The sequence below is a fragment of the Salvelinus fontinalis genome, chromosome 25 (genome assembly GCF_029448725.1).
Source record: "Salvelinus fontinalis isolate EN_2023a chromosome 25, ASM2944872v1, whole genome shotgun sequence".
NCBI classification, from domain to species: Eukaryota; Metazoa; Chordata; class Actinopteri; order Salmoniformes; family Salmonidae; genus Salvelinus; species Salvelinus fontinalis.
The window spans coordinates 22,986,254-23,058,342 of record NC_074689.1 but is presented as its reverse complement, the minus strand read 5'-3'; the positions used below and the strand labels follow the sequence as shown (position 1 = coordinate 23,058,342).

Genomic DNA, 72,089 nt, shown 5'->3' with positions numbered 1-72,089 from the left:
TGTCTTTTATGTCCTTTGTTTCTCATTGGTTTTTTTCTACCTTGTTGATTCCTGCCAAATTTCAGGCCTTGGGTACTTCTGTGTTCCAGTTCCTGTGTTCCAGAATATTCCCTGACTTGAATAGTATAGTGTAGCTATATATTTTTGTTATTGTTATATTTTATAATCTCCTTTTCTTTTTTATATTAAAATCCTTACCATTAATAGTGTTGGATGTTCCATTTGATTTCAAAGAGCCATGGAGGGGTCTTGGTGTCTCGGAACAGTTGGTTATCAATGTATAGATTATCGACTACGAGAGCTACATTAGACGTCTCCCATTTAGTCTTGGACGAGTGCATACAGTACTTTGCCTCGTTCTGCGATTTCCTTTGGGAATGGATCGTTCATGCCTATTTTAAAGCCAGCAAGTGTTTTGCCCAGGATTTTAACCATTATTTTATCTTTAAAGAATGCAAATTTGACAGCGATCGGGCGCTCGTATCGCTGTCCTCTCTGTACGAAACGATGTACACATTCAAGTTTAATTTGGTCGATAGTGTCGCCTGGGATCTGCAGAGCTTTAACCAGGAAATCTTTCACCACTCTCTCTGGGTCTTCACCTTTATCCTCTTTAAGTCCGGGAAGCGCCAGATTTTCCTGCATTGATCTAGTCTGTATATCAAGTAGTGATTCTCTGAACAACTTGTTCTCTCTTTTAAGTTCATTAATGTCAGCTTCTATAACATTGACTGTACCCTTCAGCTTTTTAGTTTATTTTCCCAGTGTCGCTGCTTTCTCATCACTCATACCGTCTCATGTATATCTTTACGGATTAACTCAAGTGCACCTAATGTATCATTTATAGATTTTAGCAGTTTGATCTTACCGTACAGGGTGGTGAAAATAGGTCATCCGTGTCAGTCTCTTATTGTTATTCTCCATTCTTTCTGTGTTTACCCTCCGAGATGTTTGTTGTGACTGCGTTGGTAGTGTTTTTCTATTAAACTTTCTAGCTTTACAAGTTGTTTTAAGTTATTATCCAATTTTGATGTTGTTACCCACGAGTGAGCAGATCAGCGTAAAAGTACTATTATTTGTTCAGTTTCATGTTGAAGCTTTTTTACAAGACATTGCGTGGCTGTCTGTGTGAGAGCACGAGGGAAGGAGACAGAGAGTGTTACTGTGCCTGTCTGTGTGAGAGCACGAGGGAAGGAGACAGAGAGTCAGTGTGCCTGTCTGTGTGAGAGCACGAGGGAAGGAGACAGAGAGTGTTACTGTGCCTGTCTGTGTGAGAGCACGAGGGAAGGAGACAGAGAGTCAGTGTGCCTGTCTGTGTGAGAGCACGAGGGAAGGAGACAGAGAGTGTTAGTGTGTCTGTCTGTGTGAGAGCACGAGGGAAGGAGACAGAGAGTGTTAGTGTGCCTGTCTGTGTGAGAGCACGAGGGAAGGAGACAGAGAGTGTTAGTGTGCCTGTCTGTGTGAGAACACGAGGGAAGGAGACAGAGAGTCAGTGTGCCTGTCTGTGTGAGAGCACGAGGGAAGGAGACAGAGTGTTAGTGTGCCTGTCTGTGTGAGAGCACGAGGGAAGGAGACAGAGAGTGTTAGTGTGTCTGTCTGTGTGAGAGCACGAGGGAAGGAGACAGAGAGTGTTAGTGTGCCTGTCTGTGTGAGAGCACGAGGGAAGGAGACAGAGTGTTAGTGTGTCTGTTTGTGTGAGAGCACGAGGGAAGGAGACAGAGAGTGTTAGTGTGTCTGTCTGTGTGAGAGCACAAGGGAAGGAGACAGAGAGTCTTAGTGTGTCTGTCTGTGTGAGAGCACGAGGGAAGGAGACAGAGAGTGTTAGTGTGCCTGTCTGTGTGAGAGCACGAGGGAAGGAGACAGAGAGTGTTAGTGTGTCTGTCTGTGTGAGAGCACAAGGGAAGGAGACAGAGAGTGTTAGTGTGTCTGTCTGTGTGAGAGCACAAGGGAAGGAGACAGAGAGTGTTAGTGTGTCTGTCTGTGTGAGAGCACGAGGGAAGGAGACAGAGAGTGTTAGTGTGCCTGTCTGTGTGAGAGCACGAGGGAAGGAGACAGAGTGTTAGTGTGTCTGTCTGTGTGAGAGCACGAGGGAAGGAGACAGAGTGTTAGTGTGCCTGTCTGTGTGAGAGCACGAGGGAAGGAGACAGAGAGTGTTAGTGTGCCTGTCTGTGTGAGAACACGAGGGAAGGAGTCAGAGAGTGTTAGTGTGTCTGTCTGTGTGAGAGCACGAGGGAAGGAGACAGAGTGTTAGTGTGCCTGTCTGTGTGAGAGCACGAGGGAAGGAGACAGAGTGTTAGTGTGTCTGCCTGTGTCTGAGAACACGAGGGAAGGAGACAGAGAGTCAGTGTGCCTGTCTGTGTGAGAGCACGAGGGAAGGAGACAGAGAGTGTTAGTGTGCCTGTCTGTGTGAGAACACGAGGGAAGGAGACAGAGAGTGTTAGTGTGTCTGTCTGTGTGAGAGCACGAGGGAAGGAGACAGAGAGTGTTAGTGTGCCTGTCTGTGTGAGAGCACGAGGGAAGGAGACAGAGAGTGTTAGTGTGTCTGTCTGTGTGAGAACACGAGGGAAGGAGACAGAGAGTGTTAGTGTGTCTGTCTGTGTGAGAGCACGAGGGAAGGAGACAGAGAGTGTTAGTGTGTCTGTCTGTGTGAGAGCACGAGGGAAGGAGACAGAGAGTGTTAGTGTGTCTGTCTGTGTGAGAGCACGAGGGAAGGAGACAGAGAGTGTTAGTGTGTCTGTCTGTGTGAGAGCACGAGGGAAGGAGACAGAGAGTGTTAGTGTGTCTGTCTGTTTGAGAGCACGAGGGAAGGAGACAGAGAGTGTTAGTGTGCCTGTCTGTGTGAGAACACGAGGGAAGGAGACAGAGAGTCAGTGTGCCTGTCTGTGTGAGAGCACGAGGGAAGGAGACAGAGTGTTAGTGTGCCTGTCTGTGTGAGAGCACGAGGGAAGGAGACAGAGAGTGTTAGTGTGTCTGTCTGTGTGAGAGCACGAGGGAAGGAGACAGAGAGTGTTAGTGTGCCTGTCTGTGTGAGAACACGAGGGAAGGAGACAGAGAGTGTTAGTGTGCCTGTCTGTGTGAGAGCACGAGGGAAGGAGACAGAGTGTCAGTGTGTCTGTCTGTGTGAGAGCACGAGGGAAGGAGACAGAGTGTTAGTGTGCCTGTCTGTGTGAGAGCACGAGGGAAGGAGACAGAGAGTGTTAGTGTGCCTGTCTGTGTGAGAACACGAGGGAAGGAGACAGAGAGTGTTAGTGTGTCTGTCTGTGTGAGAGCACGAGGGAAGGAGACAGAGAGTGTTAGTGTGCCTGTCTGTGTGAGAGCACGAGGGAAGGAGACAGAGTGTTAGTGTGTCTGTCTGTGTGAGAGCACGAGGGAAGGAGACAGAGTGTTAGTGTGCCTGTCTGTGTGAGAGCACGAGGGAAGGAGACAGAGAGTGTTAGTGTGCCTGTCTGTGTGAGAACACGAGGGAAGGAGACAGAGAGTGTTAGTGTGTCTGTCTGTGTGAGAGCACGAGGGAAGGAGATAGAGTGTTAGTGTGCCTGTCTGTGTGAGAGCACGAGGGAAGGAGACAGAGTGTTAGTGTGTCTGCCTGTGTGTGAGAACACGAGGGAAGGAGACAGAGTGTTAGTGTGGGTGTGTCCAAAAGGGTTGATTAATTTACAATACTTCTTCTGAAACAATATAACCTCTCTATCTCTATGTTCCTATAATGAGGCTGGAATTTAAATCAAGATGGTGCCGTAATGTTTGGCCACCGTGTTGTGATCACCGACCTAGATTTGCTATTTTGTGATTGTTTTGGAGTTTATTTTTACTTTATTTTCACAAACTGTATCAGCTATAATTTCTTATAACCGACAACATCTTTTGAACATCAGATCGGCAGTTACTTACCTCAATTCCGGCTTCAACTTAAACTTCGACTCATCCAACACACTCATCTGCCCTGGGCTCTTTCTGTATTTCCCACCCAATTTTCGGGGCATCCAAGAGGAAATGGCGATGTTACATAGCCAAGAGACGGGGAATCCTGGCAAGATTAAGGCGAAGGGAAAACCTGGCCATTTCCTCCATTCTATTGATAATAACATGGATGACCTCTGATCGCAGATTCGCTACCAACCGGACTCTCGGAACAGCAATATTCTCTGCTTTTCTGAAACATGGCTTCCGGACAAGACACCCCACATGTATACCCAACACAATGGATTCTCCATTCACCGAGCAGACAGGACAGTGGAGGGAAATCGAAAGGGGTTTGCCTCTTCCTCAACAACACATGGTGTTGAGCAGGGTGGAAGAGTCGACCAACTGTTCACCCGTCTTGAAATACCTGATGGTCAAATGCCGACCCTTCTTCCTCACGAGGGAGTTTTCAGCTGTTATCGTGACTGTTGTTTTACATTCCACCACAGGACAAGAAAAATAACAAGCTGGCACTTAACAAACTGTATAAGGCTATAAAAAAAATCAGGAAAACTTGCACCCGGAAGCTGCTTTTCTTGTTGCTAGGGATTTTTATTCCGCGTCCATTAATCCACGTGATACCTAACCTCCATTAACATGTCTCCTTCGCCACTAGGGGTGAAAAAATCCTAGACCACTGTTACTCTACCCACAAGCGAGTATACAAGGCCCTCCCTCGTTCCCCATTTAGCAAATCTGATCATGACTCCATACTCCTGCTTCCAAATAACATTGTATTGGTCACATACACATGGTTAGCAGATGTTAATGCAAGTGTAGCGAAATGCTTGTGCTTCTAGTTCCGACAATGCAGTAATATCTAACAAGTAATCTAACCTAACAATTTCACAAACAACTACCTTATACACACAAGTGCAAAGGATTGAATATGAATATGTACATGAAAATATATGAATACGTGATGGCTGAACGGCATAGGCAAGATGCAGTAGATGGTATAGAGTACAGTATATACATATGAGTGGAGTAATGTAGGGTATGAAAACATTATATAAAGTGGGATTGTTTAAAGTGGCTAGTGATAAATTTATTACATAGAGTTTTCCATTATTAAAGTGGCTGGAGTTGAGTCAGTATGTTGGTAGCAGCCACTCAATGTTAGTGATGGCTGTTTAACAGTCTGATGGCCTTGAGATAGAAGCTGTTTTTCAGTCTCTCGGTCCCTGCTTCGATGCACCTGTACTGACCTCACCGTCTGGATGATAGCAGGGTGAACAGGCAGTGGCTCGGGTGGTTGTAGTCCTTGATGATCTTTTTGGCCTTCCTGTGACATCGGATGGTGTAGGTGTCCTGGAGGGCAGGTAGTTTGCCCCCGGTGATGCGTTGTGCAGACCTCACTACCCTCTGGAGAGCCTTACGGTTATGGGCGGAGCAGCTGCCGTACCAGGCGGTGATACAGCCCGACAGGATGCTCTTGATTGTGCATCTGTAAAAGTTTGTGAGTGTTTTTGGTGCGCCTTCTTCACAACGCTGTCTGTGTGGGTGGACCATTTCAGTTTATCCGTGATGTGTACGCCGAGGAACTTAAAATGTTCCACCCTCTCCACTACTGTCCCGTCAATGTAGATAGGGGGCTGCTCCCTCTGCTGTGGGGTCAGTCTGTCTTATCCGGTGTTCTGTGTGAATTTAAGTATGCTCCCTCTAATTCTCTCTCTCTCCCTCTCCCTCGCCTCCTGAAGGACCTGAGACCTGGGACTATGCCTCAGGACTACCTGGCCTGATGACTCCTTGCTGTCCCCAGTCCACCGGGTTGTGCTGCTGCTCCAGTTTCAACAGTTCTGCCTGCGGCTATGGAACCCTGACCTGTTCACCGCTGCTGTTTTCAACTCTATCGCACCTGCTCTCTCTAACTCTGAGTGCTCGGCTATGAAAAGCCAACTGACATTTACTCCTGAGGTGCTGACCTGTTGCACCCTCTACAACCACTGTGATTATTATTATTTGCCCCTGTTGGTCATCTATGAACATTTGAACATCTTGGCCATGTACTGTTATAATCTCCACCCGGCACAGCCAGAAGAGAACTGGCCACCCCTCATAGCATGGTTCCTCTTTAGGTTTCTTCCTACTGTAGGTTCCTGCCTTTCTGGGGAGTTTTTCCTAGCCACCGTGCTTCGACATTTGTATTTCTGGCTGTTTGGGGTTTTAGGCTGGGTTTCTGTATAAGCACTTTGTGACATTGGCTGATGTTACAAGGGCTTCAAAAATACCTTTGATTGAAAAGTTGATTGATGATGCTATTCAGTGTTATTGACCTCACAGTAAGCCAGATTCAAGGAACTTACAATTCAACATGTTGACTCAAAAGCTACACTGACAGATAGCGTTAAGCTAGCTAAATAACATTAGGGACCACACAGTCTAGATAGTAGTGCTACTTACATTAGCTAACTAGAAAATTTTAAGAACAAGGTTTTGACAGTAATTGATTAGCTATCTGGACACTGAATCCAATTGCTGGAGCTCTGTTCACCACCTGAAAAGTATCACAATCTAACAAATTACTGTCTAATCAATTACTATCCAAATATGCTAAATAATGCTAATAAAGTTAGCTAGCTAACGTAAGGCTAACATAGCTAACATGATGTTAGCTACTTTTGGTATCTGTTGAGAAAACAAAGCTGGATAGCTGAGTTAACATTGTTTTTCCAACTTATAGAATATGGACATACGCAATTTCTTCTTGAGAAAGAGGGGGAAAGATGCAGCTCAGCAAATACAGAGGGGGTTGTTGTATTTCCCGGAGTAAGTTAATAGATTTCCCTGTTCATATAGCTTCTGTGTGTGTGTGCGTGTATATTGCTTCTGTGTGTTTGTCTGTTCAGAATACTCCGTATTGCTATGACATTGATACTATGCCGTCTCTGTAATAATTTAGGAGATCCAGGAAATCAGAACTTCAGACAGCAAGCAAGAAAGGGGAGCAGACAGGACAGAGAGAGAACGCAGGAGAACACAGAGAGAGGAGCAGACAGGACAGAGAGAGAACGCAGGAGAACACAGAGAGAGGAGCAGACAGGCCAGAGAGAGAACGCAGGAGAACATAGAGAGAGGAGCAGACAGGACAGAGAGAGAAGCAGGAGAACACAGAGAGAGGTGCAGACAGGCCAGAGAGAGAACGCAGGAGAACACAGAGAGAGGAGCAGAAAGGACAGAGAGAGAGATCACAGCAGAACATATAGAGATAAGCAGACAGGACAGAGAGAGATCACAGCAGAACATATAGAGAGGAGCAGACAGGACAGAGAGAACATAAAGAGAGGGGTGGCCCACACCTGACAAACACATATCATATTCCTCTCAAGCCACAGGAAGTAGTTTTTGCTAACCATTACTTCTCAAAAAAAGAAAGATGCCACTTCTGACATGTCCTGTGTGTATAAACTATTAGACCCTGATGCAGTGCCTTCAGAAAGTTTTCATAGCCCTTGACATACAGACTGAAAATGTATTAAATAGATTTCATTTACATACTGTAAGTATTCACACCCCTGAGTCAATACTTTGTATAAATACCTTTTGACAGCAATTATAGTTGTGAGTCTTTCTGGGTAAGTCTCTAAGAGCTGTGAGTCTTTCTGGGTAAGTCTCTAAGAGCTTTCCACATCTGCATTGTGCAACATTTGTCCATTATGCTTCTCAAAATTCTTAAAGGTCTTTCAAAATAGTTGTTGGTCATTACTAGACAACCATTTTTAGGTCTTGCCTGATATCTTCAAGCAGATTTAAGTGAAAACTGTATCTCAGTCACCCAGGAACATTCACTGTTTTCTTGGTAATCAAATCAAGTGTAGATTTGGCCTTGTCTTTTAGGTTATTGTCCTTTTGAAAGGTGAATTCATCTCTCAGTGTCTGGTAGAAAGCAGGTTTTCCTCTAGGACTGTTCCTGTGCTTAGCTCCATTCCATTAAATTTTTATCCTGAAAAACTCCCCAGTCCTTAATGATTACAAGCATACCCATTACATGATGCAGCCACCATTAAGCTTGAAAATATGGAGAGTAACATTCCGTAATGTATTGGATTTTACCCAAATATAACACTTTGTAAAAAAGTGAATTGCTTTGCCACATTTGTTTCAGAATTACTTTAGTGAATTGTTGCAAACAGGATGTATGTTTTGCAATATTTGTATTCAATGCAGTATTCCTTCTTTTCACTCTGTCGATTAGGTTAGTATTGTGGAGTAATACAATACTAGTAATGTGGATCCATCCTCAGTTTCCTCCCATCACAGCCATTAAACTCTATAACTGTTGTAAAGTCACCATTGCCCTCATGGTGAAATCCCTGAGCGGTTTCCTTCCTCTCCGGTAACTGAGTTAGGAAGGACGCCTGTATCTTTGTAGTGACTGGGTGTATTGATACACCATTCAAAGTGTAATTATTAACTTCAACCTGCTCAAAAGGATATTCAATGTCTTTTGACATTTTTACCCATCTACTAATAATTGCCCATGTGAGACATTGGAAAACCTCCCTGGTCTTTGTGGTTGATTCTGTGTTTGAAATTCACTGCTCGACTGATGGACCTTACAGATAATTGTATGTGTTGGGTACAGAGATGAGCTTGTCATTCAATAATCATGTTAAACACTATTATTGCACACAGAGCGAGTCCTTGCAACTTATTATGTGACTTGTTAAGCACATATTCACTCCTGAACCTATTTAGGCTTTCTATAACAAATGAGTTGAATACTTATTTTGACTCAAGACATTTCAGTTTTTCACTTTTAATGAATTTGTACAAATCTCTAAAAAAACATAATTTCACTTCGACATTAGGGGGTATTGTGTGTAGGCCAGTGACACAATCTAAATCTAAAATTCAGTCTCTAACACAACAAAATGTGGAAAAAGTCAAGGGGTGTGAATACTTTCTGAAGGCAGTGCGTATACAAAAGTAAATGGACACCCTTCAAATTAGTGGATTTGGCAATTTCAGCCACACTCTTTGCTGACAGGTGCATAATTAAGTGATAAAGCCAGAGGAGCCGGTGTTGGGAGGATATATTGGCACGGGTGTTGTTAAGCCCGAGACCATGCCAATATATCCTCCAAACACCAACTTCTTGGCATTATCATTTTTATAAAACGATTTACCAAAATATTCAAATAATGATTTACATATTTTCATTAACGCTAATTGGAATAATTTACTCATACTATTCCGTCCTTCCACAAAATATAGTCCAGACACAAATTTAAGGTTGCTACCCCAGACGGCTGGTCGTTCATTCTATCGGTTCGTTTGCCAGAGACGCGACCCAGTCGTTCAGTCTTTTTGTTCTGTATCTATGGGACGCGACCCAGTCGTTCAGTCTTTTTGTTCTGTATCTATGGCTGCGACCCAATCGTTCAGTCTTTTTGTTCTGTATCTATGGCTGCGACCCAGTCGTTCAGTCTTTTTGTTCTGTATCTATGGCTGCGACCCAATCGTTCAGTGTTTTTGTTCTGTATCTATGGCTGCGACCCAATGGTTCAGTCTTTTTGTTCTGTATCTATGGCTGCGACCCAGTCGTTCAGTCTTGCTGTTCTGTATCTATGGCTGCGACCCAATGGTTCAGTCTTTTTGTTCTGTATCTATGGGACGCGACCCAGTCGTTCAGTCTTTTTGTTCTGTATCTATGGCTGCGACCCAGTCGTTCAGTCTTTTTGTTCTGTATCTATGGGACGCGACCCAGTCGTTCAGTCTTTTTGTTCTGTATCTATGGCTGCGACCCAGTCGTTCAGTGTTTTTGTTCTGTATCTATGGATGCGACCCAGTCGTTCAGTCTTTTTGTTCTGTATCTATGGCTGCGACCCAATCGTTCAGTGTTTTTGTTCTGTATCTATGGCTGCGACCCAATGGTTCAGTCTTTTTGTTCTGTATCTATGGCTGCGACCCAGTCGTTCAGTCTTGCTGTTCTGTATCTATGGCTGCGACCCAATGGTTCAGTCTTTTTGTTCTGTATCTATGGGACGCGACCCAGTCGTTCAGTCTTTTTGTTCTGTATCTATGGCTGCGACCCAGTCGTTCAGTCTTTTTGTTCTGTATCTATGGGACGCGACCCAGTCGTTCAGTCTTTTTGTTCTGTATCTATGGGACGCGACCCAGTCGTTCAGTCTTTTTGTTCTGTATCTATGGCTGCGACCCAGTCGTTCAGTCTTTTTGTTCTGTATCTATGGCTGCGACCCAGTCGTTCAGTCTTTTTGTTCTGTATCTATGGATGCGACCCAGTCGTTCGTTCTACATGTTCCATTGCCATACTGGCTGGCAATGTTCTAATCCCTTGCTTGCTAACTTGCCAACTACGGCTAATTTACAGTCATGTCAGAATAACAGTAAAGTAGCTGCATTTGCATAAACTGTTTTCAAGTGCCATTTATTTGATACATCCATAACAATGTAATGATGTGCAAATTATCCTGGCATATAAAATGTGCTCTCTCGTCAGGACACTTGTTCAGAGGAGCGTGCCAACAACACAGCCAACAACACAGCTAACAACACAGCCAACAACACAGCTAACACAGCTAACAACACAACCAACAACACAGCCAACAACACAGCCAACAACACAGCCAACAACACGGCTAACAACACAGCCAACAACACGGTTAACAACACAGCCAACAACACGGTTAACAACACAGCCAACAACACATCCAACAACACAGCTAACAACACAGCTAACAACACAGCCAACAAAACTGCCAACAACACAGCCAACAACACAGCCAGCAACACAGCCAACAACACAGCCAACAACACAGCCAGCAACACAGCCAACAACACAGCCAACAACACAGCCAACAACACAGCCAACAACACAGCTAACAACACAGCCAACAACACAGCCAACAACACAGCCAACAACACAGCTAACAACACAGTCAACAACACAGCCAACAACACAGCCAAAAACACAGCCAACAACACAGCCAATAACACAGCCAACAACACAGCCAACAACACAGCCAACAACACAGCCCAACAACACAGTCCAACAACACAGCCAACAACACAGCCAACAACACAGTACAACAACACAGCCAACAACACAGCCCAACAACACAGCCAACAACACAGCCAACAACACAGCCAACAACACAGCCAACAACACAGCCCAACAACACAGCCAACAACACAGCTAACAACACAGCCAACAACACAGCCCAACAACACAGCCAACAACACAGCCAACAACACAGCCAACAACACAGCCAACAACACAGCCAACAACACGGCTAACAACACAGCCAACAACACGGTTAACAACACAGCCAACAACACAGCTAACAACACAGCCAACAACACAGCCAACAACACGGTTAACACCACAGCCAACAGCACAGCCAACAGCACAGCACAGCCAACAACACAACCAACAACACAGCCAACAACACAGCCAACAACACAGCCAACCACACAGCCAACAGCACAGCTAACAACACAGCCAACAACACAGCCAACAACACAGCCAACAACACAGCCAACAACACAGCTAACAACACAGCTAACAACACAGCCAACAACACAGCCAACAACACAGCCAACAACACAGCCAACAACACAGCTAACAAAACAGCCAACAACACAACCAACAACACAGCCTACAACACAGCTAACAACACAGCCAACAACACAGCCAACAACACAGCCAACAACACAGCCAACAACACAGCTAAGACAATCATTTCAAACTGAAGCTGGGAAGACAGCAAACAAGCGTCACTTAGTTTTACCTGTTTTCTATTATTGTTATACTTTTTTTTAATTGAACCTTTATTTAACTAGGCAAGTCAGTTAAGAACACATTCTTATTTACAATGATGGCCTACAACGGCCAAAACCAGACGACACTGGGCCAATTGTGGTCCACCCGATGGGACTCCCAATCACAGCCAGATGTGATACAGCCTGGATTCAAACCAGGGACTGTAGTGACACCTCTTGCACTAAGATGCAGTGCCTTAGACCGCTGCGCCTCTCGCGAGCCAAATTGATATTTCTTTGTATATGCTATTGATAGTTCTTTCTATATATCCATACAAATTATGCTGATCAATGATTTCGACTGGCTGAGAAAAGTTGCCTGTCTTTCTCATCCCGACTCCCAACACGTTCATTAATATGGGACTTCTGGAGATTGATTGAATATTGAAACAAATGTAGCAAATGTCAGGAAAAAAAGACTGCAAGGCTTATACAAATCTCTGCTCTTGAAAACTAAATGTTAGTCTAAAAGAAATGTGAGATAATGTCTAGATTCTTTTTATAGTGGAGATCAAGTTTATAAAGTGTCTGACTGGGCTGATGAGACAGTGGATTGCTCAGTCAGATGGAACAGAGTAGATAGGCATTTTAACGATTTAGCCGGTGGTAACTTGTGGAATAGACAACGGCTGGAATGAGCTTTTAAACAATCAGCATTCAGTATTAGATTCACCTGTTGTTTAAAATTGAGCACACAGCCATGCAATCTCCATAGACAAACATTGGCAGCAGAATGGCCTTACTGAAGAGCTTAGTGACTTTCAACGTGGCACTGTCATAGGATGCCGTCAGTTCGTCACATTTCTGCCCTGCTAGAGCTGCCCTGGTCAACAGTAAGTGGTGTTATTGTGAAGTGGAAACGTCTAGGAGCAACAATGACTCAGTCGCAAAGTAGTAGGTCACACCAGCTCACAGAGCGGGATCGCCGAGTGCTGAAGCACGTAGCGTGTAAAAATGATCTCTCCTCTGTTGCAACACTCATTACAGAGTTCCAAACTGCCTCTGGAAGGAACGTCAGCAGAAGTACTGTTCATCGGAAGCTTCATGAAATGGGTTTCCGTGGCCGAGCAGCCGCACACAAGCCTAAGATCACCATGCACAATGCCGAGCGTCTGCTGAAGGGGTGTAAAGCTTGCTGCCATTGGACTCTAGAGCAGTGGAAATGCGTTCTCTGGAGTGATGAATCACGCTTCACTATCTGGCAGTCTGATGGACAAATCTGGTTTTGGCGGATGCCAGGAGAATACTACCTGCAGAAACTGTAAAGTTTAGAGGAGGAATAATGGTCTGGGACGGTTTTTCATGGTTCGGGCCCCTTAGTTCCAGTGAAGGAAAATCTTAACGCTACAGCATACAATGACATTCTAGACGATTTTGTGCTTCCAACTTTGTGGCAACGGTTAGGGGAAGACCCTTTCCTGTTTCAGCATGACAATGCCCCTGTTCACTAAGCAAGAGCCATACAAAAATGGTTGGTCGAGATCAGTGTGGGAGACCTGCACAGAGCCCTGACCTCAACCCCATCGAACACATTTGGGATGAATTAGAACGCTGACTGCCAGCCAGGCCTATTCGCCCAATATAAGTGTCCTACCTCACTAATGTTTTTATGCCCAAATCTTGTGTTTGTGCGTGTGTGTGTGTGTGTGTGTGTGTGTGTGTGTGTGTGTGTGTGTGTGTGTGTGTGTGTGTGTGTGTGTGTGTGTGTGTGTGTGTGTGTGTGTGTGTGTGTGTGTGTGTGTGTGTGTGTGCGTCAGAACCAAGATGATTTGGAGTAGTCCAACCTGAGTTTACGGCTCCAGCTATTCCTCTTCTGTTCCCATGCTGGAGACCAGGGTTTGATTACAATCTGTTACAATGGTGCCAACATTTTGTGGCTGATCTTTCAGCGGGGTGTCACGTTCCTGACCTGTTTTCCTTTGTTTTGTATTCATTTTAGTTGGTCAGGGCGTGAGTTGGGTGGGTGTATGTTCCTGTGTCCTCACAGGACAGTTGAAGGTTAGTCACGTTTGTTGTTTTGTAGTTTGTAGTGTCTTGTTTGCTGTTTTTTCATTAAAAGATGGCTTATTTCCCTCAATCCGCATCTTGGTCCTATCCATGCTCCTTCTCGTCTAAGGGGGAGAACAACATTGACTGCCTTTACAGAAACACCCACCACAACAGGACCAAGCGGATTGAGGAGAGAGAAAAGGAACTACAGCAATGGGGAAAAGAGGAATGGACTTGGGAGGAGATTCTGGACGGAGAAGGACCCTGGGCACAGCCAGTGGAGTGTCGCCGCCCCAAAGCGGAGCTGGAGGCAGCGAAAGCGGAGAGGCGGCATTATGAGGCGCTTGCAAGGCAGAGTGGCTGGAAACCCGAGAGGCTCACCCAAAAATTTCTTGGGGGGGGGCTAAAGGGGAGTGTGGCGAAGCCGGGTTGGATACCTGAGCCAACTCCCCGGGCTTGCCGTGGAGTGAGAGGGCGTCGTACTGGTCAGACACCGTGTTATGCGGTGAAGCGCACGGTGTCCCCAGTACGCGTGCTTAGCCCAGTGCGGGCTATTCCACCTTGCCGCACTGGGAGGGCTAGGTTGGGCATCGAGCCGGATGCCATGAAGCCGGCCCAACGTATCTGGCCTCCAGTACGTCTCCTCGGGCCGGCGTACATGGCACCAGCCTTACAGGTGGTGTCCCCGGTTCGCCTGCATAGCCCAGTGCGGGCTATTCCACCTAGCCGCACTGGCAGGGCTACGGGGTCCATTCAACCTGGTAAGGTTGGGGAGGCTCGGTGCTCAAGAGCACGTGTCCTCCTTCACGGTCCGGTATATCCGGCGCCACCTTCCCACCCCAGCTCAGTACCACCAGTGCCTACACCACGCACCAGGCTTCCAGTGCATCTCCAGAGCCCTGTTCCTCTTCCACGTACTCTCCCTATGGTGCGTGTCTCCAGCCCGGTGCCTCCAGTTCCGGCACCACGCACCAAGCCTCCTGTGCGTCTCCAGAGCCCTGGACGCACTGTTCCTTCTCCCCGCACTCGCCCTGAGGTGCGTGCCCTCAGCCCGGTACCTCCAGTTCCGGTACCACGCACCAGGCCTAGAGTGCGCCACGAGAGTCCAGTGTGCCCTGTTCCTGTTCCCCGCACTCGCCCTGAGGTGCGTGCCCTCAGCCCGGTACCTCCAGTTCCGGTACCACGCACCAGGCCTATAGTGCGTCTCAGCCGGCCAGAGTCTGCCGTCTGCCCAGCGGTGCCTGAACGGCCCGTCTGCCCAGCTCCGTCTGAGCCATCTGTCTGCCCAGCGCCGTCTGAGCCATCTGTCTGCCCAGCGCCGTCTGAGCCATCTGTCTGCCCAGCGCCGTCTGAGCCATCTGTCTGCCCAGCACCGTCTGAGCCATCTGTCTGCCCAGCGCCGTCTGAGCCATCTGTCTGCCCAGCGCCATCTGAGTCATCCGTCTGCCACGAGCCATTAGAGCCGCCCGTCTGTCCCGAGCCAGTAGAGCCGTCCGTCAGTCAGGAGCCGCTAGAGCCGTCCGTCAGTCAGGAGCTGCCAGAGACGCCCGCCAGTCAGGAGCTGCCAGAGACGCCCGCCAGTCAGGAGCTGCCAGAGACGCCCGCCAGTCAGGAGCTGCCAGAGACGCCCGCCAGTCAGGAGCTGCCAGAGACGCCCGCCAGTCAGGAGCTGCCAGAGACGTCCGACAGTCCGGAGCTGCCCTACAGTCCGGAGCTGCCCTACAGTCCGGAGCTGCCCTACAGTCCGGAGCTGCCGTACAGTCCGGAGCTGCCGTACAGTCCGGAGCTGCCCTACAGTCCGGAGCTGCCCTACAGTCCGGAGCTGCCACTCAGCCCGGACCTGCCGGAGTCCCTCAGCCAGGACCTGCCGGAGTCCCTCAGCCAGGACCTGCCGCCCCTTATCCCGGTGCTGGTCCTTATCCCGGTGCTGCCCCTTATCCCGGTGCTGCCCCTTGTCCCGGTGCTGCCCCTTGTCCCGGTGCTGCCCCTTGTCCCGGTGCTGCCCCTTGTCCCGGTGCTGCCCCTTGTCCCGGTGCTGCCCCTTGTCCCGGTGCTGCCCCTTATCCCGGTGTTGCCCCTTGTCCCGGTGCTGCCCCTTGTCCCGGTGCTGCCCCTTGTCCCGGTGCTGCCCCTTATCCCGGTGCTGCCCCTTATCCCGGTGCTGCCCCTTCATTTAGGTGGGGTTAGTGGGAGGGTGGTCATTGGGAGGGGGATAAAGAAGCGGGGATTGATTATGGTGGGGTGGGGACCTCGTCCACCGCCAGAGCCGCCACCGTGGACAGACGCCCACCCAGACCCTCCCCTAGACTTTGTGCTGGTGCGCCCGGAGTTCGCACCTTAAGGGGGGGGTTCTGTCACGTTCCTGACCTGTTTTCCTTTGTTTTGTATTCATTTTAGTTGGTCAGGGCGTGAGTTGGGTGGGTGTATGTTCCTGTGTCCTCACAGGACAGTTGAAGGTTAGTCACGTTTGTTGTTTTGTAGTTTGTAGTGTCTTGTTTGCTGTTTTTTCATTAAAAGATGGCTTATTTCCCTCAATCCGCATCTTGGTCCTATCCATGCTCCTTCTCGTCTAAGGGGGAGAACAACATTGACTGCCTTTACACGGGGGAGTTGGTGAATATGTCAAAGACCTGACTGGGCCCAGCAGCGCACGGTACGGCTCGTGATATTGTTGTATTTGTGTATTGAAGAACATGTAACTTGTTACTTTAAAATTATATTTAGGTTTGGTCAGTGATTCTTGGTGTAACGTCGTCCCCCAGGCTATTGAACACACAACACATATTATCCTGGGATATCAACCATTCAGAGAGGGCCTTAAAGGCAGTGACCATAGAATTCTATAGGAGCAACCTTACTGAGTAAAGTATTTGTCATCGTCACTACATAACACAGTCAAAAAGTCATAATTATTGCTAAACCCTGCCCATTTCCAAATGTATCTTCTTAAACTGTGATTTTAAACCTAATCCTAACTAATGAAGGCCAAGTTTGATGCGTTGGTGTCTGGGAACGAGAGTAGGTGTAATGTGACTGACATGACATCACTTTAGAGCATATGCCTTCCTTCAGCACAACAGGTCACCTTTTAGAAAGCACGTGACTATATCATATTCAACATAATGGGTTATGTCACACTTGACATTGGTGATGATGTCACACAGTTATGTCACACTTGATATTGGTGAGCAAAGACTACACCGATAGGATGACATTTCCTCATTAAATTAAAACAATAATAACAGGATTTTAAGTTTTCCCATTTCTGTTGTAATAGTACATCTGACACAGAGATGATACAACCAATAACACATCTATCTACTTCTTAATATTTTACAGGGTAAGTCAGCTTCACATGGAGATAGTTTGTTTCAAAGTGTTCCCGTGTTTAGACTGCTGCCTTGTAAACTTGAAAAGTCACTGCTGGGTGGGTTCTGTCTGCTTACTTTTCCCCTCTCTCCCTTGGCGAATACAACTTCTGTAAGCCCGACAGATCATTTCCTTTTCCAGACAAGCATTGTAGAGAATAGCTTGAACGGAGTCTGCAATAAGAACGTCTCAAGCAATAACAATCAATTTAGTTGTGGCACATTGGGTCCTTGAAAAGCACTATGTGCAGTGCTGCTTGAAAGTATGTGAAATTGCCTATTTTTGGGGGGTTTTACCATAAACTCTTCATTTAATCAGAACCAGTCTTTTTGATCTGACAACAGGTTTGTATTTAACAATACTATATGTTGGTGTAGAGGAAATCATGCACGTAGTAGAAAAATGTAATAAAATAAATTAATGTTGGTGCAAAAATACGTGAACCCCAAGTTCCATTGGACCCTTTTTAAAAATGCTATCCTAAAATGAGATACCCAAATCTAACTGCCTGAAGCTCAGTACATGAAGCAAGGATATGCATATTCTTGATACCATTTGAAAGAAAACACTTTGAAGTTTGTGGAAATGTGAAATTAATGTAGGATAATATAAAAAATTTGATCTGGAAAAATATAATACAAACAGAAAAATGTGTTTTCTATTTTTTGTTGTTTTTGTTGTTGTTGTTCCATCATCTTTGAAATGCAAGAGAAAAGGCCATAATGTAATATTGCAATTTAGGCGCAATTTAGATTTTGGCCACTAGATGGCAGCAGCGTGTGTGCAAAGTTTCAGATTGATCCAGTGAAGCATTGCAATACTGGACAATATTTTGTATCAAGTCTGCCCAAATGTGCCGAATTGGTAAAATGATACATTTTCAAGTACATAGCTATAGAGAACATACAAAATTATATGGTAATACAACATTTAAGTTTACACACTCCCAGGAATGTCATACATGATGGATGATTAGCTTATACACTAACTTTCACACATCTAGATGGCCGGGCAGGGTGGGTGTGGATTTTATTTTGTCTCTATGCGGTGAAAGCACTGGTTTGAGTCAAATCAACAGATGAAAAGAAGGGGACAATACTTAAAAATTGCTGCTTGGCAACTGCTTTGGTAACTATGATGCAGTCACTCAGGTGTACATGGGAACTATGCATATGTAACAGATGTATAATGTACTCTCCATGCGTTGTGTTTTCTTAAAATAAAACATCCGTTACACATAGGACACCACACTTGAAACAATTCCTTGACATGGCCAAATTTAAATGGAAGGAAACTGGCCTTGAGCGGAAAGGCAGGTAGGTCTACTAGTTGCAACAACACTTCCATGTAACATGGCGTCTGTTGCGTGCAATTTAATCTAAAGTTCGACCAAGAAGAGATTCCAGGAAAATTGTTACGCTCAGTTGTGAATGTAGTGGGGCACAGAGCGGTGGGATGGGAATTGAAATGGTTTTTCGTATCCTTCTCAAAGTATCTGCCTTTATTGCCACTCTGACCTAAAGAGAAGGAAAAGGAAATTGGTTGACATCAGCTTTGATGTTCGACACACATCTGTACAGAGTACGGAGAATAGCGTTGTCATGTAACCACTGAGGGCGTGGGAGACATTTCCCCCAGATCGCTGTAGACTATTGATCACCTATCTATGGCTGATGTTTTCCACAAGAAAACTAACCCTTAGTAACCCATATGACAGATAAGCGTGTTCAAATTCAGATGTTCCCCAACTCTTTAGTTGAACTTGTAGTAACAGCAAAAACAAATCGCTAAACAGTTATCAGTGCATGTCAGATGTGTTCGTATTTCCAACAAAGCCTCTGGACGACTGTCACAGGTCTCATTGTGTAAGGTCAAGAGAATTGTTCCATGTACCTGGTGACTTTTTTGTCTCGACATTGATGATCTATGATTATTATGGTTAATATGGTCCGGAAGCAAGGTGGAGTATGAATTCACTGGGGGGAGGGTGCCACCTTTTCTTAGACTGTCTACTACTTTTACACTGCAGAGATTCATTAGAAATGTGTCGTCATCTGGCTGTTTGCACAATAAGGTCAAGGTGCTCAAGTTATTCTTCCAAATCAATGTGTAATGCAATAAATTTAAGCCGAAACCCTTCCAATACTATCAAATGTCTAAGGAGTATTAGCAAAGGCTGTGCTGAAGCAGTAAAGGTCTTTTCCTTATTGACAATCTCTAACGGATCGCAATCCTCAGATTAGATTTTTTATAAGCGTGAGACTTGCCCGACTTGGCCGTCACTATAACAAAAAAAAAAGAATAGGTTAATTTCCAGTAGGAACGGTAGAGAAAAAGTATCCTCCATTTACTGATGAAAGACGTTGTAAATCTCTCCGGCGGTGAAGTGTTGATCACCTTTTACTGCAGTGGGCTAAATCAGGGTCACACAGAGTGATTATTCATAGTCTTAAACAAATCTACTTTGAAACCAAAGTATACACCTCACAAACATGGGTATGGGTTTAAAAAAAAAGAAGACATCCATACCATGTCAGATATAAAGAAATGTATTCAATTTTGAGTTTCAATACCATATTTTATATACATTAGAGACGACTGAAAAATGAAGAAAAAAAACTGAAAAAAACTAACATTTGGCATAGAAACACAGGACTATCATATTTTATTTTTTTATAACCTATATTAATAATGAAGTTATGTAAATAAGAATAACATTCTACCCAAAGAGTGCACTTTTGGTTATTTAATGCAGCAAAGGGCTACAATAGATGGTGAAGGCTAAGCATGGCACATGCTTACCCATCCCACACATCTCACACACACACACATCCCACACACACACACATCCCACACATGGCAGACCCATCCCGTCGATTTAGAAAAGTTCCCCCCCATAGCCACCCAAACTCTTAGAATAAAGGCTTCCAAAAGGCTTCTTCGGCTGCCCCCATAGGATAACCCTTTTTTGGTTCCGGGTAGAACCGTTTTCTGTTCCGGGTAGAATCCTTTTGGGTTCCATGTAGAGCCCTCTGTGGAAAGGGTTTTACAAGGAATCCGAAGGGGTTTTACCTGGAACTGAAAACGGTTCTACCCGGAACCAAAAAAGTGTTCTTCAAATGGTTCTCCTATGGGGACAGCCGAAGAACCCTTTTAGGTTCAAGATAGCACCTACAAGTGTACCGTGGATGCCTGCAAAGCCAGATTTTTTTTGTTTCGTTTTTCTAAATTGTACCTCTCACCCCTTTCAACTGTAAAGTGTTAGCTATTATTGTTTGACATTCTTGGTTTATAACATAAAAGGTATGAGACAAGGTGGTTCCATCCGTTTTTTGGATTGTTTTATCAGAAGGAAAGGAAAAGTGGACATTTTACTAGAGGACCTCCATGTCATTACACTTCAACTGGAGACCGTATGGGGTGGTAAAATGACAGGTTCTGTCTGTCTGTCTGTCTGTTTGACTTCTGCCTCAGTACACACACTCCTTGGATTCTCTGTCACACGTTTGTTTTCTCCTCCTGCTGAAGTCTGGCTGTGATATTACTCTTTCCCTTTGAATGTGCCAATTCCACTGTCCATCCACTGAAGACTCAGGCATTTTGTTAGAACATTATGTAAGGGATTTGCTATGAGAAGACAACCGACTCCTGCACTTGACTTGCCTTGTCTCTGTCCTCCTGTCATCTCAGGTTCTGGAATGCAGATATTGGTCTGATACTCTCATTTGAGTATTTTAGGGGGTGCTTATTAATCATCTCTTTGACTTGAAAACACTACTCTGACATTGTGGGCTCTATTTTAACACAACTTTGTTTTTCCTTTTTCACTGAAGGAATTAGGGGCGCAATAGCTGGCAGTGCACTAAAAGGCTGGGTTTTGATTAATAGGTATGACAAGGGCTTGGCCACTCACTGGCCAATCAATGCATTTCATGGCTTCATTTTATTTATTTTTTACTAGGCAAGTCAGTTAAGAATAAGTTCTTATTTACAATGACAGCCTACTCCTGCCAAACCCCGACAATGCTGGGCCAATTGTGCATCGCACTATGGGACTCCCAATCATGGACAGATGTGACACAGCCTATATTTGAACCAGGAACCAGCTTCTTGCACAGAGATGCAGTGTCTTAGACCGCTGCGCCCCCGATAGCCCTAAATACTGCATGCCGTTGTCTCAAGTTCTGTGGATTATTGATGGTCTTTGCGTTGTCATTAACTCCAATTGGTCTGGGGGCACGGAATATTCTCTTCCTGGTCCATTGTGGCTTGATACAGTTGATTAAGTAGCATAGGCTACAATATATAGTGGGGGCAGAAATTTGACGAACTTACTTGTTTGTTAAGGTGGCATCCTATGACGGTGCCACGTTGAAAGTCAATTGAGCTCTTCAGTACAGACCGTTATCCTGCCAGTGTTTATTTATGGAGATTGCATGGTTGTGTGCTCGATTTTATACACCTGTCAGCAACGGATGTGGCTACAGTAGCCGAATCCACTAATTTAACAAGGTCCAAATTGTAAACAAGTGTGCGTTTGACAATTGCGTTTGCTTAACGCCGGCCGAAAAGAGAGCCTTGGGTGTTTTCAACCAATCAGAGTAGGGGCCAGCCCGGAGGGAGCGATAGCACCTCACTTCTCTTTGCAATAATCATGGTGAATTATACTTGTCATAGTATGTTTTATTTTTACAATAATACTTGAGGGAGAGGTTCACTGTGGGTTATTAAAGTTGCTTCAAAATGGAACACATATAGATAACAACGTGATACATCAACAATGTAATAAATATCTAGTTCATCTAGGGCCGAGTCAGGTCAGGAAGAAGCTGAACACTGGAGAATAACCAGGGAGGTGAATAACCTTGTCACGATCATTATATGCAAAGGCTTTATTCAGAAGATGGGAATAAGTCGTGCTGCCTATCAATTGCCCTGATCCACTGTATAGGTTATAAAGGATTACCTTGCTCTCAGCAGAATGAAAGACAATTCCTTCTGCTCAATAAAGCCTGCGCTTGCCCTCACACTCTGAATATTTCAGGTTTGGGTGTCACATCAATCAATTCAACCCTTAAGCGAATCAATAGCATTTGATTAAAAATGAAAATCGAGAGTGATATGTTTTGAGGTTCACGCTCGGTGCACTCGCTTAAATCCGGGCGGGCGGGCCGGATACAGCCTTCCAGACATGTTGATTTTAATTAAACAGATGGAAGACGGTTTAATTACAAATTATTTTATAATAATTTCTCCGCTAATCAATGTCTTATTGGGTGGGTGAAAATATATAAAAGCATGTTAAATTCATTTTTTTCCATTCAGCAACTTTGCTTGATATTAGAATAGAATGTTGCTGTCATGCCCTGGCCTTAGTTATCTTTGTTTTTCTTTATTATTTTAGTTAGGTCAGGGTGTGACATGGGGGATGTTTGTGTGTTTTTGTCTCGTCTAGGGTGTTTGTATTGTCTAGGGGGTGTTTGTAGAGTTCATGGGGTTGTGTTCAGTGTAGGTGTTTATGTAAGTCTATGGTTGCCTAGATTGGTTCTCAATTAGAGACAGCTGTCTATCGTTGTCTCTGATTGGGAGCCATATTTAGGCAGCCATAGTCGTTAGGTAGGTTGTGGGTAATTGTCTATGTGTAAGTTGCCAGTGTCTGCACTTATTGTTTGTATTAGCTTCACGTTCGTCTGTTTGTTGTTTTGTTTCGTTTGTTTTAGTGTTCTTCGTCTTCCTTAAATAAATACATAATGTATTTATATCACGCTGCGCCTTGGTCCTCTCTTTCACCCGAAGACGATCGTGACAGTTGCTTGATATTATATTGGAATGTTGCTTGATATTATATTAGAATGTTGCTTGATGTTATATTAGAATGTTGCTTGATTCTAGTCTAATATCAATTAGCTGTCACGCGGAATGACGCTGGAGAGACGAAGCAGGTACGGGGAGTAAAACATTTAATTATAATGGACAGAGACGAGACAGGAACAGCACCAGAAACAAATTCAAAAGACAAAAACAATACAATGCAGCAGCGGGGAACAGAGCTGGGGAACTGACAAATATATGGGAGGAAAAGAATATGTGACAAGTGAGTCCAGGTGAGTCCAATAACGCAGGTGACGAGGGAGGGCAGGTGTGAGTGTTGGATGGCAGGAGCGTGTGATGCAGGGTAATCTGGCGCCCTCAAGCACCAAGGGAAGAGCGGGAGCAGACGTGACAGTGCCCCTCCCTCTTGGGACGCCACCCGGCGTTCCACCTGGGCGAACCGGCCGAGACATGGGCGCTGGGCAAGCCGGTTGGGGCGTGAAAACCCAACGAACCAGCAGGGGCTGGTAATATGTCATAGGATATGCAGAATAGATAATGAACAATAGGATAGCGCCGGAGAAGAAGGCAGACGCCACCGACCGATTGTGTTTTCGTTCGTTTATTTGCGTTGTTTGTAACTTTTTTTTAAACGTATTTTGTACATAATGTTGCCTCTTATGAGCGAAAATAACTTCCACGGACTGGCAGAATACTTTTTTTCCTTTTACGAGTCTGACGCAAACGATATATTGCTTTCTCGGGAACAGGCCCAGATCCCTGTGATCTGTGTGATCACGCTCTCCGTAGCCGACGTGAGTAAGACCTTTAAACAGGTCAACATACACAAGGCAGCAGGGCCAGACGGATTACCAGGGCGTGTACTCCGAGCATGTGCTGACCAACTGACAGGTGTCTTCACTGACATTTTCAACATGTCCCTGATTGAGTATAATACCAACATGTTTCAAGCAGACCGCCATAGTCCCTGTGCCCAAGAACACAAAGGCAACCTGCCTAAATGACTACAGAACCGTAGCACTCCAGTCCGTAGCCATGAAGTGCTTTGAAAGGTTGGTAATGGCTCACATCAACACCATTATCCCAGAAACCCTAGACCCACTCCAATTTGCATACCGCCCCAACAGATCCACAGATGATGCAATCTCTATTGCACTCCACACTGCCCTTTCCCACCTGGACAAAGGGAACACCTATGTGAGAATGCTATTCATTGACTACAGCTCAGCGTTCAACAGCATAGTGCCCTCAAAGTCCATTAATAAGCTAAGGACAATGGACTAAACACCTACCTCTGCAACTGGATCCTGGACTTCCTGACGGGCCGCCCCCAGGTGGTAAGGGTAGGTAACAACACATCCGCCACGCTGATCCTCAACACAGGAGCCCCTCAGGGGCGTGTGCTCAGTCCCCTCCTGTACTCCCTGTTCACTCATGACTGCACAGCCAGGCATGACTCCAACACCATCATTAAGTTTGCCGATGACACAACAGTGGTAGGTAGTCCTGATCACTGACAACGACGAGACAGCCTCTAGGGAGGAGGTCAGAGACCCGGCCGGGTGGTGCCAGAATAACAACCTATCCCTCAATGTAACCAAGACTAAGGAGATGATTGTGGACCCCATTCTCATCGACGGGGCTGTAGTGGAGCAGGTTGAGAGCTTCAAGTTCCTTGGTGTCCACATCAACAACAAACTAGAATGGTCCAGACACACCAAGACAGTCGTGAAGAGGGCACGACAAAGCCTATTCCCCCTCAGGAAACTAAGATTTGGCATGGGTCCTGAGATCCACAAAAGGTTCTACAGCTGCAACATCAAGAGCATCCTGACTGGTTGCATCTTTGCCTGGTACGACAATTGCTCGGACTCCGACTGCAAGGCACTACAGAGGGTAGTGCGTACGGCCCAGTACATCACTGGGGCTAAGCTGCCTGCCATCCACGACTTCTACACCAGGCGGTGTCAGAGGAAGGCCCTAAAAATTGTCAAAGACCCCACCCACCCCAGTCATAGACTGTTCTCTCTACTACAGCATGACAAGCGGTACCGGAGTGGCAAGTCTAGGTCCAAAAAGGCTTCTCAAAAGGTTTTACCCCCAAGCCATAAGACTGAACAGCTTATCAAATGGCTACCTGGACTATTTGCATTGTGTGCCCCCACCCCCCATTTACACCGCTGCTACTCTCTGTTGTTACCGTCAATACATAGTCACTTTAATAACTCTACCTACATGTACATATTACCTCCAGTAATCGGTGCCCCCTCACAGTGACTCTGTGACCCCCTGTATACAGTCTCGCTATTGTTATTTTACCGCTGCTCTTTAATTACTTGTTGCTTTTATTTCTTATTCTTATCCTGTTGGGGATGGGGGCGCTGTTTAGACTATTTATGCTAATGTGGCTAATTTTTTAAACGGCTTCCCACAAAATCCTTGATCGTACAATATGCATATTATTATTATTATTGGATAGAAAACAGTCTATAGTTTCTATAGGAGTTGAAATTTTGTCTCTAAGTGGAACAGAGCCCATTCTACAGCAATTTCCCTGACATGGAGTCAGATTTGAGAAACGTTGGCCACTTTTCTGAAGTCATTTAAACGGGCACTGTCGTTGCTATGACTATACGGACACTTCTTACGTCTTCCCCTGGATGCCTTTACGTGATGACGATTCCAACGGGCTCGATTGCTCGTTCACAGGCACTACAAATGAAAAAAACCTTTAGCTAGCAAGTCTTTTCTTGCTGCGTAACGCGCGTGGAAGACACCGACCCTCTCCTGTTCCAAGCATTAGTTTAGCCTGTTATATTTCTCCGGTCATCTTTTCACTCGTTATAGGAGTTACAAACATCACAAAGTAGTTAATTTAAAGCGTTTTATAGCAATTTATATCCGTTTAGTGCGATTTTGGGACATTTATTTTTGCAACGATGTGAAAAGTTGGGAACGCTTTTCAGTTCATCCCGAACGTAGTTGACATTTCCACATGGCAAGAGGACAGCTTTCCACCAAAAGACGATTTCTCCCAAGAAAGGATCCTTTGCCCAAGATACTGATGGAAGAACAGCTCAAGGTAGGACATTTTTATTATGATAAATCGTGTTTCTGTCGAAACATTTTAGTGGCTTAGGACGCCATGTTTTTTGACGTAGCTTCGCTTGGCGCAAACTGTATTGAAAAGTAAGGATAAATTAAAAAATGTAATAACGCAATTGTATTAAGAATTAAATTGTCTATCAATCCCTGTCCACCCTATATTTTTTAGTCACGTTTATGAGTATTTATGTATAAGAGTAGATCACTGTCTAAGTGGCGCAAGGACGTTTTCTTTACCAGCTTGTCTACATTTCACATTGTCTAACCATGATTTTGGTGGCTAAATATAAACATTTTCGATCAAACTGTATATGCATGTTGTAATGTGATGTTACAGGAGTGTCATCGGAAGAATTCTGAGAAGGTTAGTGAAAAAATTAATATCTTTTGGCGATGTTGACTTTTATCGCTCACTTTGGCTAGAATCAATGCTGGGCTGCTAATTGCTATGTGCTAAGCTAATATAACGATTTATTGTGTTTTCGCTGTAAGACACTTAGAAAATCTGAAATATTGTCTGTATTCACAGGATCTGTGTCTTTCGATTCGTGTATGCTGTGTATTTTTACGAAATGTTTGATGATTAGTAGTTAGGTAAACACGTTGCTCATTGTAATTATTCTAGTCCATTTGTGATGGTGGGTGCAATTGTAAACTATGCCATATACCTGAAATATGCACTTTTTTCTAACAAAACCTATCCCATACCATAAATATGTTATCAGACTGTCATCTAATGAGTTTTTTTGTTGGTTAGGGGCTATAAATATCTTAGTTTAGCCGAATTGGTGATGGCTACTGGTGTTGGTGGACAAATAAAAGATGGTGGAATATGCTAATGTGTTTTTAGGTAATAGATGTACATCTTTACATATTGTGTCTTCCCTGTAAAACATTTTAAAAATCGGAAATGTTGACTGGATTCATAAGATCTGTGTCTTTCATTAGCTGTATTGGACTTTAATGTGTGAAAGTTAAATATTTTAAAAAAATATTTTTTTTGAATTTCGCGGCACTGGTTTTTCAGTGGGGGGGGGGGGGGAGTGCCGCTAGCGGCACGCTGATCCTAGACAGGTTATACATACTTTTTTTTTACTGCATTGTTGGTTAGGGGATCGTAAGTAAGCATTTCACTGTGAGGTCTACTACGCCTGTTGTATTCAGCATTTCACTGTGAGGTCTACTACACCTGTTGTATTCAGCATTTCACTGTGAGGTCTACTACACCTGTTGTATTCATCATTTCACTGGAAGGTCTACCTACACCTGTTGTATTCAGCATTTCACTGTGAGGTCTACTACACCTGTTGTATTCAGCATTTCACTGTGAGGTCTACTACACCTGTTGTATTCAGCATTTCACTGTGAGGTCTACTACACCTGTTGTATTCAGCATTTCACTGTGAGGTCTACTACACCTGTTGTATTCAGCATTTCACTGGAAGGTCTACCTACACCTGTTGTATTCAGCATTTCACTGTAAGGTCTACTACACCTGTTGTATTCAGCATTTCACTGTAAGGTCTACCTACACCTGTTGTATTCAGCATTTCACTGTGAGGTCTACTACACCTGTTGTATTCAGCATTTCACTGTGAGGTCTACTACACCTGTTGTATTCAGCATTTCACTGTAAGGTCTACTACACCTGTTGTATTCAGCATTTCACTGTGAGGTCTACCTACACCTGTTGTATTCAGCATTTCACTGTAAGGTCTACTACAACTGTTGTATTCAGCATTTCACTGTAAGGTCTACTACAACTGTTGTATTCAGCATTTCACTGTAAGGTCTACTACACCTGTTGTATTCAGCATTTCACTGTAAGGTCTACTACACCTGTTGTATTCAGCATTTCACTGTAAGGTCTACTACACCTGTTGTATTCAGCATTTCACTGTGAGGTCTACACCTGTTGTATTCAGCATTTCACTGTAAGGTCTACTACACCTGTTGTATTCAGCATTTCACTGTAAGGTCTACTACACCTGTTGTATTCAGCATTTCACTGTAAGGTCTACTACACCTGTTGTATTCAGCATTTCACTGTAAGGTCTACTACACCTGGTGTATTCAGCATTTCACTGTAAGGTCTACTACACCTGTTGTACTCAGCATTTCACTGTAAGGTCTACTACACCTGTTGTATTCAGCATTTCACTGTGAGGTCTACTACACCTATTGTATTCAGCATTTCACTGTAAGGTCTACTACACCTGTTGTATTCAGCATTTCACTGTAAGGTCAACTACACCTGTTGTATTCAGCGCATGTGACTAATAACGTTTGATTTTATTTGATAAAGAGAATAGATAATGAACAATAGGGTATACAGAATAGATAATGAACAATAGGATATATAGAATAAATAATGAACAAAATGATAAACAGAATAGGTGATTAAAAATAGGATATGCAGAATAAATAATGAACAATAGGATATAAAGAAAAGATCATGAACAATAGGATTTACAGAATAGATAATAAACATTAGGATAAAGAGAGTAGATAATGAACAATAGTGTCTTGGTCGTGCAGTTGAATACATACTATATATTAGAACAGCAGCGTTGACTGTGTGCGTGTGCTGTTTGTTTATGGGTGTGTGTGTGTGTGTGTGTGTGTGTGTGTGTGTGTGTGTGTGTGTGTGTGTGTGTGTGTGTGTGTGTGTGTGTGTGTGTGTGTGTGTGTGTGTGTGTGTGTGTGTGTGTGTGTGTGTGTGTGTGTGCAAGAGTTGCATGTGCGTACAGTCAGTGTAAATAGTCTCTAAGGTACAGGTCTGTGCAAGGAGACAGCTAGGGTTAGCTGTTCAGCAGTCTGATTGCCTGATGGTAGAAGCTGTCTCAGAGCCTGTTGTTCCTAGACCAGATGCTCCGATACTGCTTGCCAGATGGTAACAGAGTAAACAGTCCATTATAGTATTGTATATTGTATGAACTGAAGGAATGGCCATAATCATTAAAGGCAGGATTGACATGACAACCTTTTCTTGTGTGAGTTCAGTGGGGCCAGCATGGGTGGAGCAACCTACAGTAGAGAGTTCAGTGGGGCCAGCATGGGTGGAGCAACCTACAGTAGAGAGTTCAGTGGGGCCAGCATGTGTGGAGCAACCTACAGTAGAGAGTTCAGTGGGGCAAGCATGGGTGGAGCGACCTACAGTAGAGAGTTCAGTGGGGCCAGCATGGGTGGAGCGACCTACAGTAGAGAGTTCAGTGGGGCCAGCATGGGTGGAGCGACCTACAGTAGAGAGTTCAGTGGGGCCAGCATGGGTGGAGCGACCTACAGTAGAGAGTTCAGTGGGGCCAGCATGGGTGGAGCGACCTACAGTAGAGAGTTCAGTGGGGCCAGCATGGGTGGAGCGACCTACAGTAGAGAGTTCAGTGGGGCCAGCATGGGTGGAGCAACCTACAGTAGAGAGTTCAGTGGGGCCAGCATGGGTGGAGCGACCTACAGTAGAGAGTTCAGTGGGGCCAGCATGGGTGGAGCAACCTACAGTAGAGAGTTCAGTGGGGCCAGCATGGGTGGAGCAACCTACAGTAGAGAGTTCAGTGGGGCCAGCATGGGTGGAGCAACCTACAGTAGAGAGTTCAGTGGGGCCAGCATGTGTGGAGCGACCTACAGTAGAGAGTTCAGTGGGGCCAGCATGGGTGGAGCGACCTACAGTAGAGAGTTCAGTGGGGCCAGCATGTGTGGAGCAACCTACAGTAGAGAGTTCAGTGGGGCCAGCATAGGTGGAGCAACCTACAGTAGAGAGTTCAGTGGGGCCAGCATGGGTGGAGCAACCTACAGTAGAGAGTTCAGTGGGGCCAGCATGGGTGGAGCAACCTACAGTAGAGAGTTCAGTGGGGCCAGCATGGGTGGAGCAACCTACAGTAGAGAGTTCAGTGGGGCCAGCATGTGTGGAGCAACCTACAGTAGAGAGTTCAGTGGGGCCAGCATGTGTGGAGCAACCTACAGTAGAGAGTTCAGTGGGGCCAGCATGTGTGGAGCAACCTACAGTAGAGAGTTCAGTGGGGCCAGCATGGGTGGAGCAACCTACAGTAGAGAGTTCAGTGGGGCCAGCATGGGTGGAGCAACCTACAGTAGAGAGTTCAGTGGGGCCAGCATGTGTGGAGCAACCTACAGTAGAGAGTTCAGTGGGGCCAGCATGGGTGGAGCAACCTACAGTAGAGAGTTCAGTGGGGCCAGCATGGGTGGAGCAACCTACAGTAGAGAGTTCAGTGGGGCCAGCATGGGTGGAGCAACCTACAGTAGAGAGTTCAGTGGGGCCAGCATGGGTGGAGCGACCTACAGTAGAGAGTTCAGTGGGGCCAGCATGGGTGGAGCGACCTACAGTAGAGAGTTCAGTGGGGCCAGCATGGGTGGAGCGACCTAGAGAGTTCAGTGGGGTCGTCCTGGGTGGAGCGACCTACAGAAGAGATTTCAGTGGGGCCGGCCTTGGTGGAGCGACCTAGAGAGTTCAGTGGGGCCAGCATGGGTGAAGCGACCTAGAGAGTTCAGTGGGGTTGCCCCAGGGGGAGAGTTCTAGAGAGTTCAGTGGGGTCGGCACCGGGGGAGGGTTCTAGAGAGTTCAGTGGGGTCGCCCCAGGGGGAGGGTCCTAGAGAGTTCAGTGGGGTCGGCACCGGGGGAGGGTCCTAGAGAGTTCAGTGGGGTCGGCACCGGGGGAGGGTTCTAGAGAGTTCAGTGGGGTCGGCACCGGGGGAGGGTCCTAGAGAGTTCAGTGGGGTTGCCCCAGGGGGAGGGTTCTAGAGAGTTCAGTGGGGTCGGCCCAGGGGGAGGGTCCTAGAGAGTTCAGTGGGGTCGGCACCGGGGGAGGGTTCTAGAGAGTTCAGTGGGGTTGCCCCAGGGGGAGGGTTCTAGAGAGTTCAGTGGGGTCGCCCCAGGGGGAGGGTTCTAGAGAGTTCAGTGGGGTCGGCCCAGGGGGAGGGTTCTAGAGAGTTCAGTGGGGTTGCCCCAGGGGGAGGGTTCTAGAGAGTTCAGTGGGGTCGGCCCAGGGGGAGGGTCCTAGAGAGTTCAGTGGGGTCGCCCCAGGGGGAGGGTCCTAGAGAGTTCAGTGGGGTCGGCCCAGGGGCAGGGTCCTAGAGAGTTCAGTGGGGTCGGCCCAGGGGGAGGGTCCTAGAGAGTTCAGTGGGGTCGGCACCGGGGAAGGGTCCTAGAGAGTTCAGTGGGGTCGCCCCAGGGGGAGGGTTCTAGAGAGTTCAGTGGGGTCGGCACCGGGGGAGGGTCCTAGAGAGTTCAGTGGGGTCGGCACCGGGGGAGGGTCCTAGAGAGTTCAGTGAGGCCAGGTCAGGGAGAGGATCTTAGGTAGTTCAGTGAGGCTGATCTGGGGGGAAGGTCTTAGGGTACCCGTGCTGCTCTGGCTGATCTGGCAGAATAATAACTCACACTGACAGAGAGCTATATGAGAGGCTGCCAATTGGTTCTGGGAGGAAGCTGTTGATACACCACATCCCTGGGCTAGCCTAGCCACCGATGGGGGTCACCCCAACACAGAGCACAGGACTAGCTTTGCAACCGATGGGGGTCACCCCAACACAGGGCACTGGGCCAGCCTAGCCACCGATGGGGGTCACCCCAACACAGGGCACTGGGTAGCTTTGCCATTGATGGGGGTCACCCCAACACATGGCACTGGGCAGCTTTGCCATTGATGGGGGTCACCCCAACACAGGGCACTGGGCAGCTTTGCCATTGATGAGGGTCACCCCAACACAGGGCACTGGGCAGCTTTGCCATTGATGGGGGTCACCCCAACACAGGGCACTGGGCAGCTATGCCATTGATGGGGGTCACCCCAACACAGGGCACTGGGCAGCTTTGCCATTGATGGGGGTCACCCCAACACAGGGCACTGGGCAGCTTTGCCATTGATGGGGGTCACCCCAACACAGGGCACTGGGCAGTTTTGCCATTGATGGGGGCACCCCAACACAGGGCACTGGGCAGCTTTGCCATTGATGTGGGTCACCCCAACACAGGGCACTGGGCAGCTTTGCCATTGATGGGGGTCACCCCAACACAGGGCACTGGGCAGCTTTGCCATTGATGGGGGTCACCCCAACACAGGGCACTGGGCATCTTTGCCATTGATGGGGGTTACCCCAACACAGGGCACTGGGCAGCTTTGCCATTGATGAGGGTCACCCCAACACAGGGCACTGGGCAGCTTTGCCATTGATGGGGGTCACCCCAACACAGGGCACTGGGCAGCTTTGCCATTGATGGGGGTCACCCCAACACAGGGCACTGGGCATCTTTGCCATTGATGGGGGCACCCCAACACAGGGCACTGGGCAGCTTTGCCATTGATGGGGGCACCCCAACACAGGGCACTGGGCAGCTTTGCCATTGATGGGGGCACCCCAACACAGGGCACTGGGCAGCTTTGCCATTGATGTGGTCACCCCAACACAGGGCACTGGGCATCTTTGCCATTGATGTGGTCACCCCAACACAGGGCACTGGGCTAGTCACGGCCTCGGAATCATGAACCCGCTTCAGTAGAGGAGCCTTCTCAGCACCAAGGACAGCAGCAGAGGGATAGATATTGCAATGTATTGCTGTGCCTTTTCATTGGGTACTACAGTAGATCTGTGGTAGTAATGTCATTGCTTTGATTTGTTATGAGTACACATGGATAGTGAATCAATCAATCAATCAAATACAATCATTCAAATTATATGTTATGTATATTGACAAAATCCCTATCAACCTCAATACTACAGAAGTCTATATACAGTGCACCAAACCAAACTTCTAAGTTTACCCAAAATCACGTCCATCTTCAGTTACCTTGAAAGTGGTTGATTGGCCCAGAGAGTCAACAACGTATGATTTGGGTTTGTTTACATAGAAACAGCCACCTACGGCCAGTATTAGCATTGATGAATGAAAAAGAAATCTTGAGTTATTCACCCAACAGCTATTGTAAAGGGTTCGTTTTGCAACCTGTGTATTCCTGGCCCTTAATCCATTTGACAGTTTTGAAGTCAGGCATAACATTTTCGCAGAAATAAATGAATACTTTCAGCTTAACAAACACTGCAAGAGGTTTTGTTCCATTCCGCCAATGCCATCTCAGTGCTATTACCATGAATCTGTATTTTGAAGTGCAGCTCCAAGGTTGTGGCTGTGAAACAAGAAAATCCTTCACTACAGGTAAAGTATTGCTTCGAGAAGGAACTAGAAAAGATCACAAAGCCTTGGGAAGCAATTAAAACTAAGTGGGTCTTTTATGTGGAGCTCCTTAATTATCTTTGGTAAATTTTGACTTAAATTTAACTCAAATCAAACAAGTCAACAGTAAACGTCAACCCACACTAATGATGCAGCTCCAAGTCCGCTCTAACAATGAAAAGAAATGTGTTCAGAAATTGAAGGCAGTTAGCCTGGGTACCAGTCTCTTTATCTAATCCACTCCCTGTACTCCATGTCATGTGCCAAAGAGAATGGCCTTTCTGCCACATTCAAACACGAACATTCTATCATTAATGAGCTTGAGGAGAACAGAGGATTTGATCCTGATTCGATCACCCTCACAGCTATCCTCAAATCACAACAATTATGCAAATATTGGAACTTTTTTTCTCCACAGAACACTGTGGTATTTTTGTTTGTCCAGATGAAACCAGTCTGTCAAAATTTGTTAGCTCATGTCTAAAATTCTCAAAGGAAATACATACTGCAATTCCAACCACACAACATCTTAGCCTCTGAATACAAAATACTTTACAACATATTTGTTTTTGACTTTGTTATAAAATCAAATTCTATTTTCTAGGCTGCACATGTTGTCATGGAAATATTAGTGCTATTTCCAACAACCAATTTAGCAACTCCGCCGTAAATCCAGCGCATAATGAATGTTGAGAGCTAGCTCAGCAGTTTTAGTCTTATGTCACCAAGAAAGTTAACTAGGCTAACTAGCCAGTTAAATATGTTGTTGACCAAGCTAGCTAGCTAGCAAACTCAACAGATTTAGCCTCAGCTTACAGTACCAAGCTAGCTGGCTAGTAAACAATTTAAGCCTGCAGGCTATGGAACGTGTCTTTGCATGTCAAAAAAAGATAGACGTCAAATAACACTATTTGACTTGTCAAATAAGCTTTTAATTTGACAGAACAAATAACGCAATTCTATTATAGAATGTTGTGTATGCTGAATTGCATGTGCAAGCCAAGCGTCACCATTACGATTCCTGTCAAAGCTGTACAATACTGCGTTGGTAACAAGGCATTATTTGTTCGACCAAATGGTAAAACGTCTGTGTGGGCATTTCAAATTAGATCAGGATCAAACGAGCAGGATCAAAAATGTTTGCAAATATCTTTGATACAGATGTTATTAGCAACTTCTGGGGTATCTAGCTAGCATTAGCTTGGTACCTAGCTAGCACCAATGCAACCAGCCTGAAAACAATGACCAGTAGAAACTGCAGTCATTTTCAATATTCTTAGCAATGATTTAGGAGTCTATGTGAGTAAGTACTAGCTAGCCAGCTAATTAACCATGTTGCACAAAACTAACATTATAAGCAGCCAGCTAGCTTAATTTGGCTCATGAGGCTCGACCGGACCGGGTTCTGTGTTGTGAAGCTAGCCACAATACGGATTAGCCATAATAGTGGATTTTGCGTTTTGCCTTCAAAATATGGCATGATTGGTGGAATCATGCCATATTTAGACTAGATGATTTTAAACAAGGTTGGGGTGTTCGGAATGTGGAGCAATGAAATGGGGTATCAGTCTACTCTGTGACACCCACAAAACACAACTGTGAAGTGTTTATGCACATATTAGCATCGTAGCTCTTATTGCGGGAATTTGACTGTGGGAAATCACCTACTCAGTCAGTCTATTGTGCGTATTGACATTCAAATGTACAGCCTTACCTAAGGATTGGGGATCCGTGAAATGGGGTATCAGTCTACTCAGTACCCAAGTGCTTTTTCCTGTAACTCATGAAGCAGGCGGTGTCCACCATGAAGGCAGGCGGTGTCCACCAGTATGATGAGATGGATGTGTCCAGACACGGCACCATGCTGTGAAGCATCCACATTATGTTGCAGGGTGGTAAGTTTCTCGAAACTAGACATTTGGTTTCAGAAAAAGTGAACCGCTCTTTCAACATTGTTATTGATTTTACACAAACAGGCCAAACAAACACACTATGCACCAGCCCATGATAAAACACAGTGAACACCCCACTATGCACCAGCCCATGATAAAACACAGTGAACACCCCACTATGCACCAGCCCATGATAAAACACAGTGAAAAACCCACTATGCACCAGCCCATGATAAAACACAGTGAACACCCCACTATGCACCAGCCCATGATAAAACACAGTGAACACCCCACTATGCACCAGCCCATGATAAAACACAGTGAACACCACACTATGCACCAGCCCATGATAAAACACAGTAAACACCCCACTATGCACCAGCCCATGATAAAACACAGTGAACACCACACTATGCACAAGCCCATGATAAAACACAGTGAAAAACCCACTATGCACCAGCCCATGATAAAACACAGTGAACAACCCACTATGCACCAGCCCATGATAAAACACAGTGAACAACCCACTATGCACCAGCCCATGATAAAACACAGTGAACACCACACTATGCACCAACCCATGATAAAACACAGTGAACACCCCACTATGCACCAGCCCATGATAAAACACAGTGAACACCCCACTATGCACCAGCCCATGATAAAACACAGTGAACACCCCACTATGCACCAGCCCATGATAAAACACAGTAAACACCCCACTATGCACCAGCCCATGATAAAACACAGTGAACACCCCACTATGCACCAGCCCATGATAAAACACAGTGAACACCCCACTATGCACCAGCCCATGATAAAACACAGTGAACTCCCAACTATGCACCAGCCCATGATAAAACACAGTGAACACCACACTATGCACCAGCCCATGATAAAACACAGTGAACACCACACTATGCACCAGCCCATGATAAAACACAGTGAACACCCCACTATGCACCAGCCCATGATAAAACACAGTGAACACCCCACTATGCACCAGCCCATGATAAAACACAGTGAACACTACACTATGCACCAGCCCATGATAAAACACAGTGAACACCCCACTATGCACCAGCCCATGATAAAACACAGTGAACACCCCACTATGCACCAGCCCATGATAAAACACAGTGAACACCACACTATGCACCAGCCCATGATATAACACAGTGGACACCCCACTATGCACCAGCCCATGATAAAACACAGTGAACACCACACTATGCACAAGCCCATGATAAAACACAGTGAAAAACCCACTATGCACCAGCCCATGATAAAACACAGTGAACAACCCACTATGCACCAGTCCATGATAAAACACAGTGAACACCACACTATGCACCAACCCATGATAAAACACAGTGAACACCCCACTATGCACCAGACCATGATAAAACACAGTGAACACCACACTATGCACCAGCCTATGATAAGCGAAACACAAGAAATAAAGACAATGGAATAAATAATTTGGTCAAGTCCTCGTCTAAACAGATTATACGTTAAAATTGTATTTAAATCCATTCCAGATTTATGCTTAATCTGAGTCTGTGTACCGTCCCATGTCTGGTAACTTTATGTGAATTGCTGTTTGACAGTTAGCCTAGAGATCTGAAATTCTATTAGCTTGTAGCTTGTGTGTAATCCTGATTTGTTGAAGCTGACAGAGGAGATGTGTGTGTTGTCCAGGGGGAGCTGCCCGAGGAAATGTGTGATGTGTGTGTGTGTTGTCCAAGGGAACCTGGAGAAGTCAGTTTCTCTATATGAGCTGGCTCTGGACATCAGGGGGAATAGTTTTTCACCCAAACACCCCAGTGTGGCCACAGCAGTGTTCAACCTGGCTGTACTCTACTACCAACTGGTGAGAGGACAAACAGTGCTCACACTTCATTGCATACCTTCATTGCTTGAGTCTGCTTCGAGTGCCAGATGTAGAGAGTTTGCAGTTTGGGGACTTTTGTATTGGTTTATTAAGCCATGCAAGATCAAACGGGCACAGATAAAGTGTTTGAAATGATTGTTCACCAGTGGCGGTCGATGCCGTTTTTTGATGATTGAGAACGATTTTACTTTTAATGAGTATGGCCTTATTTCTATTACAACATGTTGGACGACTGTCATTCATATTCCAAACACCCAGTTCAATGTAACAGTGATAGGTTTAGGCTACTATCATTCATATTCACCCGGTTCAATGTAACAGCGATAGGTTTAGGCTACTATCATTCATATTCACCCAGTTCAATGTAACAGCGATAGGTTTAGGTTACTATCATTCGCATTCACCCAGTTCAATGTAACATCGATAGGTTTAGGTTACTATCATTCATATTCACCCAGTTCAATGTAACAGCGATAGGTTTAGGTTACTGTCATTCATATTCACCCAGTTCAATGTAACAGCGATAGGTTTAGGTTACTATCATTCGTATTCACCCGGTTCAATGTAACAGCGATAGGTTTAGGTTACTATCATTCGTATTCACCCAGTTCAATGTAACAGTGATAGGTTTAGGCTACTATCATTCATATTCACCCGGTTCAATGTAACAGCGATAGGTTTAGGCTACTATCATTCATATTCACCCAGTTCAATGTAACAGCGATAGGTTTAGGTTACTATCATTCATATTCACCCAGTTCAATGTAACAGCGATAGGTTTACGTTACTATCATTCATATTCACCCAGTTCAATGTAACAGCGATAGGTTTAGGCTACTATCATTCGTATTCACCCAGTTCAATGTAACAGCGATAGGTTTAGGTTACTATCATTTATATTCACCCAGTTCAATGTAACAGCGATAGGTTTACGTTACTATCATTCATATTCACCCAGTTCAATGTAACAGCGATAGGTTTAGGCTACTACGTGATACTCTCATATCCAGAATGAGGATGCTACAACCTACCATATGAATGAAAGTTTACAAAGTAGGTGCCCACAGTTCACTTTGGTTGTATTCCTTCTCGCCTCTATGCATTCTCCTCCTCTCACCTTTTCCCCATCGTTTGTGGCCTGTCTGACAGAGGAAGCACTTCCTCATCTTTGTTGTGTGGTACGGAGGAGTCGAAAAACCACGAACAAAGGCTCCAAAACAAACAAAAAAGCAAATATTTGCTTTTAGATATGGTAAAGCTCTCAGTATAGTGATGTGGGTCTTTAGATGTCGTGTCATTCCCAACTTCATCCGCAACTTACGTTCCATTTTGTGTGACTTGAGCAGTTTCACACACATACACACATACACACATACACACATACACATACACATACACATACACACCCACACCCACACCCACACACACACTTACTGTAATATACAGTACCAGTCAGAGTTTGGACACCTACTCAATCAAGGGTTTTTCTTTATTTTGACATTGTAGAATAATAGTGAAGACATCAAAACTATGAAATAACACAATATGGAATCACTTAGTAACCAAAAAAGTGTTAAACAAATCAAAATATATTTTCTATTTGAGATTCTTCAAAGTAGCCACCCTTTGCCTTGATGACAGCTTTGCACACTCTTGGCATTCTCTCAACCAGCTTTACCTGGATGACAAAAAAATATATTTTGATTTGTTTAACACTTTTTTGGGTTACTTCATGATTCCATATGTTATTTCATAGTTTGAAAAAATAAAAACCCTTGAATGAGTAGGGGTGTCCAAACTTTTGATTGGTAATGTACAAACAGTACAATGATCATCATCACTGTCGACAACCCCATATCTCTTTAAAAATGTACCTAGTTTTCTCTCTTCTCTGTCCATCATGCTCTCTTTCCTCCAGCTAATAGGAGGCGGACTTTGAGAAAGCAGCAGAGCTCTGGAAGCCAGCCAATGGGGATAAGAGGCGGAGCCGTCTCTGATGTGTGGGAAGGTCCCGTCTCGACACTCATCCAGTGGGGACACGTTTAGCTTGTGTGGGCCTTCCCCTCTCCCACACGTCCCCAGGTGACACCTCCCTCTACCGCCACTCCCAATAACACAAGCGGATCCGACTTTGTCCTTCCTTGATCCCGTCTGTCCATTTCCTTGTCTCCTTCTAGAAATGCAATGGTGGAGAAGGTTCGAGGGGAGTTACCTTGGATCTTCTAGAATGCATTTTTGAGAAGGGGAGGAAAGGAGAGAGGGCATGAGGAATCAAGGAATTACAATTGAGGGTCACCCAGGCTTCGCAAATCTGCATTCCCTATGCTGCTTTGAGATGCAACAATGTAGTGGTGTCGCCTGTCAAACGTACCGCAGCTAACTGCCTTTCTGGAAATATGAAGTATGCTTTCTTTAGTCATGTCTGTTCAATTGCTGTGTTGATTAGCGTTTAAAACATTTTGTATACACATTATTCATGTAATTCTTATTTATTATTATTATTATTATTATTATTATGAAAGAATGTGAAATGACATCAACACCAGGTTAGGAAGATTGTTTTATTCCATTTTCACAAATGTTTCCAAATTACCGTGGCTCTCTGTTACTATCTATGGAAGCATATAGCTATCGATGAATTAGCATTTCAAACAGAATTCACATCTATATGCTCCAATAAATATTGTATGTGTGCTCGTATAATACAACGAATGGGAGCTGTTTTGATAGAGAATGGTTTCTCTTTTTTGGTACTTTTGCGGTGTCAATTATGCAATCAGTCTCCACGCAGTACAGGAATAGATATGAATGCATATTTTATTTGATTCATTTAAACTTTGACATATGCCTGTTTTGAATTTGTTCTTAACTGACTTGCCTAATTAAATAAAGGTTAAAAAAAATATGTAAAAGATGGACTCTCAATCTGATGCCATGGTGCGTATCAACATTTCTTTTAAAATAATTGAGCGGTGTTTTAAATGTATTTACCTCATGGTATGCAAGTAAAAGAATGAGGTTCAAACCGTGAGTTTTTCACCACAACAGAGAGTGTTTCATCTCGCGCAACATGTTTTCAAAGGTGTATATTTATATATTCACTAAACACAAAACTGAAGAAAACGGACAGAAACAGGTAGGTACTACCTGTAATTGTCCAATACGAAACTCTTATTTTGGTGTACACCGTTTTCCGTCGCAAAAACAATTTGCTACGATGTGCATTAATACGATCCTGGTTGAGCCTTCATTGTCTGGTTGAATGTACATGAAGCCAAGAGGCACACAAAGTATCAAACCTCATTTTTTATGTGTCCAACAAAGGGCTGTAGGTATCATAGCAGTTAAAGCTTTGTGCCAGTAACCGAATGGTCAATGGTTCAGATACCCAAGTTGAAAACTTAGCCCTAATTTTCACCAATCAGTCAAGGAAAAACCATAAACAATAATCAAATATTCTGTATTCTGGCTAATAAATACTTTATTGAAACAGTGCGTCGGCCCTGGACCAGAGCTAGACAGGAAACAGGTACAGTAGAAGGCAGGTTTGTCATGCAGAGAAATGTTGGTTCTCATTCAACGTTCATTCAAAATGTTTTTAGAAGTAAAAGGGGAAAATGCATTTAAGAATCCAGTTTAAATATGCATTCTTTACAATTGGTCAGAGGCTGCATCCACAACTGCAGTGATAGGTTACTTTATTCAATTCTGAGGGTTACACCAATGTTTCCTCTCGGTCAACAGGTGATACACAAGCACAATTCGTTATACAGCTAACACAGTGGCGGTTGGTGCCATTTAAGATGATGGAGGACAATTTTTATTTATTTATGAGCATGGCCTTATTTCTATTACAGCATATTGGATGACTGTCATTCATATTCCATTCGCCCAGCTCACTATAACATTTATAGGTTTAGGCTACTATATGATGCTAGAATTTTCCCTAAACCCATCATGAGGTTGCTACAACCTAATCTACGAATAGAGTTTACAATGTAGGTGTACAGGTTGAGAGAGAATTGAGTAATCAAGGTGACAGGCAGTGACACATTCAATACCACCTTGGACAGTGACACATTCAATACTACCTTGCACACTCTTGCCTGCATCTAGCTGATCTAGAGTGTAATCATTAGTCCAACAGTTGCAAACGAGACTTTCAAATGGACAAATTCAGATATGTTTATCCGTGTTTCGTTCAGTTTGCTTCCGTTTAAGAAATGTTTTTTCAACAGAATCGGCAGAAAGAATACACACCTGATCACACGCAAAAACACTTTATAGCAGCCACATATAAACAGCATGGTCCCTTTGATCGTTGGATAATTCCTTCTCACATTTACGCGCTCTCCTCCTCTTCTCCTCTCCTTCTCTAACCTTTTACTTTCGTTCGCGGACTTCAGTGCACAACACATCAGCTGTCTGTGTATTTCAAAATAAACTGTTGTATTTCTATATCTTTGAGTCAACTATTGGGTGAACAACATGTCAGTTCATGCTGCAAGAGCTCTGATAGGTTGGAGGACGTCCTCCAAAAGTTGTCATAATTACTGTGCAAGTCTATGGAAGAGGGTGAGAACCATTAACCTCCTAGGTTCTGTATTGAAGTCAATATACCCAGAGGAGGACGGAAGCTAGCAAACGTTCTAAAATGGTGTTAAAACCAGTGTTTTGCAAACATTCGAAAATGGTTTGTTACCAGTGCTTTTTTTGTTGGCATGTTTAGTCCTCACTATTGCTCCTACGGCACTAATCTGGTGAGCACCTTCGGAGCTCCGCCCAAGCAAAGCATTTGATTGGTTTACAAGGCGTCACTGATTTACACCAGGTACCGAACCCCTCCTTAAGTGATTTCTGCAATGGACCTTACCCAGGCTTCACATTTTAGGGATGAGGCTAATGCTCACCATACAGATACTACAGTATTCTTAAAAGTTTTGTTTGGTACTGACCTTCTCAGGGATGCCCACTGGGAGGTCATGGATTGGGCCTGAGGATGCCTGGAGCTTCTCATCAGTCACCTCCAACACAAGCTCAATACCTGACAGAGCATAGGTCGGTAATGGTACCTAGACAGGCTCACTTACTATGGTAAGTACATTGAGACAAAATCAAAGCCCTAGCTCACCCCAATCATTTTCCTCGTGAACCACCTCCATAACATCTCTCTCCTTTTTGCTGTTGCCCACAAAGCAACACCATCAATTACACCTGTACTTAGTCATATACATCCCCTCACATTCCCCTAGTTCATGATGGGTGAGGTAGAGAAAAAGAGAGAGAGAGAGAGAGAGAGAGAGAGAGAGAGAGAGAGAGAGAGAGAGAGAGAGAGAGAGAGAGAGAGAGAGAGAGAGAGAGAGAGAGAGAGAGAGAGAGAGAGAGAGAACCCAGCAGAGACAGAAAGGAAAGAGCCTTGGTAATTAATTACTTAAAAATCATCCAATGTGATTTTCTGGATTTTTGTTTTAGATTCCATCTCTCACAGTTGAAGTGTACCTATGATACAAAATCGGCAGTGTATCAAATACTTCTTCTCCCCACTGTATGCATTCATATTTGAGGGGGTTTTCTTTATTTTATTGAGGGTAAAGGAGAGGGAAAAAGAGACATGAAAGAAGTAGGACAGGTTGCCAGAGAAGTGCAGTGGGTCGGATTCTAACTGATGTTGACTGCGGTGGACTAGTCCATATATGTGTGCCAGGGTCCACGGCAATTCATCAGTTCTTCTGCATTCTGGCACACTAAGGGTGCGTTTGTAAATTCACTCTAGCTATCTACTCCGATATCAGAGAACTCTCGTCTGAATGTGCCAGAGCTCAGAATAACTGAGGAATATACGAACGCTCAACACCCGTTGAATATTGCAGGTATGAGTAAACGTTGGCACAGTCACCAACGCTCTGGATAACTTGAAAACCGCCAAACCAGCTCTGCTAGGGAGAGTAAATTTGTCCTCTTTTTGTCTCTGGAAGTAGCTAACAAGTTAGCCAACGTTAGCCAGATAGCTTGGGTGCTTGACTGTTGTTGTGTGGTCAAAGGCTCGGATCAGTCCTACTCCTCTGCCAGAGCGTCCAGTGTGTACTCTGAATGCTCAGAGAACGAAATACTCTGAATTTACAAAGGAACAATCTGACAACTCTCTGAAATTACAAACACCCAGAGGCCACTCTTACGAACATACCCTATGACAAGAGTGCTCTGAAATCGGAGAAGATAGTCAGAGTGTATTTACTATGTTTGAGTAAGTAAAACTCCCGTGAGCCTGCTGGAGAATAGATATTTTGTTCCCAGTTATCCCTCTGGCTTTGCCTCTTCCTCTCTGGTTTGATACACATTTCTATGAATTCATATTGTTCCTCACCTTGGTCCAATCGATGTCATTTTGTAAATGATGGAGCTCTATGACAAAACACAAAATCGTGACAGTTTCGTCAAAATCGGGACAGTTTTGTCAAAATCGGCCCAGTTTCGTCAAAATCGGCCCAGTTTCGTCAAAATCGGCCCAGTGCTCTCTGAGATAACACGTGTGTGACTCACGTACGAAAGGATGGACATCGATCCACAGTCCACATTCATCGTGGGGGACAATTATGGGAGCACCCTCCATTAACACCTAACTTTAATTTACAAGAACAAAAAGAAAGAAAATGACTTAAATCTGAATGTAACATTAGACATTTATGACATTTAATAAATACCTGTAGATGTCGGCTCTCATTTGAATGCAATGAAAAAAATTGCTAAATTGATTAGCACATTACAGCAAATGTGCATGTAAATAACAGCGATCTATTATAATTTGACTTTAATTATACAACACTTATCATAGAATGTTTCCCTCAACATGAGAGTATCGCTTCATAAGACTGATATTTTTTTTATGAGATATAGAGAAACTTCTTAACAGATGGAGAGAGAAACATGGGGGTTTGCGGCAGGAGAATGCAGCACACTGGTAAGGGACGTCTCGACACCTTGCTTACAAAGATTTGAAAATGACTCTGTTTGCTCCTGAATATTCTCTATGGTTCCCGTCGCTTGCTCCCCTTTCCTGATGCTCGTGATATCCCTTGGTGCAGTTGTTTTTGTTACTTATGAATACATTACAAATGATTATTCCTGCAACGGTGGAAACGTTTCCATATTACCAACCCGAGAAAGCTGTCTGACTTGATCAAAAATACTGCCCACAGTCTGGTTTTCTGCACAGGATTGTTCCTCCTCTCTAGGCTTGTTGTGAAAGTGAATAGGCTTTTATCACAAATAGGCTTTATCTCTTATCTGGCTCCTACATGTTTTAAGTACTGTACTGTACATTTAATGTAATCATTAGGCCCATTTCATGTAGGCTACTGTTTTGAAGATATTACTTGTAATTGATTTTCTCAAATCGTTTTGTTGACGTCTTCGCAGAGCATTTCAGCTGAAAAACAAGCCATTTGTGGTTGTTAACTATGTTGGTTTACTATATACTGTCATTGTATATGACACAATTGGGTCATGCATTGGTCATCTTAGCATCATTAGACATTATTCAATGAGCAAGTCTTCAGTTCGATATTTTCTCGTCGTCCACAGTAGCCATATTTCCCAGAACCCCTCTTGAAGTTCCTCCCTGGCCACGACATCCCAGCACATGCCTTGAGTTTGTACCACTCTGCGGCTCTCTCATCTGTCAGTGGAGCACACGGTACATTCAGTTTTGAAATAATCTGAGACAGCTTCATTGCCTACAGACGGTACATGGCCAGATCCATATACTAATGCGCTAGCTATCTCATTAGTTCCTGACCCGCGGGAAATTCACAGGTGGAACAAATCAACAGCAGCTCACAACAACAAGTTCCACATTTATGTTAGCGGCTGCTTCCCAGAGCTCTCTCTGGTCATTATGCCCAAATGAACATACACAACTCAAAGTCAATTAAGCCAATGAGGGTTTTAATTACGAGCGGAAATACGGATATTGCCACAAGGATTTTGTCTAGGGATTGATTTAATCCAGATGTGCCGATATGCAAAAATTAAATGGGGACAACTGACACATTTGATGTCTATTTGTGAGATAAATATCTGTTTTCACTAGCTATATACATGTTTTGTTTACATGTCTTCACTGTGGTCCTTCGTACTGTAGCTCAGTTGGTAGAGCATGGTGTGTGTAATGCAAGGGTAGTGGGCTTGATTCCCGGGACCACCAATATGTAAAATGTATGCACGCATGACTGTAAGTTGCTTTGGATAAAAGCGTCTGCTAAATGTGTTATATTATTACTGAGCAGGCAAGGCACCAGGATTATTTCTCTCCCGGTGCTAAGGGGAAGCTTGACCAATACGTGGGGGACGCTAAGAAAATAGTCGATTTTCATGACTTCAGAGTTATAAGGAAGTTCTCGTTTTTTCAAAAAAAGCAGATATGTCACCCAGCACATTCGATATAAATGTAATTTTTAATTGAATTTGGCCAAAGAATATTCAACAAAATAGCTATAAGCCTAATACAAGTGACCACAAGACAAAGACAAAAAAGAATTTCACATGCAAATTTCACGTCTTTCAGTAATAACAACATGAAACATCCAAAATGCGACAACAACAGGAAGTGCATTTATACCATACGCATAATCAGTCAACTGTGCATTGGTAATAACGCATCAGATGAAATGGCTATCACAACGTCAAAAATTAAATTAATAATATCCAATTTGCTGCCACAACGAGAAGTGCAATGCATTTAGCCTATGCCTAGTGTGCACACACTTGTAAAACCAACGGGCTATCACCACAATCTTAGTGATTAGATTTATATTGCAAACATAAATAACTTGTAGGCCGGCGATATACAGTTGAAGTCGAAAGTTTACATTCACTTTGGTTGGAGTCATTAAAACTAGTTTTTCAACCACCACAAATTTCTTGTTAACATACTATAGTTTTGGCAAGTCGGTTAGGACATCTACTTTGTGCATGAGTAATTTTTCCAACAATTGTTTACAGACAGATTGTTTCACTTATAATTCACTGTATCACAATTCCAGTGGGTCAGAAGTTTACATACACTGATTTGACTGTGCCTTTAAACAGCTTTAAAAAGTATGTCATGGCTTTAGAAGCTTCTGATAGGCTAATTGACATAATTTGAGTCAATTGGAGGTGTACCTGTGGATGAATTTCAAGGTCTACCTTCAAACTCAGTGCCTCTGTGCTTGACATCATGGGAAAATCTAAAGAAATCAGCCTAGACCTCAGAAAATAATTGTAGACCTCCACAAGTCTGGTTCATCATTTGGAGCAGGTACCACGTTCATCTGTACAAACAATAGTACGCAGGTATCAACACCTTGGGACCACGCAGCCATAATACCGCTCAAGATAGAGACATGTTCTGTCTCCTAGAGATGAACGTACTTTGGTGAGAAAAGTGCTAATTATTCTCAGAACCTCATCATAAAACCTTGTGAAGATTCTGAAGGAAACAGGTACAAAAGTATTTATACCCACAGTAAAACGAGTCCTATATCGACATAACCTGAAAGGCCGCTCAGCAAGGAAGAAGCCACTGCTCCAAAACCGCCATAAAAAAGATAGACTATGGTTGCAACTGCACATGGGGACAAAGATCGTAATTTTTGGAGAAATGTCCTCTGGTCTGATGAAACAAAATTAGAACTGTTTGGCCATAATGACCATTGTTATGTTTGGAGGAAAAAGGGGGAAGCTTGCAAGCCAAAGAAAACCATCCCGACCGTGAAGCACAGGGGTGGCAGCATCATGTTGTGGGGGTGCTTTGCTGCAGGAGGGACTGGTGCACTTCACAAAATAGATGGCATCATGAGGGAGGGAAATTATGTGGATATATTGAAGCAACATCTCAAGACATCAGTCAGGAAGTTAAAGCTTGGTCGCAAATAGGTCTTACAAATGGACAATGACCCCAAGTATACTTCCAAAGTTGTGGCAAAATCGCTTAAGGACAACAAAGTCAAGGTATTGGAGTGGCCATCACAAGTGACCTCAATCCTATAGAAAATGTGTGGGCAGAACTGAAAAAGTGTGTGTGCGCAAGGGGGCCTACAACCCTTACTCAGTTACTCCAGCTCTGTTAGGAGGAATGGGCCAAAATTCACCCAACTTATTGTGGGAAGCTTGTGAAAGGCTACACAAAATGTTTGACCCAAGTTAAACAATTGAAAGGCAATGCTACCAAATACTAATTGAGTGTATGTAAACTTCTGACCCACTGTGAACGTGATGAAAGAAATAAAAGCTGAAATAAATCACTCTCTACTATTATTGTGACATTTCACATTCTTAAAATAAAGTGGAGATCCGAACTGACCTAAAACAGGGAATCTTTACTAGGATTAAGTGTCAGGAATTGTGAAAAACTGAGTTTCAATGCATTTGGCTAAGGTGTATGTAAACTTCAGACTTCAACTGTACATGCGTCCTGCTGTGCATTGGTTATAATGTTACGGAATAAATGTCCATCACAACGTCAGAAATTAAAGAATTAATATCCACATTGTAGCCACAACGAGAAGTGCATTTATCCTATGCCTGTCAACTGTGCACACACGGTGTAAAACGAGCTGGCTATCATCACAATCTTAGCGATTATATTTCTATTGCAAAAATACTTGTAGGTCGACTGGCCGACATTATGCCTGCGTCTTCTTGTTCCATCCAGCTCCAGATCAGCGCGATTCAATCCTGTTCCACCGGCGGAGAGGTGCGCTGTGTCAATAAATAAAAGACTTTTCAGTTACTTACCAAGTGTTGTTTTATAGAAGCACGACGCATATGTTGGTGTGGTTCAGTGCAAATGAGTCTCGAATCTTCTGGACATCCAAGGCCGTGGTTCTTTCTGCGTGTATGGACATGTCAGGCAAGGTTGATAAGTCGAGGGTTTGTCCTTCTGTTTCGCGGGTAGGTTTTTTGCACGCCGCATGCAGGAAAAACTGCACTCACATGACACGGAGGTTACTGGCAGTGTGACAGATACGTGTAAAAGTTTTTGATGTCCATGAAGGAGTCTTTGTAAGGTTTAAGCATGGACAGTAAGGTTTAAGCATGGACAGTAAGGTTTAAGCATGGACAGTAAGGTTTAAGCATGGACAGTAAGGTTTAAGCATGGACAGTAAGGTTTAAGCATGGACAGGAAGGTTTAAGCATGGACAGGAAGGTTTAAGCATGGACAGGAAGGTTTAAGCATTGACAGGAAGGTTTAAGCATGGACAGGAAGGTTTAAGCATGGACAGGAAGGTTTAAGCATGGACAGTAAGGTTTAAGCATGGACAGTAAGGTTTAAGCATGGACAGTAAGGTTTAAGCATGGACAGTAAGGTTTAAGCATGGACAGGAAGGTTTGAGCATGGACAGTAAGGTTTGAGCATGGACAGTAAGGTTTAAGCATGGACAGTAAGGTTTAAGCATGAACAGTAAGGTTTAAGCATGGACAGTAAGGTTTAAGCATGGACAGTAATGTTTAAGCATGGACAGGAAGGTTTAAGCATGGACAGTAAGGTTTAAGCATGGACAGGAAGGTTTAAGCATGGACAGTAAGGTTTAAGCATGGACAGTAAGGTTTAAGCATGGACAGTAAGGTTTAAGCATGGACAGTAAGGTTTAAGCATGGACAGTAAGGTTTAAGCATGGACAGTAAGGTTTAAGCATGGACAGGAAGGTTTAAGCATGGACAGGAAGGTTTAAGCATGGACAGTAAGGTTTAAGCATGGACAGTAAGGTTTAAGCATGGACAGGAAGGTTTAAGCATGGACAGGAAGGTTTAAGCATGGACAGTAAGGTTTAAGCATGGACAGGAACTCCAGTGTGCTGATAACTGTTTCCCCCTGTTCCTTCCTGTTCTTTCCAGGAGCTGAGGCACCTGGTGCACCTCGGCCAGCAGATTGTCATCTCTGATTCCAAAGTGCTGTGTCACAATGCTCTCCTTTTGAAGGAATGTGGCATGCTTGGGGTTTAGGGCTGATGTTCCCATGAGAACTGCACCTGCTTCTGTGGAAAAGCATCGGGTCATTTCATTCACCAGTCGGTCAATGACAGGATAGAGCGAGGAAGTTCGGAGTTCATCCGGAGAGGACCGTTTCTGGGGTTCATTGGGCTGCTGTGAAGGCTCAAGTTCACTTTGCTTCTTAATGAAATGTGCATGGACAAATGAGCCAGAGAAAAACTTGTACATGTCTTGCACAATAACAAAAAAATCGTACCGCACCACCGCAGACCGCACCACCGCAGACCATACCACCGCAGACCGCACCATCGCAGACCACACCACCGCAGACCACACCACCACAGACCGCACCATCGCAGACCACACCACCGCAGACCACACCACCACAGACCGCACCATCGCAGACCACACCACCGCAGACCACACCACCACAGACCGCACCATCGCAGACCACACCACCGCAAACCGCACCACCGCAGACCACACCACCGCAGACCGCACCACCGCAAACCGCACCACCGCAAACCGCACCACCACAGACCGCACCACCACAGACCGCACCACCGCAGACCGCACCACCACAGACCGCACCACCACAGACCGCACCACCACAGACCGCACCACCACAGACCGCACCACCACAGACCGCACCACCACAGACCGCACCATCGCAGACCGCACCACCACAGACCGCAACACCGCAGACCGCACCACCACAGACCGCAACACCGCAGACCGCACCACCGCAGACAGCACCACCGCAGACCGCACCACCACAGACCGCACCACCACACCACCACAGACCGCAACACCGCAGACCGCACCACCACAGACCGTACCACCGCAAACCGCACCACCACACCACCACAGACCGCACCACCACAGACCGCACCACCACACCACCACAGACCGCACCACCACACCACCACAGACCGCACCACCACACCACAGACCGCACCACCACACCACCACAGACCGCACCAACACACCACCGCAAACCGCACCACCACACCACCACAGACCGCAACACCGCAGACCGCACCACCGCAGACCGCACCACCACAGACCACACCACCACAGACCGCACCACCACACCACCACAGACCGCACCACCACAGACCGCACCACCGCAAACCGCACCACCACAGACCGCACCACCACAGACCGCACCACCACAGACCGCACCACCACAGACCGCACCACCACAAACCGCACCACCACAGACCGCACCACCACAGACCGCACCACCACAGACCGCACCACCACAGACCGCACCACCACAGACCACACCACCGCAGACCGCACCGCCGCAGACCGCACCGCCCCAGACCACACCACCGCAGACCGCACCGCCACAGACCGCACCGCCCCAGACCACACCACCGCAGACCGCACCACCACAGACCACACCACCGCAGACCGCACCGCCCCAGACCGCACCACCGCAGACCACACCACCACAGACCACACCACCACAGACCGCACCACCGCAGACCGCACCACCGCAGACCGCACCACCACAGACCGCACCACCGCAAACCGCACCGCCGCAGACCGCACCGTCGCAGACCGCACCGTCGCAGACCGCACCACCACACCACCACAGACCACACCACCGCAGACCGCACCGCCCCAGACCGCACCACCGCAGACCGCACCACCACAGACCACACCACCGCAGACCGCACCGCCCCAGACCGCACCACCGCAGACCACACCACCGCAGACCGCACCACCACAGACCACACCACCGCAGACCGCACCGCCGCAGACCGCACCACCGCAGACCGCACCACAGACCGCACCACCGCAGACCACACCACCACAGACCGCACCACCACACCACCACAGACCGCACCACCACACCACAGACCGCACCACCACACCACCACAGACCGCACCAACACACCACCGCAAACCGCACCACCACACCACCACAGACCGCACCACCACAGACCGCACCACCGCAGACCGCACCACCACAGACCGCACCACCACACCACCACAGACCGCACCACCACAGACCACACCACCACAGACCGCACCACCACAGACCGCACCACCACAGACCGCAACACCGCAGACCGCACCACCGCAGACCGCACCACCACAGACCACACCACCACAGACCGCACCACCACACCACCACAGACCGCACCACCACAGACCGCACCACCGCAAACCGCACCACCACAGACCGCACCACCACAGACCGCACCACCACAGACCGCACCACCACAGACCGCACCACCACAGACCGCACCACCACAAACCGCACCACCACAGACCGCACCACCACAAACCGCACCACCACAGACCGCACCACCACAGACCGCACCACCACAGACCACACCACCGCAGACCGCACCGCCGCAGACCGCACCGCCCCAGACCACACCACCGCAGACCGCACCGCCACAGACCGCACCGCCCCAGACCACACCACCGCAGACCGCACCACCACAGACCACACCACCGCAGACCGCACCGCCCCAGACCGCACCACCGCAGACCACACCACCACAGACCACACCACCACAGACCGCACCACCGCAGACCGCACCACCGCAGACCGCACCACCACAGACCGCACCACCGCAAACCGCACCGCCGCAGACCGCACCGTCGCAGACCGCACCGTCGCAGACCGCACCACCACACCACCACAGACCACACCACCGCAGACCGCACCGCCCCAGACCGCACCACCGCAGACCGCACCACCACAGACCACACCACCGCAGACCGCACCGCCCCAGACCGCACCACCGCAGACCACACCACCGCAGACCGCACCACCACAGACCACACCACCGCAGACCGCACCGCCCCAGACCGCACCACCACAGACCGCACCACAGACCGCACCACCCCAGACCGCACCGCCGCAGACCGCACCACCGCAGACCGCACCACCACAGACCGCACCACCGCAGACCACACCACAGACCACACCACCGCAGACCGCACCGCCCCAGACCGCACCACCACAGACCGCACCACAGACCGCACCACCACAGACCGCACCACAGACCGCACCACCGCAGACCGCACCACCACAGACCGCACCACCACAGACCGCACCACCGCAGACCGCACCGCCCCAGACCACACCACCACAGACCACACCACCGCAGACCGCACCACCGCAGACCGGACCACCACAGACCGCACCACCACAGACCGCACCACCGCAGACCGCACCACCGCAGACCACACCACCGCAGACCGCACCACCACAGACCGCACCACCACAGACCGCACCACCACAGACCACACCACCGCAGACCGCACCGCCGCAGACCGCACCGCCCCAGACCGTACCACCACAGACACTTGTTCCTTTTTACTGAGGTCCTTACTCTCATCTACCATCAATGCAAATAGTTCCGCATATTGTATTTCACCACCATTTCACATCTGATCCCTAATCATATTTGCCATAATGTCTAGTATTTCATTCTGTATATCATAATGTGTGTACTTAGCATTTCTAGTGTTTTCTGAGATTTTCTGTGCAACTGTTTTATCGAATTTGCCAATGACCTGTAAAAGTTCAAGGAAGTTTCCCTGGTTGACAGCCATGTCGTTTTCTATGTCTCCTCTCTGTGAAAGTCCCTGGTATGCAGTGTAACACAATGACTCCACAACTGCTCTCATATACTCTCTGTTCATTCTGACTATTTTCGAATGTCCATCACTTAGAGCGTTGTATATTGTTAAGCCAGACTCTTGGGAGCGTTTGACTGTAAATTCAAACATGAAAACTGTTATGCATGTGGGATAATAGGCCACATTGCGAGGGTGTGCCGCAATAAATTTTAAAAAGCCACGAGCTGCAGAAAAGACAACGTACAGAAAACCGAATACCTCCAGATGCTCTAGCTACCGCTCTAATCAAGTGATTGAAAGTGAAAGTGAGTGAGTGGACACAGAGCAAGCATTCTCAATGTACAGTGTACAGGGGGAGAATATGAAGAAGGTGGAGCCTTTCATTGTGGAAATGGGAATAAATGGATTTAACGAACCGTTTTGAAATAGACACAGGGTGTAGTGTCACGCTGATCAACAGGTCCCAATTCTACAGGAAGTGTAAAACCGTTGAAGTGCCTAAACTAAGAGACACCCCCATTCAACTCAAAACGTACACAGGGTAGAAGATCACTGTGATTGGAGTTGCTGATGTTGAAGTGGAATATCAAGGACAAAAGAAAAGTCTGCCTCTCTTAGTAGTGGAAGGTACTGGCCCCAGCTTACTAGGGAGAGGGTGGTTGGAGGAAAGAAAAGTCTGCCTCTCTTAGTAGTGGAAGGTACTGGCCCCAGCTTACTAGGAAGAGGGTGGTTGAAGGAAAGAGAAGTCTGCCTCTCTTAGTAGTGGAAGGTACTGGCCCCAGCTTACTAGGACGAGGGTGGTTGAAGGAAAGAGAAGTCTGCCTCTCTTAGTAGTGGAAGGTACTGGCCCCAGCTTGCTAGGACGAGGGTGGTTGGAGGAAAGAAAAGTCTGCCTCTCTTAGTAGTGGAAGGTACTGGCCCCAGCTTACTAGGAAGAGGGTGGTTGAAGGAAAGAAAAGTCTGCCTCTCTTAGTAGTGGAAGGTACTGGCCCCAGCTTACTAGGGAGAGGGTGGTTGGAGGAAAGAGAAGTCTGCCTCTCTTAGTAGTGGAAGGCACTGTCCCCAGCTTACTAGGAAGAGGGTGGTTGGAGGAAATAAAATTGAACTGGGATGAAATCAAACATGTCACCACAGAGACATTGACACTGCAGCAGGGGCTTTCAAAGCATTAGTGTGTTTTCAAAGAAGAGCTAGGGACATTAAAAGGGGTCCAAGCTACCATTCATGATGGTGCTGATGCTACTCCCAGATTATATGGGCCAAGATCAGTTCCATATGCCATGAAGCCTAAAGTGGATGTGGAAATTGACAGGCTCTTAGCAGAGGATATAATTATACCTGTCAAATTTTCTGAGTGGGCAGCACCAGTTGTTCCCATACTAAAACCAGATGGTTCAATCAGATTATGCGGTGACTATAAACTGACTGTAAATAGAGTTTCCTCTCTAGAGCAGTACCCCATACCCAAAGTGGAGGATTTGCTTTCAACGTTAACCGGAGGGCAACAGTTCACAAAACTGGACATGAGTCATGCATATCAGCAAGTGCTAATGGATAAATCTTCACAGAAGTACCTGACCATAAACACTCACAGAGGGATGTTTACCTATAAACGCTTACCTTTTGGGGTGTCTTCTGCACCAGCTATCTTCCAAAAAACCATGGAGGGAGTTCTGCAGGGGATACCTACGGTAGCGGTTTACCTCGAAAACATTCTTGTCACGGGAGTCACAAAGGAGGAACATCTCAGAAACTTGGGGGAAGTTTTGAGGAGGATGGAGGACGCCGGTCTCCGGCTGAAGAGAAGCAAGTGTACACTGTTAGCTGATGAAGTGCAGTACCTGGGTCACAAGGTGGATGCCAAGGGGTTACACACTGTCAAAGCTAAAGTGAGGGCTGTTGTGGAAGCTCCAGCTCTGACAAACATTACAGAGCTGAAAGCCTATCTAGGCTTACTGAATTATAATAATCGCTTCCTCCCGAACCTCTCTACCCTCTTAGCTCCTCTGCATCAACTGCTAAGGAAGGATGTGGCCTGGAAATTGTCAGAGAGACAGGAGGAAGCTTTTGCAGTCAAAGGTGTTACTGCAATCAGTTACTACTCAGCAGACAGAGATCTCATCTTATCGTGTGATGCCTCATCGTATGGTGTGGAGGCGGTGCTATCACACCAGATGGATAACGGTGCAGAGAAACCTATCAGGTTCATGTCAAGAATGTTGTCGCCAGCGGAGCAAAAGTACTCTCAGCTGGACAAGGGATGACTGGCTGTCATATTCGGAATACAGAGATTCCACAAGTACTTATACGGTCGGTCACTATTGTGACCGACCATAAGCCTCTGATCTCTCTGTTCTGTGAACAAAAGCCAGTACCACAAATGGTCTCTCCAAGAGTTCAACGATGGGCTGTGTGGCTCAGAGACTACGAGCACAGAATAATTGACAAACCAGGCAAATACCATGGAAATGCTGATGCTCTGAGTAGGCTGCCCATTCCAGAAATCATCATTCAGGAGGAAGAAAATGACCAGGTTTTAATGATCGATGTGTTGGATGATGCACCAGTGAACACATCACAAATCAGGCAATAGACTTCAAAGGATGTGACGTTATCACAAGTTCATGATTTTATCCTGAAAGGATGGCCTACAGTGACAGAGCCTCAGATCATGCCTTACTACGCTCGCCGCTTGGCCTTGAGTGTTCGAGATGGATGTGTTCTGTGGGGTTCAAGAGTAGTTATCCCACCACAAGGGCGGGGGTTGCTACTTAAAACTTCTTGCCACTAGGGGGGTGCCATTTCGACATAGCACAAATGTGTACCCAATGTAAACGGCCTCATACTCAATTCTTGCCTGTACAATATGCATATTATTCTTACTATTGGATAGAAAACACTCTCTAGTTTCTAAAACCGTTGGAATTATGTCTGTGGGTGAAACAGAACTCTCTCTGCAGCAAAATCCATGACAGGAACTGCGAAGGTCTGAAAACTAGGCTCTGCTCTCGGATCAGTTTTAAGATCTGTGTGTATCCTATGGGTCGACATGAACTGCACCCGCCTTCCCCTGGATGTCAGTAACCAATGAGAAGTGGAATGGACTTTCTGCGTAGTTCCCAGAGGTTATAAAAGGCCAAGGAGCGAGAGGACCTATCTTTTCAACGCTCGCCATTACGCAAAGCAAGACCTCAGAATGGCATTTTGGAACGCTCAGTTATTGACCTTAGAAATATCCGTCTGTAATTTAATTCGTTATAGGTGTTAGAAACATCCTAACAAAGTTATTTTAAACCGAGTTATATCAGTTTATGCGAGTATATTGCTATTTTCGGAATTTACTTAGTATTGAGTATAACGTTTTGGGCATGCTGTTTGGTATAGCTACTTGTTAGCTGCTACTTCCGAATTTGTTCACGACTTTTTACAACCACGCAACAATTCTTTTGGACAAAGGACCACTTCGCCAAGATTCTGATGGAAGCTCGTCCAAAAGTAAGAGCTATTTATGATGGTATTCCGTATTTATGTGGAAAAATGTGAACGTATTTGTCCGCCATTATTACGGCACTAGTCTGGCTGTAACGCACACTGTATGTGTAATAACGTTAATTAAAAAAATCTAACTCAGCGATTGCATTAAGAACTAATTTGTCTTTCAATTGTTGTCCAACCTGTATTTTTTTAGTCAAGTTTATGAATAGCTTTCGATAAGAGTAGGTGCCTTTCCAAGATGGCGCCGGCCAGAATGCATGCCCTGTTGCTACTGATCACATTGTATAACCACGGTGTGTCCTGGTAAATATGCACATTTTCGAACAAAACCTATATGGATTGTGTAATATGATGTTACAGGACTGTCATCTGAAGAATTCTGAGAAGGTTAGTGAAAAAATGTATAGCGTTTGGTGGTTTATAACGTTATTGCTATTTTTGCCTTGAACCAATGCTGCTGTGTGACTGACTATTGTACTAAGCTAAGATAACGCTATATTGTGTTTTCGCTGTAAAACACTTAGAAAATCTGACATTTTGGCTATATTCACATGATCTGTGTCTTTCATCTGCTGTACGCTGTGTATTTTTAAGAAATGTTTTATGATGAGTAATTAGCTAATACACGATGGTCTCTGTAGTTATTCTAGTCATTTTAGTGACAGTTGTGATGGGGGCTGCAATTGTAAACTATGATTTATACCTGAAATATGCACATTTTTCTAACAAAACCTATGCTATACAATAAACATGTTATCAGACTGTCATCTGATGAGGTTGTTTCTTGGTTAGTGGCTATTTATATCTTTATTTGGTCGAATTTGTGATAGCTACTGATGCAGTAAGAAAATGGTGGAGTATGAGAGTGGTGTCTTTTGCTAACGTGGTTAGCTAATAGATTTACATATTGTGTCTTCCCTGTAAAACATTTTAAAAATCAGAGATGATGGCTTGATTCACAAGATCTGTATCTTTCATCTGGTGTCTTGGACTTGTGATTTCATGAACATTTTATTTTAGGATATACCTGTAACTTTAGTCTAGGCTGTGCTAGTCAGCTTTTGTGATGGGGGTGCTCCCGGATCCGGGTTTGTGAGGCGTTAGAGGTTTTAAGTTGTTGCATCAGTCTCATCCAGCTATGTCGAGAATGAAAGGCCTAGCGAGGTCATACGTCTGGTGGCCAAAAATGGACCACGATGTGGAAAATGAGGTTAGCTGGTGTGCAGGTTGTCAGAGTAACAGGAAGTAACCCCCCTCCACTGCACCATTACATCCATGGGAATGGCCGGAAAAACCATGGACACGACTACATGTGGACTACGCTGGACCTTTCCTAGGAAAAATGTTCCTTGTGCTAATTGATTCTCATTCAAAGTAGATGGATGTTTACCCCATGAACACGTCCACATCGTACGCTACAATTGAGAAGTTGCGACAAAGCTTCAGTGTTATGGAATTGCCTCAAATGTTGTTTAGCGACAATGCTACTTGTTTGACAAGCACTGAATTCACAAGTTTCATGAAACAAAATGGAATTCAGCATGTAACGTCGGCCCATTTTCACCCATCTTCAAACGGATTAGCAGAATGTGCGGTTCAGACCTTGAAGGAGGGGATGAGGAAGATGCAAGGGCCCAGGATTGAAACAAAGGTGTCAAGATTCTTTTTTAGCTACAGGATTACTCCTCAAGCTGCAACTGGGTTGTCACCTGCAAAAATGTTGATGTCAAGGAGGTTAAGGTCAACCTTGGATCTTATCAGACCAGACCTGAAAATGAAAATACAACAAAAGCAATGGAATCAAACATGTAATCATGACAACCGAGCCAAACTCAGAAGTTTCTCACCTGGTAATGATGTCTATACAAGAAACGATGGGTTTGATCCTGAATGGATTCCAGCTACCATTGAGGGTTGCTCAGGACCAGTATCTTATAGTGTAAACATCGGATGTGGAAAAAGACTAAGGAGACGCGTGGATCAGATCAGAGATAGAATTCCAGTTCCATCCGGGGATCTGGATCACTGCTTAAACGAGCTGGACAGGATATTGGAAAGTTCCCCTGAGTTGCAGTTTGACAAACCACCTGAGGCAAACAATGCTCAACTTCCTGACACCACCTGTCCAGGACTACCTCCTCCTGTGAAGTCTCCACAAAATAACTTTGTTTCAACATCAAAAGGGGAAGAGCTGGTGGCACGAGCTACACCACCTCTGAGACGCTCTATTAGAGAGAGATGACCTCCAGACTTTTTCAGATCCTGAAGGAGATTATGTTTGAAAAAATGTAAATATGAAAACAGCATAGCTCAGAAAGGAATTAAGTTGGGTTATTAGCTTTAAAGGGGGGGGGGGGGGGATGTAGTATCCTGGTATATTTATGTTTACCAATAGATGGCAGTGTTGACTCAAGACGGGGTTTGCTTTCTGCTATTGCTAGCCATGTCCTATGCCTGCCTATATAACCGTGATTTAAGAAAGCTTCAGGTAGCTTAAGCCTGGTGCATTAGAGAATGTTATTCTAAGTTACAATTAAATACTAAACCGTACTTACGTGTCATGAGTCATCACTCTAAGAAGCCTCTAAGGATACTACACTTTCTGAATAGTCCACTCATTCCATGCTGTCATTGCATATTTATGAATATTTATGTGTGTCTTGAATGAACTTGTCGCCTTCTTCCAGTCCATCGTGGGTAAATGCCACCTTCTCTCCTCCATGGTTTCCTGGATGTTGAAAGTGGCGGCATGCAAAGCAGATGGCACGGTCCTTTGAAATAGAATATTCCAGACAATTTGTAATCCTCATACCATCTACGATTGAAGTGGCGATCCTGCTGTCCAACTTTTGTGGCTGGATAACGTCGAAGAAGAGGGCGCCTTGGTTCAACAGGTGACAGGCTTAAATCAGAGGGAGAGGTGGCTGTGCTAACAGTGCAGCTAACGGTGGCTGTGGAGCAGCTAGCAGCAACGAACTGCACTGGTGCTCCCTCTTCTTCTTTGGCCCCCTCGGAGACAGGGTCTGGGTCTGGATTTTCATCTAACCGCACTCTTCTCTTGATCAGAAAACAGTCCATCGCAACGGGGCGAGATGGGAAACTCGCTAGCTAGAAGTTAGCTCACATAACGTAGCCTAACGTGCGTGAGCACACACACCAGGCACCCACACCCCCCCCCACACACACACACACACACACACACACAATCACACACACACACACACACACACACACACACACACACAAACACACACACACACACACACACACACACACACACACACACACACACACACACACACACATCATAGGGTACACGAGTGGCATGAGCACACAGCCAGGGATTGGATTGGGAACAGAATGGCTGGTTATTAACATTTACATATTTCTTTATTTAAAAATACTAAAATACTAAAATACTTGAGGGGGCTTAACTGGGGCTACGCAGATTTGTGACGTGGCTATAGCACCCACTAGCCCTGGTGTAGCGCCGTGCATGTTACTGGGAAATAATCTATTTTCAATTATTTTCTTGTTAGAATAGCCTACGTAATTACTACCAACTTCCTGAGACATATTACAATATATTCCAGCAACAGCCTGCTAGCATAGACAGGAAAGACCCTAAGAAAATATGTGAACTTTTGACAGAAGAATCTGCTCTATTGATTAATACTACATTATTTATCCTGAATGTGTTACGGGTTATTGGTTACACTGATTGTTTATCCCAGACAGAGTTGTCTCCAATAGAGATCCAGGTATTCTGATTTTAGGCATAATAAATAGTAATCCCACATGCCCCCATTTGAAGTTATAGGTCTAACTGTTGTTAACTTCTCTAAAGTAGGGGGCAGCATTCGGAATTTTGGATGAAACCAAATTAAACTGCCTGCATCTCGGGCCCAGAATATTTGATATGCAATCACTTTAGAAAACACTCAAAAGTTTCCAAAACTGTTAAAATAGTGTCTGTGAGTATAACAGAACTGATTTGGCAGGCGAAAACCTGAGAAAAATCCATTCAGGAAGTCGTTTTTTTGGGGTTTTGTAGTTTTCTATTCAATGCCAATACAGTATCCATTGACTTAGGACTCAAATTGCAGTTTCTATGCCTTCCACTAGATGTCAACAGTCTTCAGAAATTGTTTCAGGCTTGTATTCTGAAAAATGAAGAAGTAAGAGCAGTCTGAATGAGTGGACCCTGCCGTATCACAAAGATTTTTCCTGCGCCAGACCGAGAGAGTGTGTTTCTTGTTTACCTTTTAAATTGAAGATGTTATTGTCCGGTTGAAATTTTATCGATTATTGAGGCTAAAAACAACCTGATGTTTGAATATAAACAACGTTTGACATGTTTCTATGAACTTTACGGATACAATTTGGATTTTTTTTGTCTTCCTGTTTTGACTGCGTTTGAGCCTGTGGATTACTGACGAAAACGTGCGAACAAAACTGAGGTTTTTGGGTATAAAGAGACTTTATCGAACAAAAGGAACGTTTATTGAGTAAATGAATGTCTGCTGAGTGCAACCATATGAAGATCATCAAAGGTAAGGGATTAATTTTATCTCTATTTCTAAATTGTGTAACTGTTCTACCTGGCTGGCTACTGTTTGTAATGATTTGTCTAGTGGGCTATGTTCTCAAATAATCGTAAGGTATGCTTTCGCCGTAAAACCTTTTTAAAATCTGACACTGTGGTTGGATTCACAAGCAGTTAATCTTTAAACCTATGTAAAATATATTTGGTTTCTGAATTTTTATAATGAGTATTTCTGTATTTGAATTTGGCGCCCAGCAGTTTCACTGGCTTTTGAAGAGGACCGTTACCGTCTCACGTGCCCAAGAGAGGTTAATCTCTATTTAAGCTGTTACCACTACCGTCTCCTATGACCGAAAATAACTTCTGGACATCAAGGCTGCGATTACTCACCACGAACTGGCAGAATCCTTTTTTTCCTTTAACGAGTCTGACGAGCCCGACGCGAACAATATACTGCTTTCTCGGGAACAGGCCCATATCCCCGTGATTAGCATGAAGAGGAGGCAGAGAAAAGGGGCAGGAGGGTGAGCTGCCTTTTGAGAATTCGTAGGCAATCGAATAAACCCCAACTTCCTTCCATTCTGCTAGCAAACGTGCAATCTGTGGAGAATAAAATAGATGATCTACGCGGAAGATTAAACTACCAACGTGACATTCAAAACTGTAATATCTTATGCTTCACGGAGTCGTGGCTGAACGAAGACACCATCATCATACAACTGGCTGGTTATACGCTGCACCGGCAGGATAGAACAGCGGCGTCTGGTAAGACAAGAGGCGGCGGACTATGTATTTTTGTAAATAACAGCTGGTGCACGATATCTAAGGAAGTCTCAAGCTAATGCTCACCTGAGGTAGAGTTTCTCACGATAAGCTGTAGACTGTTACTATCTACCTAGAGAGTTTTCCACTGTATTTTTGGTAGCTGTTTATGCATACCACCACAGTCAGAGGCTGGCACTGAGATAGCATTGAATGAGCTGTATTCTGCCATAAGCAAACAAGAAAACGCTCACCCAGAGGCGTCGCTCCTAGTAGCCGGGGATTTTAATGCAGCGAAACTTAAATCCGTTTGACCAAATTTCTATCAGCATGTTAAAACTTCTTGGAACTATAGGGGGTGCTGTTCCGCATTAGCATATTTGTGTCTCCAAATTAAACTGCCTCGTGCTAAATTCTTGATCGTACAATATGCATATTATTGTTATTATTGGATAGAAAACACCTTCTAGTTTCTATAGAAGTTGAAATTTTGTCTCTGAGTGGTACAGAACAATTTCTACAGCACTTTTCATGACAGGGTTCAGATTTCAGAAATTTTTACCTCTGATCTGGGGTCTGTTTTTAAGGCGACAGTGAATGCTATGAAGAAACCGACACTGCCTACGTCTTCCTCTGGGTGTCTGTACGTCATCACGTTTTCAATGGAATCGATGGGACATTCACAGCCATTATAAAAGACCAAAATGTATAGAGACCGCCCTTTCTCGTCGTGCGCCTGAAGCGTGAAGGACATCGGACCTGCCTCGTTCCAAATCGTTTTCTAACCAGCAATATTTCTCCGGTCATGTTTTTACTCGTTATAGGTGTTAAAAACATCATAATGTAGTTAATTTGAACCGTTTTATAGCAATTTATATCCGTTTAGTGCGATTTTGAGGAATTTATTTGTTGTGCACTCTGAAACTTTGGACACGTTTTGGGGTGTCGGTCGTTGGTGGTGGACATTTCGAAGGACAGAGGACATCTATCGACCAAAAGACGTTTATAACATAGAAAGGATACATTGCCCAAGAATCTGATGGAAGAACAGCTCAAAGTAAGCAATATTTAATATGATAAATCGTGTTTCTGTCGAAATATTTTAAACGCATATTTCGCCATTTTGTTTGGTATAGCTTCACTTGGCGAACCCTGTATTGAAAAGTAAGGATAATTTTAAAAATGTAAATCAGCGGTTGCATTAAGAACTAATTTGTCTTTCGATTCCTGTAAACCCTGTATTTTTTAGTCAAGTATATGATTAGCTATTAATTAAACTAGATCACTCTGAAAGATGGCGACCGACATTTTCAGGCTTGTTTTGCTACTATTTTCATTGTGTAACCACGGTTTTGTATGGCTAAATATGCACCTTTTCGAACAAACTGTATATGTATATTGTAAAATGATGTTACAGGAGTGTCATCGGAAGAATTCTGAGAAGGTTAGTGAAAAAATTAATATCTTTTGGCGATGTTGACTTTTATCGCTCACTTTGGCTAGAATCAATGCTGGGCTGCTATGTGCTATGTGCTATGCTAATATAACGATTTATTGTGTTTTCGCTGTAAGACACTTAGAAAATCTGAAATATTGTCTGTATTCACAGGATCTGTGTCTTTCGATTAGTGTATGCTGTGTATTTTTACGAAATGTTTGATGATTAGTAGTTAGGTAAACACGTTGCTCATTGTAATTATTCTAGTCCATTTGTGACGGTGGGTGCAATTGTAACCTATGCCATCTACCTGAAATATGCACTTTTTTCTAACAAAACCTATCCCATACCATAAATATGTTATCAGACTGTCATCTGATGAGTTTTTTTCTTGGTTAGGGGCTATAAATATCTTAGTTTAGCCGAATTGGTGATAGCTACTGGTGTTGGTGGACAAATAAAAGATGGTGGATTATGCTAATGTGTTTTTAGCTAATAGATTTACATCTTTACATATTTTGTCTTCCCTGTAAAACATTTTAAAAATCTGAAATGGTGGCTTTATTCACAAGATCTGTATCTTTCATCTGGTGTCTTGGACTTGTGATTTAATGATATTTAGATGCTACTATCTACTTGTGAAGCTATGCTAGCTATGCTAATCAGTGTGTGGGGGGGTGGGGGGGATCCCGGATCCGGGTTAGGTACTCTGTAGAGGTTAAATGTGCAACCAGAGGAAAACAACCTCTGGACCACCTTTACTCCACACACAGAGACGCATACAAAGCTCGCCCTCCATTTGCAAATCTGACCATAATTCTATCCTCCTGATTCCTGCTTACAAGTAAAAATTAATACAGGAAGCACCAGTGACTACATCAATAAAAAAGTGGTCAGAGGAAGCAAATGCTAAGCTACAGGACTGTTTTGCTAGCACAGGCTGGAATATGTTCCGGGATTCCTCCGATGGCATTGAGGAGTACACCACATCAGTCACTGGCTTCATCAATAAGTGCATCGATGACGTCGTCCCCACAGTGACCTTAAGTACATACCCCAACCAGAAGCCATGGATTACAGGCAGTATCCGCACTGGGCTAAAGGCTGGAGCTGCTGCTTTCAAGGAGCGGGACTCTAAACCGGAAGCTTTTAAGAGATCCCGCTATGCCCTCCAACGAACCATCAATCAGGCAAACCGTTCTTACTAAGATGAAATCATACTACACCGGCTCTGACGCTCGTCGGATGTGGCGGGGCTAACAAACCCTTACATACTACAAAGTGAAGCACAGCCAAGAGCTTCCCAGTGACACGAGCCTACCAGATAAGCTAAACTACTTCTATGCTCGCTTCGGAGCAAATAACACTGAAACATGCATGGGAGCACCAGCTGTTCCGGAAGACAGTGTGATAACGCTCTCCGCAGCCGATGTGAGTAAGACCTTTAACTTCTTATGGCTGCAGGGGCAGTATTGAGTAGCTTGGATGAAAGGTGCACAGAGGTGCCCAGAGTAAACGCCCTGCTCCTCAGTCATAGTTGCTAATATTTGCATAGCATTGTTATTATTGGATAGAAAACACTCTGAAGTTTCTAAACTGTTCATAACTGCTTGAATTATGTCTGTGAGTATAACAGAACTCATATGGCAAGCAAAAACCTGAGAAGTTCCACTTTCTGTTTGGATTCTTTCTGAGGTGGCAGATTTTCAACCAAGCTCTCATTGAAATTACAGCGAGATATTGATGAGTTTTCACTTCCTACGGCTTCCACTAGATGTCAACAGTCAATAGAACTTTGTCTGATGACTCTAATGTGAAGGGGGGGGCGAAGGAGACAGGAATTAGTCACCACTGCCACGAGCTGACCATGCTTTGACCACGCGTGTTCACGTGATAGGCAGCTCCGTTCCATCGCTCAACTGAAGTCAATCTAATTCTCCGGTTGGAACGTTATAGATATTAGATGTATGTTAACAACATTCTAAAGATTGATTCAGTACATCGTTTGACATGTTTCTACTGACTGTTATGGAACTTTTGGACATTTCGTCACGGTATAGTGGATGCGCTTTGTGACTTTGGAATGGTTTACCAAACGCGCTAACCAAAGTAACTAATTGGACATAAATAACGGACATTATCAAACAAATCAAGCATTTATTGTGGACCTCGGATTCCTAGGACTGCATTCTGATGAAGTTCATCAAAGGTAAGGAAACATTTATCATGTATTTTCTGGTTTCTGTTGACTCCAACATGGCGGCTAATTCGGCTATTGTTTTGAGCGCCGTCTCAGATTATTGCATGGTTTGCTTTTTCCGTAATAGTTTTTTTTTTAAATCTGACACAGCGGTTGCATTAAGGATAGGTATATCTATAATTCCATGTGTATAACTTGTATTATCATCTACATTTATGATGAGTATTTCTGTTGAAACGATGTGGCTATGCAAAATCACTTGATGTTTTTGGAACTAGTGAATGTAACGCGCCAATGTAAAATCTGATTTTTTTATATAAATATGAACTTGATCAAACAAAACATGCATGTATTGTGTAACATGAAGACCTATGAGTGTTATCTGATGAAGATCATCAAAGGTTAGTGATTCATTTTATCTCTATTTCTGCTTTTTGTGACTGCTATATTTTGCTGTAAAAATGGCTGTGCTTATTGTGGTTTGGTGGTGACCTAACATAATCGTTTGTAGTGCTTTCGCTGAAAAGCATATTTGAAATCGGACACTTTGATGGGATTAACAACAAGATTACCTTTAAAATGATATAAGACACATGTATGTTTGAGGAATTTTAATTATGAGATTTCTGTTGTTTGAATTTGGTGCCCTGCACTTTCACTGGCTGTTGTCATATCGATCCCATTAGCGGGATGCAGCCATAAGAAGTTAAACAGGTCAACATTCACAAGGCCGCAGGGCCAGATGGATTACCAGGACGTGTACTGCGAGCATGAGCTGACCAATTGGTAAGTGTCTTCACTGACATTTTCAACCTCTCCCTGTCCAAGTCTGTAATAACAACATTTTTTAAGCAGACCACCATAATGCCTGTGCCCAAGAACACTAAGGTAACCAGCCTAAATGACTATCAACCCGTAGCACTCACGTCTGTAGTCATGAAGTGCTTTGAAAGGCTGGTCATGGCTCACATCAACACCACTATCCCAGAAACCCTAGGCCCACTCCAACTTGCATACAGCACCAACAGATCCACAGATGATGCAATGTCTATTGCACTCCACACTGCCCTTTTTGCACCTGGACAAAAGGAGCTCAGCATTTAACACCATAGTGTCCTCAAAGCTCCTCAATAAGCTAAGGACCCTGGGACTAAACACCCACCTCTGCAACTGGATCTTGGACTTCCTGACAGGCCGCCCCCAGATGGTAAGGGTAGACAACAACACATCTGCAACGCTGATCCTCAACACAAGGGCCCCTCAGGGGTGCGTGCTCAGTCCCCTCCTGCACTCCCTGTTCACTCATGACTGCACGGCCAGGCACAACTCCAACACCATCATTAAGTTTGCCTATGACACAACAGTGGTAGTCTTGATCACCGACAACAGTGAGACAGCCTATATGGAAGAAGTCAGAGACCTGGCCGTGTGGTGCCAGGATAACAACCTCTCCCTCAATGTGATCAAGACAAACGGAGATGATTGTGGACTACAGGAAAAGGAGAACCGAGCACGCCCCCATTCTCATCAACGGAGCTGCAGTGGAGCAGGTTGAGATCTTGGAGTTCATTGGTGTCCACATCACCAATAAACTAACATGGTCCAAGCATACCAAGACAGTCATGAACAGGGCAGGACAAAACCTATTCCCCCTCAGAAGACTGAAAGGATATGGCATGGGTCCTCAGATCCTCAAAGGGTTCTACAGCCGCACCATCGAGGGCATCCTGACTGGTTGCATCACTGCCTGGAGTGGCAACTGCTCAGCCTCCGACCGCAAGGCACTATAGAGGGTAGTGCGAACGGCCCATTACATCCCTGGGGCCAAGCTTCCTGCCATCCAGGACCTCTATACCAGGCGGTGTCAGAGGAAGATCCTAAAAATTGTCAAAGACTCCAGCCACCCCAGTCATAGACTTCTCTCTGCTACCACACGGCAAGCGGTACCGGAGCGCCAAGTCTAGATCCAAGAGGCTTCTAAACAGCTTCTACCCCCGAGCCATAAGAATCCTGAACAGCTAATCAAATGGCTTCCTGGACTATGTGCATTGCCCCCCCCCCCCCCCCTCCACCCTTTTACGCCGCTGCTACTCTTTGTTGTTATCATCTATGCACAGTCACTTTAATAATTCTACCTACATGTACATATTACCTCAATTAACCGGTGCCCCCTTCACATTGACTCTGTACCGGTACCCCCTGTATATAGTCTCGCTATTGTTATTTTACTTTTGCTCTTTAATTTCTTATTCTTATCTGTATTTTTTTAAACTGCATCGCTGGTTAGGGGTTCGTAAGTAAGCATTTCACTGTAAGGTTGTATTGTTATTGTTATTGTTATTGTTATTATTATTGTTGTATTCGGCGCATGTGACTAATACATTTTGATAGGATTTGGATTTGGTCGAGTTAGAATGCATGTCATCTCAGATCTGTGGAGATCTTCACATTTGCTGTAATAATCTGAGAAAAAAAATCTAGAAAGAGGATTGATCCCGAGCCGTGTACTTTTAATGTAATCTCATCTTCCATCCAGGTCATTCGGTTGTGCTAGTTAGATGAAGCACAGTGACATTCCTCTGTTGTAGACATGAACAACATATCTGACATTGTATTCCCATTTCAACTTTGCTTTGTGCTTTAAAATAGTTGAAAGAGGGACAGTGATAAACATATGGGTGACGACTGAACCAGAAATCTGACATTGTTTTTCCATTGGAATTTGGTTGTGCATTCAGATGGTTGAAAGTATAGTGACAACACATTGGAAATTCCACTAACTTTTGGTTGTTCTTTTTGTATTTTTTTTATGGGTGAATATACTGTAGGTTGTAATCTCATTGGTCAATGTCTCAACCAAATATGACCAATTTATCGACTTTGAGATGATGTAGTGTGCCCAGTTGGGCCATTCCACGTAATGGTATCAAAACAAAAATGGAGAAATCCTTCAGGCATACATTTCTTTATGCCAAAGTGTTCGTGGCATCTCAGGTTCAAAGACAAATCTGAAACGATACATATTGCAATAAGGGCAGTCACTGACACTATTAGCAATAGTTTCAGACGCTTCACCTAAAAGCATCTCTTTAAACATGTCATGCATAATTCATTGTTTTGAACCACAGCCATTGTTCTCCCACCCAGTGCAAAGTTACCCTCTTTCATGTGCGTTTGATGTGGGTCTCTCCATTTTCAAAACAACTGTCTCCAATAGCTTGACCTAACAATGACCACTGTGTGCTTTCACGTAAACAGTTGACATTGGGACAAGCTAAACAAAATAAGTTCAATATTTTAGCAGCTGTTTCGAACACATGAAAAGAAACACCGCCCGCGAATCCCTAAAAGAAATCACTAAAACACTAAACAGCACTGTGTTTTTTCTATTGCTTAGACGTCTGTGCAGTGGCTCTGGAGGAGGATTGTTTTATGGATACTGCCCTCTGCTCTCTGTCTCCCAGTTAGCAACTCTGTCGCTGCTTCACTTCAGCCATTTTCACCCGGTGAAAACAACTTTTCATATGTTCTATAGACATTGCCTATAAAAGGTCAAATAAATACCGAACATTTCAATACATACATTTTTTTCCCCAGGTATAATATATATGACATTTTATCCATATCATGTTAACAAAGCTGTCTTGATCATCTTCAATGCAAGGGCATTGTATTGCATCAACCATTTTAATGTTACATATTTTCCCTGTTTTATCTTAACCAGCTAAGTAACTGCAGTGTATCTACAATAACAAACATATTTATTTATGCCCTAGCCATTTTGGACAAAAACAATTGCACCTAACTACTCATCTATGCACTGTCAGCGAATGCAGGATTTTCTCTGTGTGAGTTCCTACAGTGTGATATCAATTCACTTGTCTCCTCAAGATCTTCCCCCAGTTCAGAATGAGCCGTCTCTATCTCTCTATCCCTCTATCCGTCTGACTTTCTATCCCTCTATCCGTCTGACTTTCTATCTCTCTCCCTCTGACTGTCCCTCTGACTGTCCCTCTGACTGTCCTTCTGACTGTCCCTTTGTCCCTCTGTCCCTCGACAGAAAGGCCTGACCCGTCATTATCCAGCTTGCCTGATAGTTTACAACAAAGGCATCTCCTCTCTGATGCTGCAGGGGGGTCACTGCAATATCTCTGCAACTAGAACCAAAGACCTTCCTAAGTTTTAATAGCAAGAGTCCCCGTCCTAAAAAACACACCCTTATGATGAAAGCATTTTGAGATGTTTCATCTCACAGTACCAAAGGCGAGACAAGGCCAGGGTTGGTGCCTCTATCTTGAGAGGAGAGTTTCAAAACAGTTCTCCAGCCATTACCGATCCGATGAACCCTCGTCGGAACTATACATTCATCTGCCTTGTTTTTCATTTATTTTAGTTGCTCGGTGCACACTCACTTTGAAGGTGCAGATTTCTCACTTGTTTAATGATAAAAGTGGTACTGTGCAGAAAATAAAGGAGTCATTGGCACAGTGATTAATGTGCCACGTAACGCACTGTCATTAATGCTTTATTGATTAATGTCTGTCATTGGCCTCACAGTTAAAAAAACGGCCAAGCATGTGTCTTAATCACATCGGCACATACAGAACTGTCACTAATGTCTAAATCCTCTGCTTTTTGAGAATATAAACACTGATTGTGTTAATTTAAAGTGTTTATGAGAAATAACTATGACAATCATGACTTACAGTGGTGTAACGCTACTTTCCAGCACCTACACGGCTGATAATTTACTTGCGGTGAGTGGTTCTCAACTTCTTACAATACAGACAATGATAGTCTATTATTGATCTATTATCAATAAACACTTGTCCTTCCTTATCTCTCGTACTCATTCTTTGAATCCTAGATAAATGGTATGCTAGTTCTGGTCTTTCTTTAAAAAAACTCTTGTTAGCTGGGGTTCACAGGAAACCCTCTTGTTAGCTGGGGGTCACAGGAAACTCTCTTGTTAGCTGGGGGTCACAGGAAATTCTCTTGCTAGCTGGGGGTCACAGGAAACCCTCTTGCTAGCTGGGGGTCTCAGGAAACCCTCTTGTTAGCTGAGGGTCACAGGAAACTCTCTTGCTAGCTGGGGGTCACAGGAAACCCTCTTGCTAGCTGGGGGTCTCAGGAAACCCTCTTGTTAGCTGGGGGTCACAGGAAACCTTCTTGCTCATTAGCTGGGGGTCACAGGAAACCCTCTTGTTATCTGGGGGTCACAGGAAACCCTCTTGCTCATTAGCTGGGGGTCACATGAACCCTCTTGTTATCTGGGGGTCACAGGAAACCCTCTTGCTAGCTGGGGGTCTCAGGAAACCCTCTTGTTAGCTGGGGGTCACAGGAAACCTTCTTGCTCATTAGCTGGGGGTCACAGGAAACCCTCTTGTTATCTGGGGGTCACAGGAAACCCTCTTGCTCATTAGCTGGGGGTCACATGAACCCTCTTGTTATCTGGGGGTCACAGGAAACCCTCTTGATAGCTGGGGGTCTCAGGAAACCCTCTTGTTAGCTGGGGGGTCACAGGAAACCCTCTTGCTCATTAGCTGGGGGTCACAGGAAACCCTCTTGCTCATTAGCTGGGGGTCACAGGAAACCCTCTTGCTCATTAGCTGGGGGTCACAGGAACCCTCTTGTTAGCTGGGGGTCACAGGAAACTCTCTTGCTCGTTGTCTGTGGAACGCTGGCAAGCTGGATAACCTTTACAGCTTTGTCATAAGTGCCAAAGAGAGAGAGCCGTAATAGTCAGACACTATCCCACATACAAAAGCCTGCCTGTATGTTGTCTAGACATCACTACCTCCCCTATACCCTCTTCCCAAGTTCATCCAAACCTTTCTGGGTAGAAATTAAACCCTTAGGCACAGGACAGATTTAGGATCAACTTACACGCTCCAAATCCAAAGGGGACATACAGACAATCTGTCGTCGGATCCGTGTCTAGGGGCAACGTCATCCTCCTCCATTCAATAATAGGATTCCATCATGAGAAAAGCTATGATGAGGTCCTCTGAGGAGCAATTTTTTGTTCTTCACAATTAGTCCAGGACAAAAAGAGACCGTAAGGGCTGACGATGTACAGTATATTTAAGTAATAATAAATCAAGGCTGTCAGCCAATCAGCATTCATGTCTCGAACCACCCAGTTCATAATAGTACAGTAGATATCTTTGGCCACACACCAGCACATCTTTTATGAAGTGGATTATCATCTTTATAACTATTACAACCTGTTACGAGGGGCTAATTACTTACAGTAGATGTGGTCCCCATAGAGCAGTAATTTCACAAAGAGGAATAAATTATTCAACTCAAATGTTTTAGCTAGTCCCGCCCGTCACTGTAATTTAGGGCTTGGTTGCCCGGACACTTTCAGGTCAAAGGCCTAGAAGTATGATGATAAATGACTGCACAATTCATAGGAAGATCCGGTGGGATATTGAAAATCGGACATCAAAGGCCACGCTACATTGAAGGTGAATGCGCTTGCCGCGTTAAATAATACAGCTATAAAGATTAAACTTTAATGGAATTTCAGTCATCAGAGACTCATTTGTGATTTAAGGCACTTGGTAAGTATCGGAGAAAAAAAAGAAGGTAATTTTGCTATCAGTTCATGCCCAGAATGTAGGAGAAATGTCCAGATAGACATATATTTTCAAGTGGAAGGGTAAGTATAATAAGACACTCAAAACTTTGAACGTCCTCTTCTCTGAAATAAATTAAGCTCATCAAAGTGGAAGTTTTTATAGATGCATAACTTTTCCTCCTCTGAAATTGAGAGTACTTGATCCTACAGATGAAAGAACGAAGAAGAAGGCGAGTGGGTATGTCTCGTCTCTTATCGGGTTACGAGGGAATTCATGAATCTCATGAAGTCATAAAATACACAATATTAATATGGAGAATACGTCTGCTAATGAGTGACCATACAGCTAATGCTAACCCAATTAAATGTGGAATATACTAAATGTAGGATGATGATCTCTTGACCCTTAATCTAGATTTCATGTAGATTTATCTTCTATCTTTAGCTTCTGGCCCTAAGAATACATTCAGT

The 72,089-nt window shown here is 44.9% G+C and overlaps 2 protein-coding genes across 2 annotated transcripts; both read left to right on the top strand.

Moving 5' to 3' along the window:
* Positions 1–29,056: 29,056 nt before the first annotated feature.
* Positions 29,057–30,418, top strand: LOC129823322 (loricrin-like). The gene has a single exon (XM_055882250.1). The coding sequence runs from the start codon at positions 29,057–29,059 to the stop codon at positions 30,416–30,418; it is 1,362 nt and encodes a 453-aa protein (XP_055738225.1).
* A 4,833-nt stretch (positions 30,419–35,251) lies between these two features.
* Positions 35,252–36,286, top strand: LOC129823321 (histidine-rich glycoprotein-like). Its single transcript, XM_055882249.1, has one exon. The coding sequence runs from the start codon at positions 35,252–35,254 to the stop codon at positions 36,284–36,286; it is 1,035 nt and encodes a 344-aa protein (XP_055738224.1).
* The last annotated feature ends 35,803 nt before the right edge of the window (positions 36,287–72,089 follow it).

Coding starts and splice junctions, on each gene's coding strand:
- LOC129823322 (XM_055882250.1), top strand. CDS start 29,057: ATGGGTGGAGCAACCTACAGTAGAGAGTTCAGTGGGGCCAGCATGGGT.
- LOC129823321 (XM_055882249.1), top strand. CDS start 35,252: ATGCACCAGCCCATGATAAAACACAGTGAACACCCCACTATGCACCAG.